We start from the raw sequence: 60,158 nt of genomic DNA, 5'->3' as shown, positions 1-60,158 counted from the left end.
CAACCCCCCCCCCCCCGTAAAAAACCCCAAAAACAAATTTCCATTTTGCCAAAAAAAAAAAAAAAAAAAAAAAAAGGAAAGAAAGAAAGAAGAGAAGGAAAGAAAGAAAAAAAATAACGAACATCATCCACCAACTGGGGATGCTGGCGGCTGCGCCGGTCCCAGATGTGTACCCGCAACTCTCTTAGAGCCAGGCGTAGCTTCCCCTGCCTCCCCTCTCCCCTCACAGCCTTCCCCGAGAGCGGCAGCATCCTCCCCCCCGCCCGGGGTCCCGCTCCTTACCTGCCGCCCGGAGGCGGAGGAGCCAGGCGGCCGCCAGCAGGGCCAGGAGGCGGCCCGCCGCCCCACGCCGCCCCGCCGCTGCGGGGAGCATGCTGCCCGCCCCACGCCGCGGCCGAGAGACCCTCGGGTAGCAGTGCCCGCCGGCCGAGCGGGCTGCCGTGCTGCTGCTCCTGCTCCTGCCGCTGCTCCTGCTCCTGGTGCTGCTCCTGCTCCTGCCGCTTCCACGGGGGCTGGGGGCTGCCGCCAACTTCTCGGCAGCGCCGCCCGGCCCTGCGCTCCCTCTAACGGACCGTGCCCGAGTGGGGGCGGAGGAAGCCGCGCTCCTTTCTCCTTCTCCTCCTGCTCCTCCTCCTCCCCCAGCATCCCAACGTCACCCGGGGCAAACCCGACACAGGGGAGGGGAGAGAGAGGCGCGGAGTGGGGGGACAAGGCCAGGACCGTCCCTGCGCTCCGGCACCCTCTGCCGGGGGCAGCCCCCGCCTCCCGCACCGGCCTGGGGCCTACGGGGCGCACGGGGGCAGAGGGACCTGAGAAGGGACCCCAGGAGCCAGCAAGACTCGGGCCTCCTCTGAAGGGCGAGTCCTGCCCCAAGGAGCCTCGCGAGCCTTCAAGCTTCCCCCGAAAAATCCCCAGCACTCCTGCCCCCCAAAATGTCCAGGGGCATCACCCCACAGCACACACTCTAGAGACAAGGGCCGTCCCGACTGGGACCCTCCTCTATGTGCTCTGCCCGCTCCCTCTTGTTAGGGTGTTAAAAGTGAATTTTACCTTCTCTCTTTAACAGACAGGAAAATATTCTCCTCCCGGTAGAGCTCAAAACATTTCAGAGTCATTTACTACCAGAAACACAAGCGTTCTGAACATGCTTTCCAAAATCCCTTTTAGTTCATATTTTTGCAGTTCAAAGAAATCAGTATTCTAAGATAATGCAGAACTGTGAGCAGGCATCTGTTAACTATGTCATATAAACTCCAAGAACACGGCAACATCTGAATTTGCCGTATTTTTAAAGTTATATTTTAACAGCAAATTAAACAGATGTCTTCCCTATAAATACATCTTCCTATTGTTTTAGGCTTCATTTCTAAAGATTTAATGCTGAATACATACAAATCCTTTAAAGTTCTTCCATAAATCAAGCTCTAAATTCACAGTTGTTCCGGTGAATTTAATTTTCCAGTGAGTTTACTTCTTATTGCACACAAAGGCAAACTACAACATATTCTTTCTTCCCTCTTTTGTATTGCATTTCTTTCCTCTCAGGTCTCCAGTTCCAGCTTGAAAATTCTTCTGGCACCTAAGGATGGCAAATGGAGGTCCTGATCCCTCTTTGACAGGAATGTAGGACTGACTGAATTCAGTCCCTTGCCATCAAAGCAACACATTTTATAATCCCTTTCATAAACATATGAAACCTAATGTAAAAGTAGTGAGGATCTTTTTTATAAGCTCCACTCTTTAGATTAAAGGCTACTCCAGACCTTCACTCTTTGATGGTTAGAAACCTACTCCTAATTTCCAGCCTATATGTACCCATGAGCATCTTATACTCCTTATCTCTTCTGCCACTATTATCCTTTCACATAAATAGCTTCCCACTTCCCCTCTCTGTGGTATCAAATGACCAGAATCACACCTCAACATTCATTTTGTTTCACTAAAGAAGCCTATTTTTTTTCATTTCCTCTGAAATTATCAGTTCTGCATTCCCTAATCACCCTAATCTTTTTTCCTGCCACTCTGCCTACTCCCCCATCCCCCATATTTTTGGCAGTCTGACTTACGCTTTCCGAGGATGGTGGCTCAAGCTCTGCATAGTATTGGAGATGCTTTCTCTACCAGAGCACTTCTAATTTCCTTTCTCTGCCAAAAAGACTAACTGATACATCCTGATGATTACAGCACCTTTCCAGTTAACAGATATTCTATGAAGTGTTAGAAAATCTACATCCTCTCTTTATCATTTCCAGTGTATACCTAACAGCAGAGAACTGCATCAAAATTTTATATGTCTGTTTTGGTTTTTTTTGTATCTCAAGTCATCAAGACCAGTTCCTTCCATCCGGTATCCTGCTCCATTTTTTAATCAAGAATACCTCTTGGCTCTGCATCAGCAAAAAATCTTGGCTGCACTTTGATAATGTGTCCTAAGGCTTTTGTGAATAAATTAAATCTATATTAAAAATCAGAGATAACAGAGAAGAGAATCCCTCCACCTAATAAGTTTGCAATTTAAAATTTTCTCATTTTCCTCTCTTCTGCCAGCTCATCATCCACCTTAACAGTCTATTGAGGCATCTCCATAAACTCCACCTTAATCCGTAACTTCTCATATAGAAGTATATCAAATGTTCAACTCAAGTCCAGAGGAATGAGGTCTTGTATGTCCTTTGTTTTAAAAATCACTGAAAGGAAGCTGTTAAGGTCACCTGGCATGACAGTAATTTCCTAAATAAGTTTTATTCTATTAACCTCCATGATGTTATTTTTTCTTCCAAACTTTATTCTGGAGCAGTGTAAATCCCTGAAGCCAAATTTATAGATTCGTAGGTGTCTGGATGACTTTTTCTCACTCTTCATAAATATCATCTACAGAGCTGAACAAAGTCTTGGTCTCTGGGGAAATAACGGGCAAGATCACATAGCCACATAAGATGATACAGAAAGCATATGAAGCACATGAGCTGAGGATAACTAGATACTCTTCTGTTCCTCTCCAAAATAAAAGTATTACTTGCTACACTAACCGGTGTGTTTGCTATTTCCCAGTTACACAACACTGCACTTCCTTCAGTAGATTACACAGGAGGGGTATGGCATGGAAAGGAAAGGAAAAAAAAAAATGTAACCAGGCTTGCAGTTGAATGTATTCCTTCTCCTTTCCTCCATTTTTATTTTATTCCACAATTCTGGCAACATCTGCTGTTTGGTTGTGATGACAACCACACTTTTTATTAGGTGATGGCTTTCTAATGCAGGGCAATAGATAAACTCAATGCCAAGAAGTGTGCCCAAGAAACTAAAGCAGAAACAGTGCTGTGACTTTTACAACAAAATTAATTTGTTAAAACCTGTAGCAGTTACCTGCCTAAAACCTTACAAGCTCTGAGTCTATGTTCCCCTGGAGCTTATGATTGTTCAGCTGAGTATCTTACCTTGCAAACATAATAGGGGATGAAACTGCTTGCATAAATTAGTGTACATTTTGCATAATCTTCCCACAAAATAATATTTTGCTTTTTTTTATTCTGATGCTCTCAAAAAAAAATTCACAACATAACTAGGATGTGGATCTAAATCACTTTTGCATTTAAGAATAAACTAGCATTTGATAGAAACTTCAGATGTAAATTATTTTTCTGACTTAGCAGGGTGAAATGTTTGCACTATAAAGGCTAAATGACTCGATCAAATTAGGTATTGAGAATTTCAGTCTTTTTCATAGCCACAGATGATTCTGTCACTGACTACAGAAACTGCCATTTCATATTTCACATTTGCAGGGAGAATCACTTGGTAGGACTGAGGTGAAGTCATTACAGTGAAGAAACCACAGTAAAAATTCTAGCTCTGTATTGTAGAAAAACATGTACAACAAGCAAAGAGGCATGGACAACTGCACATTTCTTCTTCATTGATTCACTCTTCTCATGTAAGCCATTAGAGTGCTCATTTGTGTTCTGCAGCATATGGTCCTAAACTGTTTTGTCACTACTTGACAAAGAAAAAGCTGTGCGTATATTTGTTTGCGTGACCATATGGTACATGCCTGATATGAGTAGTTGACAGCAACGGGCAAAGCTGGAATTCAGCCTCAACTTGCTTGGAAATCCTTGGCAGGTTTTGGATAGATTCCCTTCACCATGTGCATCTTCTTTCATAATAAATATTACAAAAGTAACTTTAAAGAAAATGTAAGATCAGACTTCAAGGTCTTCATGTTCCTATCCCACAACCTTTGGTGAGTTTTAATTGGTGCAATATCTTTATTTAAAAAATTCATTCCACACCTCATCTTCCTGTGATGAAAGCAGTGCAGAAAACATTCTTGCAAACATTACCTACATGCTTCAAGTTTGCAGAATCAACGTCTACAATGATAAAGTGCATCCCACAGAATTCTGCTACAGGCCAAAACTGAAAAAAGGATTTAGGCATCTAAAATGGGATTCAGACAGGCTTCAGACACCCAAGTCCAAATTTGTAACCCAAAAATGTACCTGCTTAATCTCCAACATCTCATTAGCTGTCTCCTATACACCACCAGAACTGCCCCAGCCATAGGAAGAGAATGCCTGGTTCCACTGTGGTCCAGGAACTTTGCACAATGCTTGAAGGTCTTGATGACCCATGCCTGATTCTGACCACGCAAACAATAGCAGTTGCTGTCTTCTGAAAAGCACAGCTTGGAAGGAAATTGTGGTGATGGTACTCAGTGTTATGCATTGGTCCAGCAAATACCAGCCTAATGCATGAAGAACTGGGCTCTCAACCTCTCTAAGTGTCCAGGCCCTCAGGGAGTAACTTGGCCACAAAGCACTAAGCAGAAGAGCAGGACAAACTCCATCCCTCTTACTTTACTGTGCCATTGTACGTAAACAAACATAAGAGTCTTGGGATGGAAGTGAGAAGGCAGAAGGGAAAGCCCAGCCATATGTCTCAGGCACTAAGTGAGCTGTGGGAAGTCTATGAGACTGGTCACCCAGATAAATATCACAGTTAGAGAATCACTGAATAAAACCAAAAATAATTTTGGAGTAGCCACTCAGATAAAGAACTGTGTGTTCACAATCTACCTGCACATTTCTGTTTGTTTTGTTGGGGTTTATTTTGGTTTGGGTTTGGGGTTTTTTTTTTGGTTGGTTTGGGTTTTTTTGTTGTTGTTTTTTGTTTGTTTTTCACTGAATTTCACAGAAATAATTTTTTTTTTTTTAATGAAACTTGCAACTATCAAAATAGAAAACCAGTTAAAAACACTCATCAGAAAAACGTTTCCTCCACAGGAGGTAAAATAATTTCAGGTTTTAATCCACACTTTGAGACCATTATTTATTATGCTTTAAAGATACGTGATATTGAGATACATATACGTATATTAAAATAGCCACAATAAATATTGTGAAGGAAACATTTTACCTCCAGAAAGACAAGCCCATTTTTAAATGGGCTCAGAAGGCGTCTCCCTCCTTGCTTTTGTTTCTAGCTCTACACATGCAAATGTATCAAGCAGTATTGCCAGTGAAGCCAGCCCACCACAGATTAAACAGATCTGACAAGTATTCACATCATCAACGCTCTTTTATAAAGAAGATCATCAAGGGTATTTCTCATGCATGGAAATAATAAACACAGGTTTTTATTTATTTCCTGAGTTTGGATGCAGACAACACTCAGAAAAATAGAGCTGGATCCCCTAACTTGTAAAATCATGTTCACGTGATGGTCTGAACAACACGTAATGTCTTTGGACCAATGCCTTCTCAATAATAAAAACTGAAAGGGGGAGAAAGCTGTGTGACTTAAAGAAGATCAGAATCTGAATAGAGAATGGGAATTAAGTTTCCATTATACAAATTAAACAAGAGCATGAATGACTGAATTAATTTAATTTAGAGCTCAACTAATTATTGAAATTGTTATGATTACACTAAAGAGTGATCTTGGCACTTAGTCTCTCATTGTCCAAAAAATAAAACGTTGGGTTTTTTCATATTATTTTCATTATCATTTATTGTTAGTTTTACTGAAATACTTATGTGTATTTCTTTTAGTTGTCTAGGTCAGCCATCACCAGGGCACTAGAATGCTACAGTTTTTGAAATAACATATGAACAATTACAATTGTAACTATTTAACTTATATAAACTCCAAAACAAGTTCTAGGTGTCAAGCTGGAGCACCAACATTCAGACATTTGATGGATTTCAAATTTTTAAAAAATGGTGTCTATGTGCCCTTAACACCCTAAGTTAGTTGCTGAATTCATACAGGACTATAAAATCTTCACCCAGCTTTCAGTACTAGGATACTGTGCTAAATACTGCACTTTACAAGGCAACACCAAAAATGTTAACATTCTCTCAGTGAGGCAGACACTGCAATGTCAGTGGATCTAGACACCAGGGAATGGTACACTATGAAGGATAAAAAACCCCTAAAGTTCAATTTCAAAATGCATCAGAATTTCACAAGTCGCCACAAAACTATGTATCGTTTTATTTTGAAAGGTCATCTGGGCATGAAGGTGTCAGGCAAACACTGAACTGAAACAAAAGTTTAAAAGTCAGCACGTGAGGAGTATTGATTATGGAGAATGCTCTTTTGAGAGCCTTGATGAGCACGCCCGTGTTTAAAGAACAGTTGTGGGGTAAGTTGGGAGAGAAGAAAGAAAAGGTAAGCAATTTTTTCGTTCGTTTTTGCTTAGTGGGGTTTTTTGGTGTTGTTTTTTTTTTAATGGCTTTTTGTTTTTTGTTGTTGTTGTTGTTGTTTGTTGTTTTGTTTTGTTTTTAAAGCTAGTCTTAGCTAGAGAACAAGCAGTCTTCAACATTGGCACATGGGGGATCAGAGCCACAAACAGGAATCTGAGATTGAATGCTCTGTTTCCGAGAGCACTTAACAGTGCACCAGATGGGAGACATCTCATTACAAGCTTGTCAAAAGTGCATCAAGGAATGCCTCAGATTTGCCACAGACATGAATTTTCTTGTAACTCCTCTGCCTTTGCAGTCACAAAGTAGCCCCCAAAAGGACAACAGTCTAGCAGGGGCAGGCTAAACACACTGCAATCCAGCACCAGGAATCAGCCGTGTGGTAAAACAGAATTCCTCTCCTTTCCTCTTCTCCCTCCAAACGTTGGGGTACACATGCCATACACACATAAGGGAGCAAGAGCGACCATGGGAAGAACTTCAAAGACAACACACAAATAGTAATGGGAACATGAATACAACTAAAATCTATTTTGTGCTGCTGTGTTCTGTGGCACAGAGCAGATGAGTGCTATTGCCTCTCAGCACACATTCCCCTGTGTTTTCCCTCTGGTATACAACACTGAGGAAGACAGTCCTGCCACATTTTTCCCTTCTCTCACTCACAGTCTGAACTTTAAGACTTCTGAAAAGAAAATTCAGTGTATGGAAGAGTATGAAAATAATCAGGATACCATAAGCTAATAATGTATTGTACAGTATTCACAGGCCACTGAGTTTGAAGAATGTGAATCTGAGAGAGTGACATGGACTCAAATAGACATACAAGCATGAATACAACAGCTTAACACACACACACAACACTCTAGCCAGCAGTATATACAACAGCGACTTTACACAGAATACACTAAAGGTGTGATTACCTTGGATTCTACTTTTATTTTAAAGACTTTATTTAAAACCTTTTCTCCCCAGGGACATTTGCAAAGCCAATCAGCTGGAAGGAAAACAACAACTGGGATCCCAGCTCCCACATGGATCCTTGAGTTTCGCTTCTACTAAAAGCAGTATAGTGCTAACAAGTAAGATTTATTTAAAATAAGACTTTTTTGTCATATACAATTACAAGGTTGCACTGTGTCTGAACTGACTATCAAATGTTCTTGATCTTGCAGTGCTACTACTTACTATATTTTTTTCCTTCGTTTCACTTTCTCTTTGTGCACCAGCCCTATAAATACATACTTTACAAAAAACAGAAAAAATTAAGATACTTCCATTCACTTAAAAGATGCTCTCTACCTCTTTTCTTTCCCTGTACTGGAATTGGAACAATCTGAACATTTATTCACTACACAGCTACAAAAACGAGTCTGCAGTTTTTTGGTCCCTCTTCTAGAACTTTTAAAGATTATTTTATTATTCTCTATTTTATTTTACTTATATTTAAATATTTTTATTAACGTTGATTTTTAAATATCTAATTATTCCATCTCTTCCGTGCAGTAACATTCTTTAAGTTATACAAGTAGGAAAACCTTATCTAAATATACTTTTCCACTCAAGATCCTATTATCATCCCTTTTACCTTCTATGTCTTTCATTCATGAAAGAGACATAACAAGAACCAAAAAAGGATTTGTGTTTTCTCTTAGGTTTAAATTGCAAGCTCAGTCTGATCTGCCAAGGGAGATAGGTAATTGCCTCAACCTAGGAGCAGATTAGATAGCTCTCCCAAATGAAAAGGTCTTATCTCCATACATAACACAGGGAGAACAAAAGGGACTGAAGGTAAATTGTTTCACGCTTTTTTTAGGGAATCAAAGTTTTCGTACCTGGTCAGCTACTTTGGTGGCACCATGTCCTGTTTCACTTCAGGAATTAGGAGGATACACTTCCTGGTTTGAAGTATCCCCATTTATACAACTGAATTTGTGCCTAATCTGAGGTTCTGCTTAAAGATGTCAGTACCCCTTGTCTGGCATCAGTCAGCATTCCCCACTTCGAGCAAACAGGCAAGGTTAGATTATCAGATCAGTCACTACTGTTGTCCCCTAACAGCTGTAATTTGACCAAGATCAAACAGGAGAGATAACTTACTTTGGAGCCTATGCTGTTCAGAAATTGCTGAGCCACAGGTTTTGATGGAGGTTTATCTCCCTCACATAACATCAGCTGCTGCGCTACACAAGTATCTACTTGCCTTATGTGAAAGCCTCTTAAATGAACACTTCTTGGTATCTTTCTTACCCAACCAACCATAGCAGCAGTAGCAGTCAACTTCTTACAACAAGTCTGTAATTAAATTGAATTGCACAGTTAAATTAGACTCAGATGCTCTAAGCTATTGCATAGACTTGATGATATCTCTGAGACAGCAGTGTCATTTTTGTGGAGAAAAGTTCATCTGAAAGGCCCTAGCATGTGCCAGTTGCTGCCTTGTGCAACAGCTAATGTTAAGCAATACTGGCCCAGCGAAACTCAGACCCTGAGCCCAATTGTCCTCTGTCAGGTTCCCAGCAACTACTGAGCAGTGTGGGAACCAACCCAGCTAAGAAAAATAGGAAGTAGAGAAGTGGGACAGCTCATTTCCAACTCTGAGTTGAAGGCCTCTGGGAATGTCAAGGATAAATGGGGAAAGTCTGAATGGCACTTTTTCTCTTGCCTGTGAGTTGTGGATAATAGGGAAAGCCAAAGACAATGGAAGATAATATTATTTCTCTGTGTGGTTGGTTCTGAAATATTCAATGTTTAATAATTAAAGTCAGACAAGAAGGCATAGACTGGTCTGGCAGAAAAGTTGCTGTTTAGTCTTAACAGAAAACATATGAAGGTGGTCTATTTAAACTTTGCATTTCTACACTTACATAGCTTTTAATTCAACAGGAAGTGGGGAAAGACAGCATAGATAACTGTACTTTTGAAAGGATAAGAAAGGAATCAGGAGAGTTTTGTCATATAGTAACTTACAGTGTACAGGGCTGCTTGCACTGAAACAAACCTGAATGCAGCAGACTGCTTCTGAGCCACACATGGCACAAGAAATAAAAAGAACTAAATGAATACACCTGGGTGGAAGGGACCACGAGAAATCCCTTTTTCCACCGTAAAATGGCGGGGAGGGGGGAACTGCTTAGCCAGGGGGAATTTTTTAGCAGAACTGTTGCCAGTGGTGATAAATGCGAAACCTACGGCTTTGCATAGATGCTAACCTCATTCAGCAAGTTTCTTGGTGAACAAGAGCTTGAGTTCCTAGAACATGGAGACTGTATACTGGGTATATGTGTATTTTACTAATGATGTACCACAGACATGGGTTTATACTGATGTGTGTATATTGTTGAAATAAAGAACCTTGCAAGACCACCTAATGCAACTAACTACCAGTGTCCCAAACCCACATTTTTTTCCTCTTTGTTTAAATTCTTCAGAAACAATGCCATGAAAGGAAAATGAAGACAGAATTAACAAGAATTAACAACGCAATAAGAAGAAGATAACTAGAACAGAGTTCTGCATATATTCGTTCTACTTCCAGTTTGCAATTTCATAAAATTATCTCTTACTGTATTCTCAGGCAATAAAATTCCAACAAAAATATAGCCAAAACACAAATATATCCCTTATATATAAAATGACTGCGTTAATGCCAGTGTTACTCATGGAAATGTTAGCTTTTGCTCTTCCCTTTTAGTTTACAACTTCAATATTTTAAATAGCAGAGGAGCAGTGGTTTCTAAGAATTCCAGGCCAAAAAAATTTTTTAAAAATCTTGTCTTTAGCATTAATAATAACAATGAAAGACTGTGATGTTTAAGACCTTAAAGTTACCCTTCCTATTACCTACAATAAACTCCATGGGGTTCATTTTGTTTATTTAGTAGCATATAAGGCTGAGGTGATTTCTAGGACTACTTGAAGCTACAGCCTTTTCAACTTTCATTAGCATTAGTGGGAATCACATACATGCATCAGTGGCAGGATAAACTCTAAAAGACTCCATTTTTAAATCAAAAGGGAGATTTAAAGACAGATTTTTATCAGTGTATTTTACATAACTATGCAAGGATTTTGATTTGATCCACACTCAGCAGGGGTGCCTGTTATTCAAACCATGTGCTATCCACTTGGTATGCAGGGTATAATACTGCTGCTGTCAGCATTTGCTTTAAAAATCTAATGCAATATATTACAAAGAAGATTTGAACAATCATAACTAAAATTTGTTGGGAAGACTTGAAACAAAAGGACTGAATGAAGTTGAAAACTTATGGCAACAATAATATCTGAAATGTTATAAAAAGAAACTTAGTATTCACATGGGAACTATTCTAAACTTCCTTGGCAAATTTTAATCAGACATACCTAACAAAAGTAATGTAACTAACTTCTATATAAACAAAAACATGCATACCTTCCAACAAAGGAATTAAATATTACAGTTAACATTTTTTAGCATCACCATATATAGGAATACTTGCTGCAATCTGATGACACTGAACTTAGAGAAAAATGCACAGCCAATTAGCAAAATAATTTCTAATACATAGCTGTTTATCAGATCATCTTTCACTGTGTTCCACTATGTGAAGACTGCATTTATATTAACATTTATACAATGCAATTCTGCCAGTTTTATTCTATCTACCTTTATTTGGTCTTGTTAAACCTTAGGGGAGACTTTTCTGTCCAAAACACACTGATAACTACAGCCTTCACAGTAAGGTGAATATAAATATTTAATACTTAAACTTATTTACAGTTTTACTATCGCTGTTGCTGTAAGTTGGTATCTAGACAGGTCTGTCAGAAGTTATGAAGGAATTCAGATGAAACAGTTGTTTCCCAAAGAGATCTAAAGCTTTACTGTACGTTACACAGCACAGTGGCTGAAGACATAAGACTTGAAAATAGAGATTTGCCTCATAATAGATACTTTGCACTACACAACTTTCTGGTTCAGAGGTTTTCAAAGTGTTATGGAAACATGAAGATATGAAATGTTAAAGAAGATGTGTTAACAACTTTTTAGAGGTTAAGAAACTAAAAGCTCGGGGACATCGACCAAAACTTTATAGAAATTGTGACCCTAGGAGAAATAAAACCTGCATCTTGGATATGAAAACTCATAATGCTTTGGCTTTTAGTACATGCTTCAGAAGACTGGCCTTCATCTGCACAAAACATCCTTCATTCTCTAATCAAGCAGTGAAGTCCTCTCTGCCAAACATTAGTTACACTACTTCTAACATCTTGAGAGATAAAAAGTGAGGTGGAAGCATAAAAACTCACCTTAATATAAAAAAAATACATGTTTCCAAATATGGAAAGCACTACAAAAAGGATATTTCAGATAGTAAAATATATTTTGCATTATCTATATGACATTAAATAAAGGAAATGAGACCAGCACTGCAGGATTTGAATATTAAAGTTGTTTGGTGTTGAGTCCCTTTGCACGTTTAAAGATCATCAAGATCTCAAGGAACAAAAAGGATACTCTTAACTGAGGTAAAAACATCTTTTTCACAGGTGTTCTCTAGTCTGCTGTAGACAGCAATATAATACAAGTTCCTGGGCAGACAGACCTTGATACAGCATAGTTAGTTTTTTATTAACTGTGTTCAGCAGAAGTTTTCTAGTATCAGCAAGACTGGACTTTACCACCAACTATTGATATATATTTGATTCTGCTTCAGAACAGATTACAGGGCCTTTTGAGACCCTTTCCAAAATGCCTCAAAAAAAAAAAAATAAAAGAAACTAGCAAGATTCATATTATTGTTAATAAATGAAGTATTTAAAAAAAAAAGGTGACCACAATGAAACTTGAAATTCTACCATGACAGACAAGTGTTTTTTACTGACGTGAACAGACAGTGCAATATCCAAATTTTTTTTATGAAGATGAATGCAACAAAGTTGCAACTGGACTGAGAAATGAGAAAATACAGACATAATTTTTTGCTGTTATAAGTTATCAAAAGAATTATTTTTCAGAGTATAGATTCTATCACATATAATGAAAATTATTTTTAAGAGACATGTTTTTACTAGCCAAGGGTATAGGTTCTGGAGAGGTATGCTCAATTGTTCTGCTTGCAGAAGAAAAATGTATCTGAATTGTGCTTTTGCCACTTTATGCTATTGATTAGCATGCACTTATTTCCTCTTTTTGGCTTCAGCGTAGACACTCGTACTTGTCAAGCCTGTGGTATAACCCTATGGAGATGTACACAGAAAGAATACATGAGAATAGAAAACTCAAATACTTTCCTCAGTTTAAGCAATGGCAAAGACTCCACAGAAACTTTTCAGTTTCAGTTTTCAACTACTTCCCTTCCATTTGTATGGATTATTTATTAAAGACAAAAAAGATGGTTTATTAAAAAGTAATAATGGAGCAACAATAAGAAAACAACAAAGTATAAAAAGTAAGCTCAACTGTACTTTATTCAATACTTCATTGCCATCTTAGGAAGTCAGCTTCCAAAGCACAAAAGTATCAGCAAGATGCGGGTATTTTGGACTTTCTCTTAAAAAAATACTTCCCCTATCTACTGTGTATCTAGAGCACTTACATAATACAGCAGACATTTATTTTTTGTGTTAGGCAGACAAATGGCAGTACTAGAGTGCAAGGTTTCTTAAAAAGCAATGTTGTAGGGAACTTGAGGTTGAAGCACGGAATCAACCATCAGACACAGTACCAGAATGCATAGGCCATGCATGTTTCCAACAGTAGCTTTTAGTCTTTTTGACTACTGATCAACACACCACCATATGGTAAGAAAGGTTTCCAAACTGTTCTTGATGTAAGACAATATGTGCAAAAGCAGTCATTGAATTTCAAGATATAGCCTCCATAAGCAGCCATTACTATCCAGAATTACAATCCAGTCAAACACTACAAAGAAAATTTTTATTATATGAACAGAATATTCCTAAAAGATGTAAAACTCACCTTATTCCAGTTATCCATTCTGCACCAATAACACACTTTCACTCATTTCTTTGCTTTGATGGAACCTATGTCATCAATTTTATCCCTACACATTACACCTTGAATTTCAGTACATTATTCCTTATATCCCAGCCCTCAGTATTCCATTGTCATTTCTCATGACCACAATAAATCACCTAGGGACAACTATTGTACCCATAGGATGACAAAAATTGAGGTCCAATTTCAAAGTCAATATATTAAGTATTTCAGAATACCTGTTTGATAAGCCTGAGCAGGGAGTTCAGATAGGAGAAACCTATATCCAGAAGGATTATAAGTGTATGTGAAATAGACTGGTTGAATCTCCAGCTTAACAGTACTCCAGACTCAGATAGGTACAGTACATTCCCAAACACTACCACCAAATAAAAATCCCTAAATAAGTGTAAAAGTTAATATTAGGCACACATTGTCTGCTAATGTGATCTGTGTATACACCTCAATGCTGCCATAATTACATTTTTACTGTTACAGATCTTCTTTCAATTCAGAGCCCTCAGAAACTGGTGTGGTGATCTTAGAAGTTATTCTTTAGGGTTTTTTTTAAAAATCGCAACCACTGGGAAAAAACTAGAATTGAAGTAATAGTTTGGGTATAAATAATGACTCAGACAACTGGTTTTTATTTTCATTTTTGTTTTCACTGACTGAGAATGTAAATTGAACTTTAGTGCTATTGTGCTTTGTTCTCCCTCTCTGGGAAAATGTGTTCTGCATTAAATTGCATGGATAAACTAGAACAGCTCCAAATATCACCCTTCAGCTTTTGTATAACACAAGAGCCAAGAAAAGATAGAAAATGCGGTTTTATGACCAACAGATGGTGTAATTGGTATCATAGATGTTTTTATGTCAGGGGGTCGTAGGTTCAGCCTCCATCTGGAGCCTTCTCAGATCTGCTGTGTAGCTAAATGATTAAAGAAGCTATATTGGGTCAAAAACACAACCACCTGCCTCAGGGTAAGAGTACTGCTTTCTTGATCTTGCTGTTATACTACCGTTGCCTCCCATATTACAGTTCTTAAGCTAACCAATGCAGCAGTTAATACCAACAAGATTCCACTAAATATTCAGCACCGATTTGCTTACATCCTTCAAGAATCTAAGTAGATGTTGATCAATCTCATAAAATTAAGCCTTGTTACTTAACTGAAAAGCTGTTCTAACTCAGATTGATAAAAATAACTGCAACAGACCAAAACCCAAGGAAAAAGGAAACAAATATGTGTAGACTTTCAGAGATTCAGCACTGGTCAGTGGGCCAGGATGGCTCACATCTCCCAGTCAGAATTAGACACATTTGTATTTGTATGTATAAAGCAACGTTATTACTCAACGCAATTGGTTTTAGCTACAGTTTCTGGATTAAGATCAGAATATCAACAAAAATGCTCTAATCCTACAGCATTAGGGTTATATATGGTTTACCTGGATAAAAGAGTGGGAGACAGATCAAAACCAGTAATTTACACACGTAACAAGGTCACCAGTTTACTCCTGCAAAGGGGCAAGTATTAGCAGTAATAAATGTACAAAGTCAGTGAAACCATGACTTCAGTGGAAACTAATACTCTTACTTCCATGAGGTAGGGATTCTAGACACTCTTAGTACTACCATCATGTGGTGCACCAAACTTGCCTGGGATACTTCTCAACAGCACTGATGTCAGAGAGTTTACCTGGCTAACACTGGAAACAAGTGAAATGTTTCTGTCAAATAAAAAACCTCCATGCAAATTATCATAGTTTCATGCAGTTGTGCCACAAAGCACCCTACTATTCTTTGCAAACTCTGGATAGCAGTACTCTTATACTAGACAGAAACAGGGGTCCACAATTCGACTTCAAAGATAACAACACCTGTACGAGTCAAACACTTTCCATTATCACATTTCATGGACTTCTACACAAAAGAACAGTAAAGTTAAACTCTCTTTTCAAATGTCAAAATGCTCCCTTGTTTTGTGTTTTAAGGATTCTCCCATGCTAACTAAAAATTTGATATTTATGAGCACTTTAAAATAAATTTTAATACAAATGAAAAGCTAATGTTAGATTGGTTTATTTTTAGAACACAAACCCTATAACTTTAAGTGAACCAAGTACGAAAACTGTGATCTCATGACTAGCTTTAAAACTTTCGCTTTCCCTACATGGCTGAACTGACAGCCTGCTACGTCTCTGCAGTCACTTGCTGAAGATTTATCTGGTAAAGCTACTTACCTTAAGCCAAGCTTCAAAATAAGAAATTTCAGCTTTTGATAATATGCAAGATTATGTGCTTCTTCTTGCAGATTCCTAAACAAAATATACTTATCCATATGTCTTCAAAAGGCAGTTGCTTATTAATGGCAGGTGAAGTTTCAGTTGCATGTTACTCAATGCTAACCATGTTTTTGCATAGGGGGTCATTCATCTCACATGTGTTTACTGGTACAAGAAACACTAGAGATATGAGTAAAAAAAAAGGCATATTTTCTCTCATACACAAAAATACGAATTTCTATTTATTTTTACTTACCAGAAGCAGTGAAACACTCTCCTTTAATAAAGGAAACATTCTTCCTGCTGCAGAGTGCTTATCCTAATCACGTATACTATGGGAAGGATAACGACATCAATGTAATAACATACATTTCCATTTCAGTCATCTCTGAGTAGTTGAGACATTTCAAGTAGACACAAGATTTATGAAAATAAGTAATTCTAGCTGACCACACCAAAATATTTATACTAACTGCTGAGCATATTGCCTAGATATTTTAATGCCTCCAAGTGGGAAACATCATCAACATAATTATTCATCAGCCAAGGAAGCAAAGTTGTTAATTTAAGTACTTCTATGTGAATTCATATAGCGTGTCTTCACGGATATGTTATGTCCCTCGATCACTGCTCAGGAACATCCCAATTCCACACTGTTCTTGGAAAAAATCCATATTGAAAACACTTTACAAAAATAAACCTACAGAGAACTGGAAGTAATAAGGAGATCATACATCCTGAGACTGTTGAGAAACACAGTATGACGCTCCAATGCGAGCTGAGAAACCAAGCTTGCTCTTGCATGAACTTCAGAAATTATTTCATAGTGTCATGGAAGTGGATAATTTCACAGGAAAGGTAATAATGAGAAGATAAGACACACACCTGGATCTTCCAAGAAAACCTGAAAATCACACCCCTTTCACCTCTAGGTTCTTTAAGTAAACACATGAGCACCTGATGTTACTGGCTGTTCTAGTGTCATCTGTAACTGATGTTTCAAACTTACCGCTTTGCCTTTAATGCCTGGCAAGAGCTATACTGCGATGTCTGTGAAAAGCAAGAAAGCAGGATTAATCAGTGGCCTTTTGGGATATGTTCTATCAAATGGAGGCATAGCAATAAGAACAGAGTATGCCTCCACAGCCAGATGCTCAATACTACCTTGCTCAATAGATGATCAATACCACCTTAAGGAATGATAAACACACAAAGGTGTATCCTAGCAGCCTAAGAGTATTCTGAGGCTACTCCTCTTTTCTGGAATTAAAGGGCTTTGTCAGTCCAGTCAGCCACCAAGTAAAGATACTCAAATGCTAAACAGAATGGGCATTGTGCAAGTTTCATGGTGCCCATCAACCGTTCCACAGTAAACTACCCCAAAGGCAAATGTTGCTGCCATTTTTCCATCTGTGACAAGAGCCCACTCCCCATGAGTTAGCTTACTACATCTTTCGTCTGCCCTGCTGGCTACACAAAGAATCGCTGTAACATATACGAAACCCCTATTTCTTTTTAATTTTAAGCGTTGAAGTAGCCAAAACTTGTTCAAACCTTGCTATTTGATACCATCTCTTAGTTCTGCTAAGAACTGCTAAGAGGTTTGGTTTTTTTCACCTAGCTGTTTTCAACTCTTTCTTTAACCCAGCATAGCAAATGTATTTATAGAAAGATATGCGGACACGTAATAAATTCCCTTTGTTATCACACACTGAATTCTTCTCCCAGGTTGCAACTTCATTTGCTAGTTTCTATATGATTTTGCATATAATTTTGCTGTGAGTTGAGTCACTATCACTACTTTTTCTTGCAAACAGTTTTTGATATGCAAGAATTTCCAGTACTCAGAATCAAGGTCACCATTCTCCAATGCGCATTGTTACTCCCTAGACTTGGATGAACCAACAACAGGTGAGCAACAATTCTGGTGACAATTAACTTCTGTAACTTAGCCTCACTAGTAATGATAGCTAGGATCCTGCTGTCCATTATCTCCATTGCAGCTCTACTGCAGCACTTTGCATTCTTATATCTTATTACTCTTAATCGGCACTTAATGAACAATTTATGTTTCATTTTCAAACTGAGGGCCCCTTAAATACTACCAAATTCCATCTTTGTAAAAAACATCTATGTTGCTGTCTTCACCTTATAGCATTCAAAAAACTTTCCCATTTTTGACCTGCAACTCCAGCATTTCTGATTCTACAGCTGTGATATCTTATTCACACTTAATTCTGTGGTTTCAAATAGTAAAAAGTTACTGAAGTGGCAAGACTACCCTTCTGTACCTAGAGGTGATCACTGGCACTTGAGTCATTATGTGTTTCTATGTATTTCAACTTATGCTTCAAACCTCAGCCGGCAACTAAGCCCCACATCACCTCCTACTCACCTCCTGCAACAGTGGGATAGGGAAAATTTAAAGCGGAAAAGTGAGAAATGTTGTAGGTTGAGACTATTTAATAGGTAAAGCAAAAGCCATGTATTCAAGCAAAGCAAAACGAGGAATTCATTCTCCACTTCCCACTGGCAGGCAGGTGTTGAGCCATCCCCAGGAAAGCAGCACACGCAACGGTTACTTGGGAAGACAAACAGCACAATTCTGAGCATCCCCTCTTCCTCCTTCTTCCCCTGGATTTACATACTGAGCATGATGGTGTATGTCATGGAATTTGGTCAGTTGGGTTCAGCTGTCCTAGCTGTGTCCCCTCCCAACTTTTTGTGCACCTCCAGGCTACTTACTGTAGGGTCAGTGTGAGAAGCAGAAGAGGCCCTAACTCTGTGTAAGCACCGCTCAGCAATAACCAAAACATCTCTGTATTATCAATGCTGTTTCCAGCACAAATCCAAAAAACAGCCCCACATTATCTACTGTAAGAAAATTAACTCTATCCCATCCAATGCCAGTACACTCAAATATGCAGGTATTGTAAATTGCACAGCATTCACCAGCACTATGCACCAAGGAAGAGATAAGCACTGGAACTAGACTGAAACTAAGTCATTACATTTTCACTGGAATCATAACCTAATAAATCCAATTCATTTGTGCCATCATATTAAACTCCCAATTTAATGCAATTTGCTGCATATCCCTTGCTTCCCACCAGTCAGATAACAGCAATGTGCATCTGCATCTAGGAAATGTGGACATAATCACTGACCCATCTCTTCTCCAGGGAGAAGAGACCTGAACGTTTCAATCTTTCCTCACACGGCAGGTTCTCCAGCCACTTGGTCATCTTTGTGGCCCTCCTTTGGACCTTCTCCAGTGTGTCCTTGTCCTTCATGAATTGTGGGCACCAGAACTGGACACAGTACTCCAAGTGCAGTCTGATAAGTGCTGAGTTGGACGATCATGTCTACCTCTGTTAGTAATGATCCAGTAAATTCTCATTTCTGGCCTGCATCAAATATAAGTTAAGCAGTGGATAAAACATTTCCAATTCTATTTATTTTTTTCCTCTGACTCCCATACTTATCAATTTTCAACAACACCAGATCCCCTGTTGGAAAATGCACTTCAATTAGCTAAAGAACTTGCAAAGTGAGGTGGTAAGACCTTTAATAGCAGGGGGAAAAAGAGAAATCTTATCCATATAACACGGTAGGCAAAACTGCAGTATTTCCTTCTGTCAAGGTCTTTCAAAGCTGAGGCATGTTTCATCTGGACTCCAAAGTTTGTTGATACATCAGAAATTCTATACTGAATCACAGCAAAGCTGTATCTGGCCCAGTGTCTAGTTTGCAACAGCAGTTTTTTGTATTTGCTACCTAAGTATTAGAAACTGGTTATATAGACAACTGTCCTTCCTTCATAGATACTTCCAGATCTGCAGTTCAGCTGATTTATTAGTTTTTGTGACTATTACGCATAATTTCCTAGCACACACTGGACATGAAACTAAGATTTAAAAAATTCATCAACAGCAAGACAGAGTAAGTGCATTATCTTATTAGCAAGAAAACTGCCAAAAAAGGTAAGAACAAAACAAGAAGTATTATCCAGACACTTGTTTTTATTAGGACAGTGAAATGGTTTAATATACAAATGCTTTGTGTTAAAGTATTTCCCCTGTTCAAACAGCATCTACAGCTCACGCAGATTTCTTGAGTCATCCTAAAACGCAAGACACTTTTGCGGTAGGAACTTCATAGACCAATGAATGCCAACACTCCCACCACCCTGTTTAAAATAATGAAGTCCATATGGAGTGACAGAAAGAAGACAGTACACCATTCTGTACAGTGACTGGGATCATATTTCAGAAGTGAAAAAAAAAATAATCAAAGTTATTCAGCCATACCTCTCTTTTTTTTCTTAATACTCTCCTTATGCATTTCACCTCCTATCAAAAAATCATTACTATAATAAACAGAAAAGGCATCTGTAGATTTTCCCATAAAACAACGAACCCACACAAATAGCAATCAATTAATTATTTTTAAATATTAAAAAAAAATACATTTTTGTTTAAAAAAAGAATATGTATAATGAAGACTTGTTTCTTCAAGTCAAAATACCTTCAAAGTACAAATTCTTTCTTGTCCATCCCAGAAACAGTTGCTTTCATCCAGACAATTTCAATAAATGTCCACCTTACTACAATTAAAATGCATTCCTTCAGGTACCAGATTCCAATCTTCAGCAAAAAAAAAAAAAAAATTAACAACATTTATTTTGACCACTGTTTCTTATCCTGATGCTTCCATTTAACTGAAATTCTATTCCAAATACTTGGCAGGGCAAAATACATAAATTAGTTGAATTAGAATTAAAAATCCAGATTTTCATTTTCAACAGAAACTTTGAAGTTTGGGATAATGCCCTTACGTGTTTGATTCACCTCACGGTATGCTGCTGAATAGCTTTGAGACCCCCATTTGAGACCCCCAGTCCAGCTCCCACATCTGAAGAAACGAATGAAAATGTCCTGCGTCATCCAAACATAACCACAAAACAACTAAAACAGGCTTGTTCATATATTTATCAGCCTAGAGTACTGAGAACTTAAGCACCTTAACAGCCTTCTGATTTTCCAATGTCAGAAGTTTAACCAGAATCACCTGCTGTCTCCCTAACCTCCAGCAACCTTTTTCCCCAGAGCTATCCTTCCCTTCATCCACTTGCCACGTCAGAGCTATTTATCAAAAAAGCCAAAATGAAGAGGGCCAGACACGCTTAAACTGACGAGCCATATCTCTCTCCATCACCTACATCTCCTGTTTAATTTCTCACAGAGACCATGTATATAACCTGTCAGTAAAATATACATTATAACAGTACTTCAACTGCTGTAAATCATAAGGTGTTCACTTTACTCTGATTTAAATGCTTTTTTTTTTCTATACTCTTGTAAGCAACAATGGACAAAAGAAGTTTTACCAATGTTTTAACTCTGTGTATGTTTGCCAAATGAATCTGATGATAGTATCTCTTCGCAACGTACTTGAACTTTTGTTTCATAAGAACCACAGCTTTGAAATTGCCAGAAATTCCATGCTGCTTCCTGCCAATTTAGGTGTTATCACTTCATTTTAAAGCAAAAACCAAAACCAACAAAACAAACCCACAAATCTAAAAATTGTTACTTGCTCTCGAAACTGAAATAAAAAAATTCCCCACATTTGCAGACAACCCAAAACAAAATGCAAAAAGTTAATATATATTCTGCAACCTAGTATTTCAATACTAATTGGTGATTTGCTTACCTTTACAGGTTTACCATGAACTCCAAATCCATTTATTATGCTGCATTGGAATCCAGGTACCTCTTTTGTTCTCAGCTTCTACATCAAAGGCTTGAGTTTACTTGAATATTCAGGTTTCATTTATCAAAACAAAAATGGCTCACAAGCCATAAAAGTACTGAGGTAAGTTTTAATTTCCATTTCTTGCAATCTCCGACAGTCTTGGGAAGGTTGATTGTTCTGCACTTTAGTTCCAGTCTGTAAAGCAGACATTAGCTTCCTTCCCCACATTTTTGTTCTTTCAAATTGTTCACTGTTCACAGGCTTTTATTCACAGTTCATACAGAAAAACATAAATGTTAGCGAAATAAGAATATTCTTTCACATTGGGATGAAGGCTTCTCTGCGTTGCACAGAAAATGATTTGACTATTTCAAATAGTCAAGAAACAATCACAGAAGTGCCCCAACACAACGTAACTTTGGTTGGTTCATCTGAGGTGAGAAATTCTGAAAGCCAGTGCAGAGACAGTCACTATGAACTGAAAGAGGCAATATAGACTACGCACATCTGATTCAGAATATTCAACAATATGGTTGATCACACTACAAAATCTAATTATATGAGAAATAAAAATCTGAAACAAGCATGATTAACTTTTTATTTAAACAATGATGTTTCTCAAAAGTAGTCCTGTAGTCCTTGTAGCAGCAACCAAAAAGGCACATAAGCACAAAATAACCCAGAACACAGATCAGGCAGAATATAAAATTTTTAAATGGGCATTCTTAAAGCAAAATCCTGAAATACCTAGCTAGTTTTATTTTATAAAAAGGTATAGCTTACTGTCATCCTTCCTTCCAGCTGTTTCCTATGATCGGTGTAGTATGTCCATCTCTGTAATGTTCATCTTTGCTTACTGAAAATCCTGACAGCATAACACCCAATTATTACTAGGCAATTATGCGGGGCTTTTATGTGCATGTATTAAGTTGTATTTCAGTAGTATTTGTACCATCTAAACTTTTATTAGCTATCTGTGAGTCTTCCCCTCTAAAGTGTAGCTGCTTAGAGATAAACCTTAGCACACACTATTTTAGTGCTTCAAAACTAGTATTTAGTTGCTGTTTCAAAACCTTTGTTCATTCTTCATTTTACTTAGGAGTCCTCTTGAAGACTGGTGCAAAGCCCCCCTGACTAAACATACTATAATGGAATTACACCAGTTTCACAATTCAGAGGTTTTAGTAATATGAAAACCCTCACCCATAATAACAAACATGCACATGATCACATATGAAATGCAGGAAGCAAATAACAGTTAATACAAATTTACTGTTTAGATTATGGTATTCTCTGGCCAGGCGTTCTTAAAAGCTGGCTTCCAAAAATGGTTCGAGAAAAATATAACCAAAAAAGAACTGGAGTGCCTCCCATAATTCAGTAATAAATTTCTTAATATAGCACAAAATTATCTCTTAATGTGTTATCTTCTCCCTTTTGGCAGCATTAGGAACAGCCTATCTTCATTTAGGGGGAGTGGGGAAGAATTCCTTGAAATTTATTTGAAGTTCCTACATTCTAGGAACATGCAGAGAAAGCGATACCTTTTAGATGTTTTGCAGGAAAACTGAATGTTCATATATCTTTTTGAAAATGTTTATAGGTTTGAAGAAATAAAACTTTTTAAGATGCAACTTACAAAAGAGTCCTGTATGCAAGAGTGATATCCCATTCTAAGGAAAGGTAGTAAATGCTAGAGTTTGAATTGGAAGTAAACCGTGTCATTCACCAGTTCCAAAATTCAGCATTCTTCCCCTCACTGCATTTGTACTGTTCTGGAACATCTTGTCACTCAGTCAGCTTTCAATGCTGCCAGTGCAAGAAATTGAATATTTGAAGTGAAGTCACTATACAGCGTTAAACACCTATCCTGATAATTTGGGGAAACAGTAATCCAAAACAGCAGTCTAATTCAACACAGACCGTGCAGCTTCCTTAAGAAGTAATGCAGCTTTGTCCAGTTCTTGTTCTGTTTGTTCCACTGTTACCACTACTCGAATACTAGAAAAATAAAACCAGAACATACAGAATAAACTTTACTCCTTGCCAGCTTTAGACTTTTCTTGTACTAATTTTAGCACATTAAGATCACTATCTCTAGTGTAATTATTATGAATTAAAATTCAACCAGAAACAAGACATATACTAAACAGAAATGGTCAGACCACTTTTTTCCCCCCCTATATACCATGGAAATTTGATTGTTACCTTTTTTACTTGCAGATATGCAGGTCGTGGAATGCAGGTCGTGGAAATGTGCCCAGTAACAGGCAACATGCTAATCACTGAGATTCACATAGTCACTGAAAATACACCTCAAAAATGAAGCCTTTTCCTTTTTTATAGGACCAACTATTCAATCCAGTCTACTGAACAAAACCCCATTGTATGAAAACAGAGTCATATGCAACAAAATGAAATAAGGTATTGACTTTCTACTAACCTCGGTGAAGGAAGACACTTTTCTTCTTTCTCCAGATAGCGGGCCTGAGTTAATGCAATACCACTGTTCATGCACTACAAATAAAGAAAATATAGCAGTCATCAATCTGGGAACTTCTGATGGCATATCCTTTTTATCACCAAATAAACATAACTAGCTTTCAAATTTGGTGTCAGGATAACTCTAAGTTCTTTCCTAAATGGAGGTTTTAAAGGTTGGGCAAAATTATCTCTAATTTTAATACAGCATAAACACATAAAACAGGTTAGGGTGTACCTTCTTTGGCTTTCATCTCCAAGTAATCAGACAAAAATGCTGTATTCAATAGGCTATTAAATGATATTTAGGAATATTTTCAAGGAAATCAACTTCAAAGTTTCTTTTTTTGTGCAGTCTTGTTTACCTGCCACCTGAAATATAAAACTTCCTCATCAACCTTTACCTCCTCCATGTGGGAGAAACAATGTGTATTGAAGATAGAAAAAATACTACATACAAAAGATGAGATTCTTTGCACAGAAAAGCAAGTTCATGGACTCAAACAAGCAAAAATCACAGAAATAGTTAAAATACACAACCAGAACCCTGTTCAAATGAAAGCCTTTATTTTTACAGACATAATTAAAGTTTTCTAAGCAACACTTTAACATGCAAATTTAATTTGAGTTTTGAAGTATGTAACAGGAAATAATTATTTTCTGAATTAAAAGGTCTAATATATATATTTTTATCCAGGGCTACAGACCTAAATATCTGCATAGGAAATGGTTAGAATATGGTCTTCAATATAACCCTGCAGTCAGCAAAGAAACTGAGTTTCTTGCAGCATTCCTGCAAGACATTCCAACAAGGTACCCAACAAGCTTCCCCACCCAGATGCCCTTCATTCATTAGTCACATTCAAAGGCAATGACATATTTTAATTGCTATGGGGTCACTTACATAATCCACAACTCTTTTGAGTAACTTCACATCATTTTCTCGAGACCCAGAGCTCTCTTCCAACTGTAGGTGCAATGCTGGAGAAAAAGACTCTCCCACTACTTTTAAGCCAGAAATCCTAAAAGAAATAAAACACCTTTAATGCACATCCTATTTGAACACACCTGTTATAGTTATAGATAGTGTTTCCCCTTTCTAGGTGACAAGTGAGAAGAGAGGAACATTTCACTTTACTAATACTGATGTAGACAAAACAACTGTGCATTTTAGTTCACAATAGGTAAAGATAACAAAACTTATCAAGTGAATGTCTTTCCTAAGGAGCTTACTAAATGTAGCTTCATCAAGTTTGTATAACAATAGAGACTATTCCTTTTGCAAAAAGGATTAACAATTCAGAAATTTTGACAGGATCCTTATGAAGATGTAGGAGAAATGTTAGTGTTAGGCCTGTACGTTGCTGATAGAAACACAGCTAGACAGGTCAAGTCTTTGGAGCCTATAGTAAGAAAGACCTCTAGTCTCCAAAATTAACAGGTCCCATAAATGCATGTCTACCAGCAGGCATAATTTTGATTTCCTGAGTTTGATGAGCTTGCCTCACACATTCTAAGGTTATACCCCCCTCTTTTTCAAATAAGTTTTCTATTTTTACAAAAAGTCCAAGACCCAGTGAGAGCAGAGAGATGTTAAATCCATGAACACCACAACTAGAGCCTATACAAGAGTGAATTGGTACTACAAACATACCGAATCGATTGTAACCTCAAAAAAAAAAAAATTATACTCTAGCATGGAAAGCATCTTACATTATTTCAACAATGTTATTTCAATTCACAGTCCATTCCATAAAACACAAATCAAACTGATGTTTTTCTTCAGCCACAAAACTGCAAACATTCTGGTGTCATTGACCTACACTTGCAAATTACCAAACAGAAGCATTTTCTTTAATACAGAGGCACACACACAGCATTTGCCTCCCATATCTAGGGATCAGGTCTACAACATTCCATAACATGAAGGACAAGGAAAAGCAGTCCAAGGTCCAGTTACAATGCAGAAAACCTATATACAGTATAGCCGAATAACACAGCCATTCTTAGTTACGTTCCCTAGGAGTGACCTAGCTTCTAATAAGCAGTGTTTACACATAGGGAGACGGGAGTTTAAGTCAGATGAAGTTTCACTGTAATATAAATCCATTTTCTGGAGAACAGAGTTTAAGACAAGCTACTAAAACACTTGGGTTTTGTATAGAGAGACACAGTATTAGCTTATAGTTATAAAATAGACATAATTCTTTAATTCAAGTAGATAATCATAAACTGCCCCCCTCCAAAGAGTAAATGAGAAAAGATGAGTAGGAAGCAAGCTTTGTACCACTTTCATTCAAACTCAGTCTCTGCTTGAACAACATGCTTTGCATTTGCTATACACTTTCTCATAGAGGCTGCTTACAAGTTTCAAACAATTTTAGTCTTAAAACTTTTTCTGTCAGTCATAGCTATAGTAAACTGAACTATATGATTCATCTTACCCAACTATTTGAAGAAACCCAGGAGTTTAACGCGAGGTCTTCTGATGTCAGTACTTTAACTTTCATGTAAAGTATTAACTACGCCTTTCTGAGTGTCTCCCAAACTAAGATTCATCAAATATTTGAAAATCCAATGCCTGCACACTAACTTTCCTGAAATCAGAATTCAGTTTCCTAAGAAATGCCAGGAAAGTTTCAATTTCAAACAACTTCCACAGAAAAAAAAGAGATGTCTGAAGATCTGATTTTGAAGTACAAAGGAATAAAAGTAGCCTCCTGACCTCCAACACTCCTTTTAAGGCTACTTCTATATTAGAAAATTAAATATGGTTTGGACTGTTTTCTGGCCTGTGGTGAATGGGTATGGAATGACTCACATCCATACATGTAAAATCTCCAAGTCAGGGTGACCACATCCAAACTGATTACTGGAACAGGTCCTGGCTCATGCCAACTCTTGAACTGTATACACGAGTGCTTTCAAAGAGCACTGCTTGGCCTGGGCCAAAACTACACCACAGATCATTCCAACAATTTGACAGAATAGACAATCAAGATCCAGTGCCCAGGAATACTTCCTGACACCAATGGAGCAGCATAGATGTAGCCTTGGGGAGCTCTCTCCTCAGAGCATTCTGGGCTGCAGAACTGAGTGCCAGGACCAGGGTCTTGGCTGTAGGGAACCCTGTGTGCAGGGCTGCCCCGAACTTCACAAACATTTCAGTCCGTTTTGCTTACAACACTGCTGTTTCTTCCCCCACCATAGGCCATATAAAGACCAACATTTTTTGGAACAGCAATCATGCACTGGGTCCTTGTGTATCAAGTTCTAAACTTCATGGGTTAGCTACACTTTGGCTAAAAGAAAGATTTCCTTTACTTTTAATTTGCTCCTCTCACTGTATTTGTTATATTATGAGAAAGGATAAAAGCTGTGTATTCTTTCCCATTTTCTCTGTGTACAGTTCTACCACCATTTTACGCTCTTTGAAATCAACAGTGAGTTCCACTCTATCATAGTTAGTCCACCACAAAGAACTGGAGCCAAGCAGCAGCCATGGTTCAGCAAGGAATACGAGTGCATTTAACATCACACCTTTAAAAAGCTTCTGAAAACTTTGCCGCCTCTTCAAACCATGGCATACTTTTTCTAGGGTGGTTATTAATTAAAAAAAGAAAAACATACTGGACCATTGCAAATATTGGTTCAAATCTTCTCTCTGATATTGCTTTATGGAATTGTTAGCACAGTTTTCCTGTTACAGGGATGCCCAAATCCTTGATGTTAAATCTTTCAAGTTCTTTCCCAGTATGACCTAGAAGAACTATTTCCTGTTCGTATTTTTTGACCTCTATATTAACACACTGTTTTCCATAAGGCAAAAATACTAAAGTCCCATTACAGATGCTCAGGCATTTTGCCTACTTGTTGATTTGTGACTATACTAATCACTGAATTTAAGTGAAAAAGTAGAATCAGTCACAGCATAGAAAAGCACTAGCTATGGCTTATTCGCTTCTGTTTTGCAGCAAATATTGACAAGTAAGAGATTGACAATTTTTTCTTCCTTTTGTTTTCCCTTGTATTTTTAACGTATTTATAATTACCACCTGAAAATGACAGGTAGAGAAAAATATTACAATTATTATTCTTTTAGCTGAACCATAACATTCTATTACTAGCAAAGAAGAGACGCTAACAGTAGTCAGGTTACTCTAAAATTTCAATTTCAGTTGTAGAAGCATCTAGGTATTTTTGACTTGAAAGCCTATGCATTTGAAACCCATGTTGAAACAGATCACAGTCAAAGGAGACAAGGATTATTTGATGGTAGGATTATTCTGAAATCTGAAACTCTAACAAAAAAAATCAGCTAAGCAGGAAACTACTTATTTGAAATAACAAGTAACTCACACTGAATAACTAAGTCACTAATACTACACAAAAATCAGCTGGTATAATCAATCATGCATTATAGATTTTTTGTGTTTTTAAATGTTATTAATTTCTGTAATATGTAACAGGAAACTGTTGAAGAAAATAAATTATAAAATATCAGCTAACATAACTATGCTGTATATTTAACAGTGGTTGAATACTCACAGTAATTTCTATATTTTTTAGTATCAAAACCTGCCAGAAAAAAAAGCAACTACTCAGTATATCCATCTTTTGAAACAGGATAGTGTTAGGAAATTTTAAACAGAATCTTTCTTTTTTTTCAGATAAATTCTAGTATTTTTCTGTCTGTCTCCAGAAAAATGAATATTTCTATTACCATTTAACATTCAAGTCCTATATGTAAGAACAATATTGTATAAAAGGTGACTGCAAGGTGCGTTGAATGGTCTGCTAAGCTACACCCCAAACACTTTTGAGTTTGTTCTCAAAATTCTTATTCAACATTTCATACCATTGAAATCTATCACACTCTCCTAAAGACTTAAGTGTGTATGGGCTTGCAAATGTCATCAGTAGTATTAAAGTATAATCTCATTTCAATACCTGAAAAGGGGTTTTAAGAACTTGAGACTCTTTTTTGTAGCATAACAGAGACAGTTAGAGAAGGATTACTTCCTTCCTTAAATATATACACAATTTAGTGTACATACCCCAATCTAAGCATCTGTAAAACCAGGAACGGATTTAGGCAAGGAGGTCTTTAAAGTTGGCATTATAAAGGTATGGTCAAATCAACAACAGCCAAAAAAACCCCAAACACACACTTACCCCTGTAAAGCTTTGTGAATTCGTTCGCATTTAGCCCGGAGAATCTGAAAAATGTCTATACACCCACACATAAAAAAAAAAAAAAAAAGACAAAAAAGAAAAAGGAAAAGACTTAGATATCCCATTTCTACTTTACATTTCTATAAGGCTAAGATTTCCAAAAAAAGCATTTGGAAGGAAAACTAAGATACACATATCTATTAAAGTACTAAGTCTCTACAATTCTCCTCAATAATGTTCCTGATTCCCATTTCTGCCAGGAAATGACAGGCTTTTAAGATCTGCCAAATGCATTACTTCCCTTTATGTCATTACTCCAGCTGTATTGGTTCATGATCATATGGAAAAGATGACACAATGACTTGGTAATGGGAATGAAATGGCAGGTCCAACTTATTTATATCTATAAAATATCTACAGCCATGCAGATTCTGCTCCTTGATCCTTTCACCACCTCACTGCAGATTCTTAAAGAGGAAACCCGACTCTTGGAATTGCAAAACTTGGTTCTTTTCCTTGGTAAAGGCTGACCCTCCACTACAGCTAACAGTCTCATAACTTATTCTTGAATTTTTTTGTGCTTTTGTTTAACTTTGGAGGACCAGGCATGGGCTACCCAGTACTTTTTATTTAATTTGTGACAAACTAAATACTGCATCCCTCTGAAGATGTCCTCCAACCTGTTGGTATTAATGAAGGTTAAAAAAAAATTACATTGAGATTTGGGCAATTTTTTCCTTTCCTTCTCATATGCCTCTCACTCCCTCTACCCCCAGCAAAAAAAGTCTTAGTTTCTAGCAATAAGAGCAATTCTCTGACTCCCACAGCCTGCCAAAATTGCAGGTGTGTGCACCATGATCCTTCCTGAGATTCTTGCCTGGATTAGGAAAAAAAAATTATGTATGTGGAAGTGGAAATGATAGGGCTGAGGAAATATACTCTTATTTGTTTCTCTTTAACCTTCCCTTCCTCCATTTGACTTGAAGGAGTTTGTTTTAAAGGAAGAAATACATCACTAGTCTGTAAAACAGAAAATAATTTTTTATTTGCTTAGTGATAACCATCTCTATCCCTCCTAGCCTCAATTAACTCACTTATTTTCAGCTGGAATAAGAAAAGGGGAAGAAATGCTGAAGAAGAAAAAAAGCAGGATGGGAAAAAGCAGGAAGAAAAATCATGCAGGCAAAAGTAATTAGCTGAAAAAGAGAGAGGACTTCAAGTAAAATGGTAAGGAATCAAAGTAGAGAGGAGTTACTATCTTTGGATGAAAAAAGACTGAAGAAAAAGATTTTCCTGAATTAAGTACCTGGATTATCTTCCATAATATTCAGGGCCTCAATAGCAGCAGCAGCTAACAAAGGAGGTAGGGATGCAGAAAAACAGTAGCCTTGACCAGACAATCGCTGTATGAGAAAAAGAAAAAAAAGGAAAAAATGTCACTGTTTTGTTTGTAGCAGTATAGACAATGTTGAAAAGGTAATTCACATACATTTAAACAACCTCTCTCCGCACTTACAGGTTCATAAAAGGATTTAAAAGTAGGCCTCCAATTGACCTACAACATTTTATAGAACCAGATGGTTTCTGTATGGAATCAAATGTTGCATAATAGTTTATAACATAACAGTCTTTGAAAATTGATATTAGTCACTAACTCATTGTTTTTAAGTAAATAATAAGTTGCCACACCATATAAAAACGAGACCTGGCTTACCTGATGGTCAATAATAAAAGATCTTCCACAGCAAAATCCTCCAATAGAAGCTAGTGAATTTTCCATGTTTGCACTAATGAGATCTATATCATCAATCTGCCAGTTAAATATACAATTTATTTAGAGATGAGTTTGATTATGTCACAACAACTTATAAGACAAATCTATTAAAGGTGTATCTTGTTTCATATTATCATCAATGCTAGAGAAGATGAAAACTGTCACATATAAAAAATGAAGCTACAAGTGAAATAGCAATTTTAAGCAATACAAAAAAGGACTTTAGAAACTGAGAATTATGAATCTGTAGATAGTTTACATAGGATCACTGTTTTCCAGGCATTGTAATGTGAAGAACAAACAGAAAAAAAACAGAGAGATATTGGTGACAATTCCTCAAAGTACTCAGTCTGACAGTGTCCTTTAAGAATGTAAGTAGTCCCACTGCTGTCAGCAGGAGTTAAAACATGATAAAAATTGAGCGTAAGTCTAGTTAAATCAGAGTTTGAACCTTAGAGACACAACTGTCTTATTTCACTTAATAGTTGCAAACATATTTTTTGCCAGGCTTTGTAATGTAACGCTGACAACCACAGCTACACATTCCCATTCTAAGCAGACAAAACTGAATGATTATGTTTGTAAGTGAGTTTGACATAGAAACCAGTTAATCAAATAGTACTTGACAAGCATCACAGCAGCACTGTTTATTTCCTTATCTAAAGCTGCTTAACCTTCATTTTCTCTCATCTACATTTGGTATTAAGACACTTATAGTGAAAACAATAGGAGACAGGGAAAGACCAAATGAATTCTCAGAATCTGATATTTCACTTCCAAGATGAACTCATCAAGATGACACCACCAGAATGTAGTGAGAGGTACTCTGCACTAAAACACTGGCAACAAAAAGAGCACTTCTTCCTTCCCCAGCTCAAGTGACTGTAGTAGGAAACAACTGCAAGGACATTGCTTTTGATTTCCAAAGTACTCCTCAGCCGAATAAGCACCACAAAAAGTTGACTCTTGGAAAAATTGTTTGACTTAATCTGCCAGCAAATTAGTAAGACAACATCTTTGAAAGGACCATCAAAAGCTTTATCCTATTTTTCCCCACTGGACTAAAAGGCAATAGAGTAAAGTAGGCTAGCTATACACCGAGATGATTTTTCTGACTTATCCCTAGCTCCCAAATATTTCTGTGTAACCAGAACATTTTTGAGTATACGTGGTCAGCAAATATTGCAATCATCATCTCACCAAGTGTCCAAAGAAAAGATAAAAGTATGCATTGTAAAAGTTCTTTTCTTATCTTACTCACTAAAAATAAGTAATACTATTGCTGTTGTACACTACTAAACATTGTTAATGCCACAGCTATAAGAAAGCAATTGCAAAATTACTTCCTGTACAAGTGTCTTGTTCACAGTAATACTCACAAAAAAGGCACTTACATTTATTCCAAAGTGTTCAGTAATTCCTCTTCCATGTTCTCCAAGGACTCCAAAGGAAAGGCTCTCCTCCAAAAATATTCTAACTTTGTACTTATACTTCAATTTTATCTAAAACAGAGCAAAAGAAATAAAATAGAAGTCAAACCTATCAAAATTTGGAAACAAAACGGATGAGGGAGATAAGGTCAAGACAGACGAGTAGAGTATCCTGAATACTGCAAAAACGTCAGCTCTAGAGTTATGTTCTGTCATTAAGACATTTTAAAAGCCTTCTAAACTCTTCCACCACATACAACTAGGATAAATTTCATAAATGTTCATGCACCAAAAAAAAATTTTATTTTTTTTTTGTAAATAGGCTATCAAGTAGTTTCAAGATGATGCATTTTCACAACATTTCTTTTGTTGACTACTAGAATATAGCCTGCATATAAAGCAAATTTATACTGAATAGCAAGTGTTTTCCTTGGAGTCACCATTTGTGACAGCGACATGAGGGTTTCTTTGAAACTTTATTATTTATTTTCTTTTTTTTTTTTTTTTAAAGATATAACTTAATTTAATGATTTAGTATCATACAGCATAGCTGAAAATACAGGACACTTTACAGGTTAAAAACTAAGACAATAACAAGACATTCATTTGCAAGCCTCATTACATATAGTTTCAGTATCCTAATCATGGTCAGAAGTTTAAAAACCATGTAAGTTTCGGGATCATCATTTCATGAACATTTGAGAAAGCAAGAAGTTAAACAAAAAAACTGCATGCAAAACTTTTCATTAGCTGCATGTTTTCATATGCAGAGTTTAAAAGACAAATTGAAACCACCTACCAATTCTGGAAGAGGGCAAACGTCTCCTGTGTTCATATACAATCCTTCCACTACAATAAACCTTCGAGTTACACGGGCCTTGCGAGGATTCTTCAGAGAAAGATATGATTTCAGTTCATATCAATTGCTACTAAGAAGCAAAGTTCTGAATATTTTATAGGGAAGGACAGTAATGGCAAGGGAAAGAAGACAACGTCTCTTTTTCAAGTAAGCTTTAGTTTAAACATAGCATTTATCATTTCTAACAAAAGTTGAAATGCCTTATTGAACTAGCTTTTCTTTTTCTTTTTGTAATGCTTTTAACTCTTACACAAGATCTAAGATGCCTTGTTTTGCAACAAATCATAATCCATTTGAACTTGATGAATAAAATTCAAGCAATATAACTACAGAATAAATATTACAAAGCTTAGTCTCTACTATATTCATCATTAGTCTGCGTATTTAGAAGACTTTTCAACAAGTGGTTTGTTCACCAGCATTCTCAGTTCAGCACAAATCTCTCAGAAGTAGTGTCTTCATAAAACACAATCCAAAAGAATTCCTAACATTCAAGTTAAAATCTGTCCGATCTCCTGACAATATAGGCCACATTAATATCCTGCACTGGTTTCTGTTTAAAATTCAATGGTATGATTTGAGTTTTGATGTTTTAAGATATCATTTGCCTGGTATTTACTTTAAACCTTATTGATATCTTCTGATCAAGGACATTAAATCATGCTTCTTACCATTTTCAATCTTGTGGAAAGATTCAGAGGACATCTATTTGATTTCTCTGAGTGCTAGGCACCAAAACTAGGCACAGTCTACTCTACAAGTTGGACCATCTGTAGTGGTAAGCTCTATGCATTCCTAGTCAGTATGGCTTAGTTATACAAACATGGTCTGTATTAAGCTCTTGGCCCCCAACCTTATGTTCACATTCAGCTAATTTCATTAAGAAACTTTACCCATGTAGCTAAACTAAAGCACTCTGCTCTAACAAAACAAATGTGTTACACAAATTGCATCACTAGTGTGTCAACCACATCTAAAAGCTCCTATACAGATTACCTAACAAAATGCATTTTCCATGAAGATATGTTAACAAGTAAGTTGTCTATAAATTTGCTAATCATCAGATCCAGTACTGATTTAGACTGATGTTAGGCTGATTACCTTATAATTACGCATTTTATCTACTTTACTTTTTCAATGCGTTAGCACAAAACGAGTCTTCTAATTGTCTGTAACTTTCCAGCATTCTGTGAGCAAGGAACATTATGTGCCTAAAGCTGAAGCTCTTCGTTTAATTATTTTAAAATTAATTTAATGAAGTTACTTATGCTTGCTGACCCTGATTTTAGTAGCTGTTTTTTGTAGTACTGTCAGAATGAGAAGCAGGCCATCAAACTGACCCAAGACAGAGAACACCTTATGAGCTGAGTGCAAGATAGGGGAAGAGTTTAAGACAAAAATAAATCATGCTGATTCTATAAATTAAAGGGTAAGGACTAGCTGCTTTTGTGTTGATTTTACAATGTGGCATTCAAACTGACAATTTATGATTTATTAGGTAAATGAAGCTATACAAGTTTCTAAAAGACCGAAAAGCAAGCTCTGTAACAGTATTTAAAAAAAAATAAAATAATCGCACGCTTCGGTCATCTGCTCATAAAGATATTTTCCCACTACCAGTGCCTGTAACTTCACTTCCAGTGGTTACACAGACAAATGCAAATAAATACTAAAAAAACCTAAAATCAATCTTAATTACATAAGCAACATTGACTACTCAATAAAGATTTATGAAAACCAAATAACTGCCTATAAGCATTGCATCCATTCAATTAAATAACCCAGTAAAAAATAGTGGGGGAGATGGCACAAAAGAGCACAAATATTTCTTCAAAGGAATGGTACCTTTTGATCTTCAGTCTCTTGTTCTTTCAACAGTCGTTCAAGGTCAGCCATATCATTATGTTTAAATAACTTGATGTTACTACGAGATGCTTGTAATCCCTTCTGAATAGCAAAGCAAGCAGCTTCATCTCTGCAAATACAGCAAGCCATTCCAAGTTTGCTCTTGGTTTAACAGTTACTCAAAGAAAGCTGTCTATTAGGACAGTCCTGCTTTTGAGCAGATATCTGTATTTAGGTGTAGTTAAAACCAGATTTATTAAAGCATCATATATTTTATTTACATTTTGAAAACTCATTTCCAAAACTTCTCAACTCTCCTATCTGCTATAGCCACTAAAAGCAAGCTAACAGTTTCTTTCCTGAAGTGTACACTCCTCCTTTTGTGTGTATTTGACAGCAGTTTATTTGAGCACAACATTCCATGAATTGGACACAATACTATGGTAACCAGAAAATTCCCAGAAAATCCCAGAAAATTCTCACTCCATTTGCTCTGGGTCTTAGAAAAAAAGCACAAAGTTGTGCCTGTAACATTTATAGCGGCCCTCCAAGTATTCAAAACCTGCTTTTTAATATCCCTTGGGAATTACTATCTCAGTGTTCAAAGAACAAGCATTGGAAAAGCAAATCTCTGAGCATGATGGGGTATGCAGTTTCACAGCTGCTTAAATCAAGTAATCTTTTAAAAGTGGCAACTAAATCAAACTTTCTGCACATGCTAAACGCAGTAATTCCAACCAAGTTTTTAGCTATGGTGAGATCTTTTGTCAGTGAGAAGTTGAAGACAGCTGAAGATAGGTGAATCCAGGATACACTGGCATCTGGAATAGTGTGCACAAACCTGGTTGTTCATCTTAAGCCGATATAGAACATGCTCAAAGATAACCAGAAAACATTATCAAAGTTGTGACAGAACTTCGGTAAAAGGAGTCAAATAAGCTGCAAGGCTACACTTGGAAAAAAAGAGAACTAAAGAAAAAATTTGGTAGATAACTACAAAAGTATCAGTGTGCTGTGGCTTAATCACAGCAGGCAGCTAAAACCGTCATAGCCACTCACCCACATCCCCCATGGAGAAGATGCATCAGTTCACTGACTAACAATCAAATACATCAATTGAAATTATAAGCTGTTATATTCAAACCAGTTATTTCCTTGTATTTTTTCATAAAATGTTCAAGTTAAACTGTGAAATTACATGTCCTAGAACCACTGTGGATACTAAAGACTTAAAAGGTAGTAAAATAATAGGAAGGTTTAAGAAAAATCCATCGACTACTGCTAACACCAAGCCCTCCTCTTTGGCTCAGAATTTTTTTTATATTGTTACATTGTTTGTCCTGTTTTTTCACTCCTCCCCCAACAAATTTTAACTGGCTACTCTCAGGGACCAGATACTCGGCTTGCTGAAGCCTTAGTTTGACCCTGCAGAGCTGTTCTGTGTTATTTTGACGTGTACCAATATTTATCCAACTAAACTTTGCAAATATGCATGAGAACAATTGTTCTGCAAGAAAGGTGAAAAGCTAGCAGTAAACAGGAGAAAAGCAAATATGACTACAATTTCTTAATTAGAAAATTAGTTAATAAACTTCTGTTAGTTCTTTCATGCACAAGTTTGGTTGTTGTTTTTTGTTGTGTTTTTTCCAGCTGAGTACTCAAGTCTGCTCTTTCATGATAAAAACACTAACTGATTTGGAGTATTTGGCAAAGAAATACAAAACACTTGTTCAAAACCAGCATTATTTTCTAAATGGTTAACTTAATAAGATAATGAAAAAGAAAAATTCAATCTGGAATTTCTGAAGTAGAAAACATTACTTACACAAACACAATGTCCCCTCTTTTCGAATATGCAGGAATAGCACTGGCAATTGTTGCAAATCCGTATGAGTATATAATAGCTTCCTCTGTCCTCATGAATTTTGCTAGTCGTTCTTCTAATTCTAAGTGCACATCTATTTAAGGGAAAAAATGAAAATGTCTTAGATTGTTTTCATATCAAAAAGACTATCATTGCCTTTAGCATTCATCTTATTGAAGCAAACAGAATGTTTATTTGCAGGAAGAGTGTTCCTTACTTAAACTGAGAAGTGACTCAGTATAAATCAGAAGCTTTGATAGATCTGAAAATATTTATGTGGCAATGTGGTTCTCTTATGTTCTTATGCAATAGTAATTAAAATCTACTTGTGATTAGACCTCAAGTAAATGATGTAGTGTTCCTGGACTGTGACTAGAGAGCACAGTTACTAAGACAACAAACAGCTACGTAATTTATAGCAATTAATGAGGTCCTGCTGGCAGACCGTCAGTTCTTCCAAGCTGATGCTTCCACAGCAAATATCACAGCTATCATTGTAACAGAAAACTGCTCTTGTTAGGCTGCAATCACACATCATCTCCTAAACACACCTCAGCCAATTGAAAAGGTCCCCATCTCCACGCCAGAGATTACTCACCCTTAAAATAAACTGACAAAATGACACACAAGAACATTTCTCAAACCAATTCAGTTGAAGTGACCCACATTAGAAAGAAAACACCACTAAATCAAAAGATTAAGAAGGATAATACCACACGATGAGCCAATTGTTGCTGAGGAAATGTGGCTACAGCATTAAGTATTCTGCCTAACCCAAATAACCTGTATCAAACTGTTATTTTTCAAACACTTTTGTGTACCTGCTTCTGCTAGCAAGTGTTTTGCAATTATTGAATGTTCATTAAAACAAAAAATCAAATGAGGCAACATCATTTAAAAAAAGAGATTCTTCAATAGGTTTGGTTATGTCAATGTTGGCATTTCTAGACAGGTACCAACAGCAAGGGTGTAGGAAGAAACTGCTTGTAAAAATCTTACCTTCACTATACTAAAGAAGTACCTAGCACTATCCTTCTACAAAAGGGCACATGCATCTGACTCATGTATTTATGTAACAGAAGCAGAAGGTATATCTTCAAAGAATAGCCTCCCAACCACAGTCAGGAGTAATTTTATCCATAGACTGAAAACTATAAATCTTCAACAATCCTTTCCTAATGTTTACCCATGCAACAAAAAATGGAATTAAAAGGAATTCTTTCATTTGGTTTTCCACTGGTTTTAAATTGAAACAAAAAGTTTAATCACTTATTATTTAAAAGTTTTCTTTTGCTACCTACCATTTTGGTCCAGCCATATTAGATAAAGCAAATATTTGGAGAAACCTAGAACAGCCTTTCTTCTCCAAAGTCTTTGGAAGGAAGAATATATAACTGGAGTTATATTATCTATTTTCTGACATATTTTAGATAGTCCTTTTTCAGAACATTCGTATCTTTTTCTTTATTATTACATGGACTTCAGGACCAGTGAAACATCTCCAGTCAGGCTTCAAACAGGATGGATGAACTTTGATTCAATTATTGAACAGAAAGCCCAAGAAAGATCTTTTTCTGGCAGCAATCACCAAAAGAGGCAAAACCAAAACTTTTGTTTGAGTGTAAAAGACCACCTACATCCTTTAACTAAAAAACTGGATGACAAGACCGTCACAGTTAAAATGAAAACTTGCATGCTCCTCACTGAGCTGTACTCACCAACAACCACCACTGCTCTAAGCAAGGGCTATGTAAAACAGTAGGTGAAAGAAACATTATCAGTTGTAATGACCTAGCAAGTATAATCAGATTTGTGCTGAGGAAAAAAAAATTGCAAGCCCAGTAAATTTTGCCAAGGGCAAGAAGATTTAAGTTCAGAATGACACACAACATACACAAATTTGATAACATAACGGAATGTTACATAACGGAATGAATGTTTCGTATAATTGTGAGGTTGACAAGTTTAAAACAGTATTAAGTAAGGCTTCACTAACATTCCACAATGATAAAAAGAGAATACTATCTGACTCCCCTATCCTTTATTGCTATGATTTGCTTTAATCTGGTTACATCACTTGGATTAGCCTACCTAAAGTGAAAGCTGCAAACACTACCTAGTGTACCTTTGCACATAGGAAGATAAGACTGGAGCAGCTTTCTACGTAATTATGAAACCTTAATAAAGCTATTATTTGTCAACACCACTATGAAAAGCCAGTTTCCTGCCTAGCATGAGCTTGCATGCAACTCAAAGGCAGAACTGAGACCAAATCCCACATAATCTTTTACATATTATCTTGGGATAGCCAGTTCTGATCTTCACAGTAGCACAAAAATTGCAGCTGCTAGGCAATCAACAATAGCCTTAAAAAAATACACCACCAAAAAGTGATACACCTCTCAGCTTATTATGGAGAAAATAACCATAAAGATTCAGTTATGTATGAATATACTAGTATTTCAAGTTTATCATAGCATAAACACAAGTATACAGTTTTCAGGGATACAGAACAAAGCGAAAATATCTTCTTAATAGGGAAACTCACTAAAGCTACGAAATCCCTTCAAACAGGCAGAGATATGAATAATAAGTCTTACATTTAAAAAAAAATTATTTGGAAACATAGATAGCATGTTATAAAGAGATCACAGAATCACAGGATCACAGGTTAGAAAAGACCTTTAAGATCATTGAGTCCAACTGTTAACCTAACACTACGAAGTCCACCACTACACCATGTCTTTAAGTACAACATTTACGTGTCTTTTAAATACCTCCAGGGATGGTGACTCAATGTTCCAATGCTTGACAACCCTTTTGGTGAAGAAACTTCTCCTAGCATCCAATTTAAACCGCCCCTGGCACAACGGAGGTCATTTCCTCTTGTCCTATCATCTGTTCCTTGGCAGAAGGGATTGGCCCTGACCTCGCTACAACCCCCTTTCATGTAGTTGTAAAGAGCAATAAGGTCTCTCCTCAGCCTCTTTTTTTCCAGGCTAAACAACCACAGTACCCTCAGCTGTTCCTCATAAGGCTTATGCTCTAGACCCTTCACCAGCTTCATTGCCTTTCTCTGGACACAGTCCAGAACCTCAACAACCTTCTTGTAGTGAAGGGCCCAAAAGTGAACACAGTATTTGAAATGCAGCCTCACCAGCGTTGAGTACAGAGGTATTATCATTTCCCTAGTCCTGCTGGCCACTATATTTCTGATACAGGCCAGGCTGCTGTTTGCCTTCTTGGCCACCTGAGCACACTGCTGGCTCACGTTCAGCCTGCTGTCGACCAACATCCCCAGGTCCTTTTCTGCCAGGCAGCTCTCCAGCCACTCTTCCCAGAGCCTGTAGTGCTGCATGGGGTTGATGTGACCAAACTGTCCCTTCAAACAGGCAGAGATATGAATAATAAGTCTTACATTTAAAAAAAAATTATTTGGAAACATAGATAGCATGTTATAAAGAGATCACAGAATCACAGGATCACAGGTTAGAAAAGACCTTTAAGATCATTGAGTCCAACTGTTAACCTAACACTACGAAGTCCACCACTACACCATGTCTTTAAGTACAACATTTACGTGTCTTTTAAATACCTCCAGGGATGGTGACTCAATGTTCCAATGCTTGACAACCCTTTTGGTGAAGAAACTTCTCCTAGCATCCAATTTAAACCGCCCCTGGCACAACGGAGGTCATTTCCTCTTGTCCTATCATCTGTTCCTTGGCAGAAGGGATTGGCCCTGACCTCGCTACAACCCCCTTTCATGTAGTTGTAAAGAGCAATAAGGTCTCTCCTCAGCCTCTTTTTTTCCAGGCTAAACAACCACAGTACCCTCAGCTGTTCCTCATAAGGCTTATGCTCTAGACCCTTCACCAGCTTCATTGCCTTTCTCTGGACACAGTCCAGAACCTCAACAACCTTCTTGTAGTGAAGGGCCCAAAAGTGAACACAGTATTTGAAATGCAGCCTCACCAGCGTTGAGTACAGAGGTATTATCATTTCCCTAGTCCTGCTGGCCACTATATTTCTGATACAGGCCAGGCTGCTGTTTGCCTTCTTGGCCACCTGAGCACACTGCTGGCTCACGTTCAGCCTGCTGTCGACCAACATCCCCAGGTCCTTTTCTGCCAGGCAGCTCTCCAGCCACTCTTCCCAGAGCCTGTAGTGCTGCATGGGGTTGATGTGACCAAACTGTAGGATCCAGCACTTGGCCTTGTTTAACCTCATCCCATTGGCCTCGGCTCATTGATCCAGCCTGTCCAGATCCCTCTGTAGAGCCATCATATCATCAGGGAGATGAACACTCATGCCCAACTTAGTGTCATCCGCAAACTAACTGAGAGTGCAATCAATCCCCTCATCTAGACCATTGATAAAGATATTATACAGAACTGGTCCCAATACCGAACCCCAGGGAACACTTGTGATGGGCTGCCAACTGGGATTAACTCCATTCTCCACACCTCTTTGGGGCTCGTTATCCAGCCCATTTTTCAGCCGGTGAAGAATACACCCATCCAAGCCATAAGCAGCCAGTTTCTTCAGGAGAATGTTGTGGGAAACGGTGTCAAAGGCTTTACTAAACTCCAAGTAGAAAACATCCACAGCCTTTCCCTCATCCACCAAGGGGGTCACCTTGAAGGTGATCGGGTTTGTTTGTTCCTCATAAGGCTTATGCTCTAGACCCTTCACCAGCTTCATTGCCTTTCTCTGGACACAGTCCAGAACCTCAACAACCTTCTTGTAGTGAAGGGCCCAAAAGTGAACACAGTATTTGAAATGCAGCCTCACCAGCGTTGAGTACAGAGGTATTATCATTTCCCTAGTCCTGCTGGCCACTATATTTCTGATACAGGCCAGGCTGCTGTTTGCCTTCTTGGCCACCTGAGCACACTGCTGGCTCACGTTCAGCCTGCTGTCGACCAACATCCCCAGGTCCTTTTCTGCCAGGCAGCTCTCCAGCCACTCTTCCCAGAGCCTGTAGTGCTGCATGGGGTTGATGTGACCAAACTGTAGGATCCAGCACTTGGCCTTGTTTAACCTCATCCCATTGGCCTCGGCTCATTGATCCAGCCTGTCCAGATCCCTCTGTAGAGCCATCATATCATCAGGGAGATGAACACTCATGCCCAACTTAGTGTCATCCGCAAACTAACTGAGAGTGCAATCAATCCCCTCATCTAGACCATTGATAAAGATATTATACAGAACTGGTCCCAATACCGAACCCCAGGGAACACTTGTGATGGGCTGCCAACTGGGATTAACTCCATTCTCCACACCTCTTTGGGGCTCGTTATCCAGCCCATTTTTCAGCCGGTGAAGAATACACCCATCCAAGCCATAAGCAGCCAGTTTCTTCAGGAGAATGTTGTGGGAAACGGTGTCAAAGGCTTTACTAAACTCCAAGTAGAAAACATCCACAGCCTTTCCCTCATCCACCAAGGGGGTCACCTTGAAGGTGATCGGGTTTGTTAAGCAGGACCTGCCTTTCATAAACCCATGTTGACTGGGCCTGATTGCCTAGTTGTCCTGTATGTGCCATGTGATGCCACACAAGATGGTCTGCTCCATAACCTTCCCTAGCACTGAGGTCAGACTGACAGGCCTGCAGTTCACCAGATCCTCCTTCTGGCCCTTTTTGTAGATGGATGTCACGTTTGCTAACCTCCAGTCAGCTGGGTGACAGAACTGACAATCATGAATTAAATCTTATATAGTTTAGTACGAGAAAACTACATGAGTCATTTACCAAAGTCACAGCACATGAAACAATGTGTGAAAAGTTTGAGGCATACAACATGACTGACGTTAAGAAGTGTTTCTTATCAGACATTCATAATCCTGCAATATTCAACCCAAAGAATCTCGCACTTACCAAAGAAAACCCACTTTTAGCTTGTCTGTTCCAAATAATTACTAGAAAGAAGCAAAGTGAAAGATTCCACAAAACTTAAAATCAGCCTGGACTCAAAAGGCAGGAGGCATTAGTCCACAAGTTTCTCTGGGCTTTTCAGTATTTTGGGGAAAAAACAAAAAACAAAAACACAACCAAAAAATTAAAAACAAGACTGTATGAATTCAAACTGAATTCACGGCTGAACTGTGATCCGTGAGGGCATTTAGCTTTCTAAAAACTCTCTACTAATCTATGGGCTACCAACACCTTCTTTAGAAATGAATTACAATTCTAGAGTAACAAACAATCCAAGATTAATATCGAAGACTCAACTTTGTTCTGAACCTATCAAAATAGGTACAGCACCTGGCTGATCACTTAAAGGACTAGTTTGATTAACTAAGAAAAGTTCAAGTTAGTCTTGAATTTAAGTCAAGGATATAAGAAGCTAACTCTATGAAGTCATTTGAGTACAAACATGCTGTGAATTCCTTTATCTCTGGGAAGAGACCAGAAAGCTCACAAGACAATGAGTTGATGGTTTTAGCCTGCAACTGTGCAGCTATTCATGTATTAATCTTTGGCTTCCATGCAGCATTTCAAAATACCAATGCCTGTAAAGAACCACATCCAGAGGCTGATATTTAACAACTTACCATTTCTTAAGAAGAATGAAAAAACCCACCCGTTTGCGTTACAAAATCTCATAATTACAACATTAGTTATCAGTAAAGGAAAATTTCATTCTGACTACACATTAAATAAACTTAACTAATAACCTTTATCACAGAAATGAGACTGCCCTCTTGTGTTCTACTTAGAAACTTATTATTAATTTACACTTAAATTCACCGTGCATGATTAAATTCTAATACGTTTATTTTCACTTTCTACTATGGTGACCAGGACTAAAGCAGATTATATCTAACTTTGCAACTCTCCTCCAACACCACCATTAGAAAGAGTAAGAAAATAAATAAAATTAATTACAAGGCTATGAACAATAAACTCTACCAATTGTTAACAATTACAGTAAAAAGTGTGTTAGAGGGTAACTGTTCTTCACAACAATAGAAATAATTTGCTGCTTATATATAGCAATATTTTGGCTGACTTACCAAACAAGTCTGAACACCTTAAACACAGAAAAAAAAGTTACTCACCAAAAGTACCATAGAATCCTCTAGGTCCACAAGTACCAACACCGTATTTCTTCAGAGATGCCTGGGCTGCACTCTTTAACAGAAAAGAATTACACAAAATATTTATTCTACACTATATCTCTGACTCTATTCTATATACTTTACATTGACTATTTCATACCAATGCATACATGCCAGCTCTTGCATCACATAACTTGACCTGCTTTACAGAAAGTATAATAACGTACTAAATTCTATGAAATAATTTCACACCAAAACTATTTTAGACAAGCGCTTAAGTATCACTTATTGTATCCTAATGATTTAGGATACATTAGACACTAATCTGACTTAATAATTAGCTAATAAGCAGTACATACACCATTACTTACACCAGAAAGTAACTTAGTAAAAAGAAACAAATAGTACAAAATTGCAAGGTTTATAATCTTCCTTGCTGCTTTAGAAGTATACTTCCTTGACAAAGTTTGTGCTTTCTGAAGTAATTTCTAATTCCAAGAAAACAAAGTAAAAGAGGAATAATCACACAAACACAGCAATAGGAAGAACTCACCTTAACCTTTTCATTATCCAAAAGTCCAAGAAAGTTAAACGATGCAAAGTTTATACATTCCTTGCCATTAACAGTGATTATATGGGTGGGAGGACTGAATAAAAAAAAATTACAGACCTATTATTATGAATGAACAATAGCCATTTTCACAAACAATCAAAACAGTACAGGAGTTTTGTTTTTCAACAGTAAAAGGCACACAGCTTTTTCAAGATTCCCTCTTTCTGCTTTTGCCTTTGCAGCTGACAATAAGTATTTGTGTCAAATCACAAATATACGACCATACTCAGCAAAAACTGTATTCCTGTAGTTTAATTAAGAAACTGTAAACACTTTTCTGAAATATTTAGTTTAACTAAAGAACTAACTCCTGAAGAGGTAAATAAAGCCTCTCCTTTAAGAGCAAAGTGAGATCTATTTGAAAGAAGGAATACTACAAATAAAAAGGAAATTTCATTTACTTACTTCCATGGTAAAAATTATTTTAAAACCAATGTTTTTGTCATAAAGTAAACCCACCATACCTATCTTGTACTGAATCTTGTATTACCTGTCATCTCAAGTTTCCAATCCTGTTTAATCTGCAAGCATTTGAATAACTCATGTAATCAGGAAACAAAGAAAATGTGACAATACCCGATATTAACATGTGCTCAAGAACACAATATATATATATATGAAGCAAAGGGCAGAGAAATTTTCTGCCCTAAAAAACCTATTGTTTAGATAAAGTTACTAAAAAAATTGAAGATAAAAACAGCTATTAGCCTTTAAGTGCAAGTATAACATCTGTGTGCTGTTTCCTGAAAGCAATCCTGTTTTGGCTATTACACACTTCAATACTACAAAATCAAAAGTTTCAATTAATCACTTCAAGTGTTAAGAAGTCCCAAAGCTAAGCCAAATACAAAACTTTATGTCTGCCCATTTCTGTATGTGTTGTCAAATGTTACAGTTGAGATCCTATTCCTGAATCACAATAGTTTCAACAAGCTTTTCCTATGTGGAAATGAGAGCTGAGCAATTTTCACGATTAAAATTGAACAGGACTGCTCAAACGTCAAATGCCTGAGCACAGCTACTTCAAATCTGTTTGCTGACAGTATTTCAATGGGTACAATTGGTGTGCAAAGCAAATAAACTTTAAGTCCAAGCCATTCACTGCAAGTTAATAAAAATACTGGTCTGCCTGAATTTGATTTACAAAAACTCCATCTTGTTTTGTATCTGTTCACTTTAGAAATTAAGCACATGTTGCTTCAACCAAGCAATCGTAAAGCTTACAAAACAGTAACACAATTTACTGTGTTAAAGACTGATGCATCTGCATCACTCTTACTCCATGACATTAGAGTGACACAAGCGGAACCAGAACTCACAAAGGAGCAGTCCTGCATTACTGCAGTGCATCTTCTGCACAGTAGCAGCATTACACAAATGCACAGCAAACTGTCCTGGGGAACTGACTGCCATTAAAAATACATCTGGATCTGTTCCACTCTCTTACTCATTAACAAGCAGCGCCAAATGTTGGAAGTCCTATTAGGCGAAACAACTACTTAGGTTTGCAGACACTCACAAGAGCAAACCTATATCTATACTTTTGCCACTAACACTCAGTTCAGTTTATTCCCAGCATATATTAAACCTGGTAAATTTAAATAATTTGTCCACCGCTCCACCTCTCAAAGCTAGAAAATACATTAATGTCCACCAACAACTTGCCCCTAACAAACCTGTAGCCCTCATGAAAACATGGCCACACCTTGCTATCAAAATCCTACCCAACCTTCTAAAGGAACACTCCTGGTTAGTCCGAAAACAGTCACGGAAAAGACTATTCCAGTCAATAATTACATCTGAAACATGTAACACTATCATAAAACCTTCCTTGCAACTTCAAAAACAATGTCTTTGCAAAAAGAAAACAGTGAAACTCTTGATTTCTTTATAGTTTCATGCATTTCTTTTCCACTAGTGTAACACAGCCCATTAGGTACCATCATCAGGGACAACGGTTATGAAATACTTAGTGATCCAGCTGAAATCGTAAATAAAGACATAATTTCAAGGTATATTCAAAGAACTTACAAGTCCTTTAGAAACTATGTCTTTTAAGGACTGAAAGCACTCCATCTGTACTTGGACTCACTTTTTAAATGTTGCATGTATTGAAAAATCAGTCACAGAAGATAATAAAGTTAAAAGCCAGATCATTAGTGCCTTTTTTATTTTAGAGCAAAATGACAATCAGCATGAGAATTCTGCAGACATACTGTTTTAGGAAATAGTTTTACAGTTTCTAAATGACATCTCGTACAACTAAGCTACGTTGCAGAGATTAGTGCACAGAAAGGCTACCACAAGAAGTAACTAATTTCTGGACTGTAACTGAGCCATCATGTCATGAGCCATCTTCTTCACCATTGATTCAAGATTGGTCACTTTTTTTGTTTGGAGCTATCTCTGCATTATTGGCTTTGCTTATCATTTGGCAACATTACTGGGGTTATGCAAGTCTTCAGCTGAAAGATTCTACATAAGGTAGAAACTGCCTTGCATATTTGAGGGAGAATGAAGTCTTCCTCCCCCATGCAATGGGTCAAAAATATTACCAAAATATTTAATACTTCCTAAGTGGTTATGAGCCTATATAAACCCTATCCACACATTACTGCAAATATGCAATATTAAACCACTGCATAGTAAGATAATGAAGATTTATGTGAAGCATCATTCACAGTAGACATTAACACATGAAAATCACTGAAAGACTACCTCATTAGCGTCAATAGGCATCTCCTAAAATACTAATTAAAATAGGTAGAAATGTTCTTGAGCTGGAATTAGCATGCAGACACTTTCATTTCTGTATTAATTATGAAATGTGTATTAAGTTTATATACCAAGTTACAATCTTATGGCTGTCAAGCCACTTACGGGAAGGTATTTACTGGACAGTTTAAATCTTACAAAACAAATGCCAAGTTTTCTCCATATCCACTCTCAAGTTTAACAGCCACAACACTTAAACATTCTATCACAATACATTCCCTAGCTGTAAACACTGGTAAGTTCTAAATAATTTAAACATTTTCTGAATGAATCTAAACAATGTATTTGTTTAGATTTTTTTAAACATCCAACACTTCCTTTAACTCCAGAGTACTGCTTGTTTCAAAATTCTGAACAATAACATAAGGATTGTTCACGTCATAGTTGATTAAAACAGGCATCCCTTTTCCAAGGCAGACATTCCCGTGGTGGCAGAACCATCAAAATGGACCTTTCTATCACAGCAAATAATTGTGCTCTATCACTAAATTAGTTTAAATTATTACTGTCACTAGAAGGCTATTAAAAATGCTTATATTGTAGAAATAAGTGACCTAAACAAATCTGCAATTTGTGAAAGAAACTTCAAAGCAATTTCTTAAGTACCGTGTCTCTTGCCTAAGTCAGCACATATTTTAAAAGCCTTGTAATATGCAAGAAAGTAATGCTGAGCCATAATTTCCTCAGAAAACAACTTCACCATCAAGCATCTCCAGTTCTGGTTGTCCCAAGAAGAACAACCTTTCATGAAGCGCCAAGTGGCTAGCCACAAAATCAGTTTCTTCTGAAGTGACTTGTGATGACACAGTTTCCCCCTAGTCTCTACACACAGGTGGTAACCATTTTTGGAGGTCTAAGTTTACACATTCAGAAAATAATGAAACTTACTACTTACTTTACTTAAACACAGACTTACAGCAAAGGCAAAGAGAAAGTGTGTCCTTCCATCCCCCAATATTTTAAAAAAATAATTACAACATTTAAAGTAAGAAAGGTTTTCTTAATAATGTTAATGATGATGATTGATATAAATGATTATTAATTTATATCAATATCAATGCCTTGATAACGTTGCAAACCCAAGACCAATGCAATTAATTTATGAACAGTTTTAAGGATATGGAAATGTTTAGTAAGAAATAAGCTTAAAAATACAGACATAAAATATTTCAATTGAAATAAAAAACAGAATGTATTTTGGCTACATTTACCCTGAAACAATGTTGTAGTTGAGAGCTGGATGATCTTCTGGTACAGGAGGTACAAGAGGCTCTGGCTGCCACTCTTCAATCAATTCTTCTTTTTCCTGAACAGGAGAAAAGAAATACTGCTCAAAAAGGACTTTCATTAGAAAATGCATTACGTGCTAATAAACACTTGGTAATAGTTGTAGGATAAATTATATATGTTAATATGTGTCACCTTTCTGAGACACTTTGAACTCATATTACCTCAGTATTTTCAACTGAGGGGCTCTGAATTCTTCAAAGGGAAAGAGATGTAAAGAAAGATAGATCAGTTGTGTCTGTGCATTAAAGATCTCATGATATTATAATTAAGAGAAAAGATACTAACTTGGCATCTCTGCCAAATTTTAATCAATACTGTTTCATTCAATCTATTAATTATGAAAATCCTTCTCTACAGTTTAAGTAATTGAATACAAATTACATAATTATTGAATCTAAATTGCATCACTTTCGCAATTCTTCAATGTGCTGTTTAAATATCTGTGACATTAAAACACTTAGCAAAGTAACACATACGTGAGCAGGACACAATGGAGAAAAACTTCCAAATGCTCAAGAAATGGTAACAACTACTAAGCCATGTGTCTGACCATGGAGGAATACTGAATGCAAACACATTTTAAAGTGCTTTAAACTATTTGGAAAACCTCAGTTTGATAATCTTCCAAAGGACATACACTGGACCAGCATAACAGTTAAACTAGTTCCACATAAATGAGCAACCACCCAGCCAAATCACCAAAATCATATTTCACACCATGAGAGCAGAATTTTCCCAGGGGATTATCTACTAGTACAGCAAGACGCACCTGCTAACATATTTATTAACACACTAACTTTGAATGGTACAACTACAATGGGTTTATATTTCTCTACCATTTCAAAAAGCAGAATATTTTAGGCTACTTAATTCAATACCAAAATATAAATTCTGCAATTGTTTTTTGAAAACATCACAGCAATATCTTTTCTGGTTTTATTTTTTTCCAAATAAACTTTTCAAAGCTTTCAAAGTACCAACACAAATTAGGGTATGAAAAAAAATCAAAGGAAACTACATGCAACGATACAACTCGTCTCCTGCATTTTCATCACTTCCCTTTTACTAAACTAATGAATAACTTTGTTTCTAGGTATTTCCAGAGTATTAATTAACATTCCAGAAGCTCCACAAATGTCTATTTCAAAACAGAAATGGAAACTTCAATAGCTCTGTATTTTGGAAAAGATAATTTTAATGTGAGTATATTTGCTTGTGTTTGCAGTACATTGCAGATGTACTTCAAAGGCCTTTTAACTTTCTCATTTTAGATTTCACACTGAAATTTAACCTATGGTGTATACATTTTAAAGGAAATAAAATACTATTAACATGTTCAACAGAATTAAATGTATCCAATATTTCAAAGTGGCTACACTTAAGTTAAAGTGCTTAGTTTCTTTAACCACCCTGACCCTGTATGCTAAATCACATTGATCTAATACAGAGAGTGGCAATTCCATCCCTGACTCAGGACAGCTACTAGTATGTATCTTTATACTGTCCTGTTATTTAAAAAAAAATAAAATCAAATATATAATTTAAGCGTGCTGATCCACAGCACACTTCAGCCAGCAGCTGCTTACCGCAGTCCTCTTCCAGCCACAAATACATTCCTGTTCCTTGTGCTGGCATAGGCCATTACAAAACCAGACTAAACCTTGTCCAGAAAAATGATCCAGATGAAAACTAACTCAGTCAAAGCAGGATGGCTATACAGCTAAACTAGATCCTACAACAAAGTAGTTCCCAACCTAGATTGGCTGATGCTACTGGGAAACCATATCCTGAGTTACAGTTGCCCAGTCATCTCTCACACCTTTTCACAAGAGTTCAGAAAGGCTTCTGAAAAACCAGAAAGCAGGATGTATGCTCACGCAGTATTCACTCTGATCCTACAACAGTTGGCGTCAAAAGGTCCCAAACCCCTGATGTACAGTGTGGCTTGCTTCAACAGGTTTGTGTTCATTTAAGAGCGCAGGGTCCAGGTTTGTTTTTGTTTGTTTGTTTGTTTTGGTTACTGTTTTTTGTTTTAATTAGGAAGCAGAACAAATCAGGTGAGAACTGGTACAGTTACAGAAGGATAAATAAGAAAACCATTAGATGACATCAAATGCATGTAAGGGGGGAGGACTCAGGAACCACGGTGCTTCTTCTGTTTAAGACCTGAGCACAATGAACATTTGAACAGCTTTTATAGAACATAGTTCAAAGGCAGAGCAGGCAACATAACTTACCTTTTCTTCAAAGAGTACAGAATTAAAGCTGTGCAAGCACATACTTGACTTTTTCATTTAAGTCTAATTTTTTGAACTAAGGATACAAAATATTACCAAGCAGCATAACAGCTGATATACAAATTCAATTAAGATCTTTTTGCCATGGAACATAGCAGAAAGAAAAACAGCATTTATAGAAGGGCAGTGTAACTACGATATTAACATAGTACAATTGCATTTGAGATCTGTGAACACAAAGCTCATGAGCAATTCCTAACTAGTACTTCTGCTCCCCCCATAGAATCATGGAACATGCTGGGTTCATACTAAGTTGTAAAAAGTTTCCATTCTTCCCTCTGAAATGTTTACAACACACAAACTAATGGCATAGATGACAAGCCACAGATTAAATGTGGCAACATCCTGATTTTTATCTTAATGAAAAATAAAATATCATTTAAAACAACACAATTTCACTAATTCTAGCTCACATTCATTCTTCATATCCATTATACGGCATTTTGCTTTTTGATGGACACAGGAACACAAATGACAAACAAATGCATCTTCATATCTTATGTTTTCCATTTCCACATGTACTTAGCACAGGCCGTAGTTACTAAAAAACTTTTGTGGTAGAAGTTCCTTTATTATGGTGGAGGATTGGAGATATTGGTGATTAAAAAGAGTGCCAATCTTAATCTAAAATGGCCATCCACACTGCAGATGGCACAGTCCATACTCCTTCCTCCTTCCATTCACCAAATATCTCGGTACACTGCCCTACCCTGCGCGCTTTTCAGGGTAAACATGACCATCTCCCTCGGACTAAAAAGACAGAGCAGAAGCAGGCTTTCATACAGTAACCTCACATTAACAATAGCACTTATATCTCCTGCCTCCTAAACAGGCACCAAAATTCAGACCACTATCAAGAACAAAAATATTAATTTTCAAACCAGATTTCAATACACAATGTAACATCCTCAGTAGATAGTTGATACACTTACTTCTCCTCAGTTCACTCACTGGTAGTATCCACCTGATGAAAACAACGAACTCAAAACTTTCAATTTCTCTCAAGCTGCACCGTAAGGGAACTCTCAGCTCTTCCCTTCTTAAAATTCTTTTTAGTTTATATAAACATAGATGTTAAATAAAATATAAATATAAATCTAAAAATATTTTTATTTTTATGACTAATACACAGTACATGCAAGAATATAAGATACAAAATGTTTATAAATTATAATATACACACTTATTTATACATTTGTGCATATATAAACATTTTAAATACCTATCTTAATAAATAAAACGGGTTGGGTGGTTGTATTTTGTTGATTGTGGCTTTTAATTTTTAAACACCAGACACCGCAGTCACGAGAAATACTTGGATGCAAACATATCCAACCCAGATTATTTAAGTAAGTCGCCTTCTTGTCCCGGGTTTTAAGAAAAGGTAGTAATTAAGTTCCTGAAGACAGTTCTTAGTCTAGTGGTACAAAACAGTTTCATACATGCATCTGTGTCAATATCCAAAGAGTAATAATATTTTTTTATTTGCTGGTCCACAAATAAAAAATTTATGGTATTTACAGAATCATGTATTAGCATGGCATAAATTGGCACAAAAAACGGACATGCTCGGTAGAAATTTCTCGCTTTCAAACTATGCTAGTACTTAAGAGAATCTCTACCTACATGGGGATTCTTGGCTCAAAAGGACTCAAAACCTTTCCTAGAATAGACTACATCTGATCAATCTGAATGCTGTTCCTGCAAGAGAGTGCTCTTGTGGCCTACATTATTTTTCAGCCATGCTCAGTCACTTGTCTCAGAAATTTTCCAGCCTCCTGACTAATACACTCCAGTAGAACTGTTCCCATGCTACTACTACAGTGAAAATTCCAAACCCAAAGAAAACCACTATTCCCCCAATCCACAAATGGTAAGACATGGCTTCTAGTAGGACTTCAGAGATTTTGAGAGAAAAGCTCAGGATCATTCACTGCAGAGTGAAAGACACATACATCTTGAGGGCACCTTCCTTTCACACAACTGCTGGCTGGAGAGTGAGCTTGTACCTAAACGATGCCATGCAACCTCCTACTGCCCACACCAGTCCTCAGTGGTATTTTGCTGCTTTTCTGTGGATTTTATTTTGGGTAAAAAGACAGCAAGAATCTATATGTCTAGCATTCTGTCTGGCTACCGATTTAATGTACTTCCCAAAATCAGCAACTATCAGGAACTTATAGTCACAAGAGATGTACTCCACCTTCTCAGTTAATGATTTGGGAGATTTCATTGTTTTGGAATAGAACCAATAGAAATACCTACAAACACTGTTATTAAAGGATGACAGACAGTTGAAAGCTGATCCCTGCACTGGATTTCGTAGTACTCTTGCTACACTTCTGACTAAACCCAGAAGCCACCTTCGGGGTGGATTTCTTCACTGTTTTAGAAGTATGACTCCTAAATGCAATAGGTTGCACAATCTATCATCTACCTCAGGTTCCCCAGGACAGACTGGTCCTGACAGACCACATTAAGATGGCTGTGCAATAGTGGTATTCATCAGTAGTATTTATTGTGTGGAGGCAGCTCTGCTCTGGCAGCATCCCCAGTACTTCACAGAGAAACTCCATCATTACATGAGCTAGTGACATAAAAGTAGCCTGAGCTCCAACACCTGAGCTGTCCTATCTCCACCACCTGAACCTGAGCAGCCTGATATTTCTTTCTGGTGTGGTAAATACTGGACATCACAGCATGAATCAAACTAGAAGAAACCAGAAAGTAAATCAGCAGCCTCCTCGCTGAACAGCTGGCATGTTACTACATGCAGCTCAACACACACACAGAAGACTGGCTGTGTGGGATCCCATATTGTACAAAACAGACTGAATGGTTCTGGCTGGCATGGCATTAATTTTCTTCACAGCAGCTCCTATATCACTGTTTTAGATCTGTGACCAAAACAATGCTGACAACACACCAATGTTGTAGCTCTTGCTGAACAGTGTTTGCAGTGTCAAGACCTTCTGTTTCTCACTCTCCCCCTCCATTGAATAGATAGGGGGCTGCACAAGAGGTTGGGAGGGGACACAACCAGGCAGATGACCTGAACTAACCAAATCAAACCATAGAACGTCATGGTCAGCAATAAAAGGGAAAAGAGAGGGTTTAGCGAAGTTTTGCTTGAGAACTAGCTGGGTATCGGTCGACCCACAGGAGGTGGTAAGCAATTGTCTTCACATCACTTGTCTTGTTTCTCTCTTCTTCCAATTCTCCTTTGCTTATGAAACAATTTTATCTACATACACAAATTTTCTTGCTATTAATCTTCCTTTCCTCTTTCCCTGTCCCACTAGGGGTTGGGGAGAAAGCAGTGCTTAGCTGCCTACTGGGGTTAACCCACAATACAGTGTGAACCACCTCTGGATTTTTAGTGAAGATTAAGGTGCAGGGTTTGTTTTTTTTTCCCAGAGCTATTTCCCTACACAAAACAAATGAGCTCTTTTCACAGCAACTACCTACACTGTAGAAAAAGAGATGGAATCACTCTACACCCCTGATGTATCCACCTGCTTAAGACGTCCAGCTGTAGAAACTTCGCTGTTTTATTTATGCTTACTTACAAATAAACAATCTGTAGACAAGACATTCCCTTTCAAATACAGTTCTTCCTATGGAAAACATTGCTTCCATCTTCAGAGGTCAATGGTAAAGCGAACAAGGCTAACTTAAATCTCCTTCATTTTCAGCCAACCTGAGCAAACCATCAGACCAAAGAGCATTTCCCCATACTATTCTTTTTGCCATCAAGACACAGGTAACAAAAAGCTAGAGGTGTTGATGTCTTTAACGTCTCAAGTCAAACCCTTTGCTGTAGTACAGCTCTTAGCGCTGCAAATTTCTTTCTTCTGTGCCTAGCAATTGTGAATCAATGTATTTGGGATCTACATAATGCAATTCTTGATTGCTATGAATTTTTCTAATACTCACATTACTTTCTACCCCTCAAGTCCAGTAAATTTTGTACGAATCTCATCAGAGGTATCACAGCATTTAACATATTTGCATGATTATGTTCGTCAGAAAGCCTGCTACTGCTGTCTTGCCAGTGAATTCTACTACTGTCATCCTGCGAAAGTAGGACTGTTAGTAAGCATGAGCCATTTCCAAATGTTTTTCCCTCTTTTGACTCCCTTCTAAACCTGTGCTTCCAATGAACTGCAGCAGACCAGCTAAAAGTGCAATCTCCCAATTGCTCATTGCCCCCAGTTAAGAAGACAGAAAACGATTTTCTTCCCTGCATACCACTTTTTCAGATTGGTCTGCGCACTTTCCCAAATACCTCAGCTTCAGCAAAGTGGTCTGTCCATAAATGATAACATTCAAGATGCACATAGAAATATTTGTGTTTAATCCTTATCTGTGAGGAAAAGATAGGTTTCAGCTTTTTCAGGTCACCACCTGTGCAAGAGTAGCAAAGATCCTTCTCCCATCATCTACTGGAGAGAGAATAAAACTTACAAAAGAAAAATGGTATCCTCCAAAATACCAGAGATCAAAGCCATCTGATGCAGGAAAATTCTACTGAATGAACTATCAGCTTCTGAATGGACAATCAGGGACTACTTTAAAACTGCAGCATGTCTTCCTAGATATTGTGAACATTCAGCATTTCATTACACTGGACTTCCCTTTGGGTTCACTCCTCCTCTGTATTGTTATCAAAGGCGGCAAACTTTAAGAATCCTAGGATCAACTCAAATCCTTCTAAGCACAAACCTGAACTGGCCTTTTTTGATTCCTGCTCCAATAAATCCATGCTGAAGTGTTCCCTAGAATACTCTAAGTTTGTATAGTAAGTACTTCCCAAAAGAGGGCGCTGCCAGCAGATTGGCTCACATTTACAGCATCCTGTTCACTGATGCATTACAGTGAGCCCACACACTCAGTGTCCTTAGTGTGGATAAAATAAAAAAGTATGGAAGTGCATGATACAGATGGGAATGACAAGGTAAGATATCCATAGATCTCTCTCACAAACTTTCCTCAGTACCGTGAAAAAATTCCAGCATTTCATCCCATTCATAAAGGACACTATACCTCTGATGCTCTAGCAAACTAAGCTTGTTTGTTATTCGGGACTTCAGATTGTTCAGATCAACTCTCACATATGCAGGTTGGTTGTCACATTGCAATAGTTCATCTTTGAGAAAAATGAGTGCATCCTTGTTCATCTCACTATCTTCATGTTCAGAGAGTGCATCTAATCATCCTTTCAATACATCCAATGGCATCCTCTGACATAATGCAGCAAGCCCATTTACCAATCACATCTCAGACAAATTAGTCCAGGGACATTTCCAAAACAAACTCTACTCGTTCCTGACAGTCTCCAGCCAGAAGTCAGGGAGAAATTCCAGTCTTCACAAACAATTACAGCATTATTTTTTTTTGAGACAGCTATAATGCAAAAGAATCACAGAATCTTCTAGGTTGGAAGGGACCTTAAAGATCATCTTGTCCAACCGTCAACCTGACTTTGACAAAAATAGACACCCTCACAACAAACAAAAAGCAACACCATCACTAGACCATACCTCCCAGCACTACATCAACCCGTCTTTTGAACACCTCCAGGGATGGTACCTCAACGAAAACTGTCACTAAACTACAAAGTTTTCTGGAACCCACTTAACACTGTAAACTCTCAGTTATTACTCAGTTATGTACAGACCAATCAGTTTCCTACTCTGTACACTCTTCTAGTTCATTTTGTTCAGTGGTGCTTTTTTAGTATAGCTTCTGTTTTTAAAACAAATCCATCCACTGAGTAGAACTAATGACAGCTTTTCATAGCTCAGCAATCACAGTTACACCAGATCTTTTGTATTTCTCAGACTCTCAAACATGGTACTACTTTAAAAGCACGAACTGAAGCGTTTAAACAATAAGCAGTTTCATAGCTCACAGTAAGTTTACCCTTTGAAATCCTGAGAAAAAACAGCACAATTTGTGATGCAGCAGTGGTTCAACAGCCAAATATATCAATAGCTATAAACTGTTTCTCTAAAGAAAAATAATTTTCCACCATACTTTAGGTGTTAGATCAGATCGCTCTTGAAGCTTGTAAGTCTTGGAGAAAAGAAGTCTGATTATCCATAGAATTAGAATTCCTTCCAAAATGAGATGGTAAGCAGGAGCCTGAAAATAAAAGCACAAAAATAAGTGGACACACAATTCTACTTTAATCAGTGTGATACTATACAACAGTTTTGTCTCTATTACTACATTCAGAAAAAATCAAAGCTGATCATCAGCTGATATGTATTTCTAAATCACTAAAAATCAAAATTATATGAAAGTGGATTTGCAACTACCACTTGTAGTTGTTAACTCGAGTTTGAATGGAATTATTATCTTGTTAATGCACAAGGCACACTCTAAATTGATAAACGCTTTTAGTTCCACACATGCACATAAACTGAATTCTGAGAGTAAAGGCAGATAAGCTTTACAGGGTGCACCAGCACCTGTGAAGGCAGAAAGATTCCACAACAAGCAGAAGTCTCCTGAGAGCTTGAAGTTCTGCATCATCTATATACATGCATTTCAACCCTACATTCTTATAAGCGATAGCCCATCAGCAGCAACAGCTACTACTATTTACAGAGAAACCTAATCTTGTCCTCACAGTCCACTTATGTTAGTTTCACAGGCACTTAGAGCAGGTACAACCCAATACAGTTACCAGAAGCAGTTCTGCCTGTATCATTTACCCTCTTGTGTGGGCACAATATTTAGGAATATATAGAGCAAACTAGAACAGAGAGTTGATCCAATATAAATTTAGCCTCTTTGGGTGCTTGGAGGGAGGAAAGCCATTTTCCTCTGACAGCAAAGCTAGTTTAAAGTAGAAACTGAGTTATGGCATTAGCATTAGACACCTCGTTTTAAGGATGGGTTTAATTATGCCATTTAGAAAGGCTCCTGTCTACATCATGGATGTCTACTATTTTTAAAAGACTCAAAGTGCACACACACTAGTGCACTCCCTCCTTAACTCTGGGGAAAAGCTCCCACACCTCAGTTTTCTGATGGGATGTGACCTACCAACAAAGGAATTGGAATGTACCAGGCATCCAGAAACTAAAAGAAAATTGAGTGTATATTTTTAAACCCAGTAAGGAGTCTTATGGCATACCAAACTGCAAATGATGCATTTGCAGAGTACTTTTCAGTTCACCAAACATTAAGAATACGTATGTACAACGTGACATCTAAAGAACACATGATAAAAGCAGCAGTACAGGTCCACGCAAACTACTTCTTTGTGCTTCTCAGTGCCTACAATTATCCAGAACTCACTGTGCTACCAACTTCAGTGGCTAAGCACTTCTATATTTGTACTGCAAACCCTAGTATAAATTCTTAAAAAGTAACCAACGTTTGCCAAAGGAAGGAGGGAAACAGACTGTTGATACAGGAACACCACCTATCATCAGGACATCCTTTTTAGTACCACGAAACAAAGCCTGGATGCAAACGTGCCATGTTGACCCTCTCCAGGAGGGAACTCAAGCATAAACATTTAAAAGCTGGTTCTTCCTTCGTAAATTACACTTGTAAATTACAACCTTACGCTCAAAGAACACTGTGAATCTTACTAAGGTTTAATGTTCTGGCATGCACCTCAACTGTCGCTTTGTGCTTAAATAAAGAAAAATTAAGAGCGTGCGTCTTTTTTTTTTATTTTTTTTTTGACTACATGAACACGGAGCACACACACACACACACACCTACTCAGCACTTGGCGAGGGCCGAGCACCGAGCCGCGGGCACGGCCAGCGCCGCCCTGACAGCCGCCACCCCGCGGGGCAGCCCCGGCTTCACCTCCCCACTCCCCGCGCCCGGGACCCGCGGCTCAGGCACGGGGCGCCCTCGCACCCCGCCCGCCACTCCCGCTGCGACACCCACGGGGCGCCCGGGCCCCCCCGCTCCGCCCGGCCCCGGCGGCGGGACCCCTTCGGCACACCCACCCACACACACACCCGGCGGACCGACAGCACCTCTGGCCCGCGCCCCAGGCCGCACCTCGTAGAAGGCCTGCACCATCTCCACCAGCACCCACTGCTGCCCCATGCCCGCCGCCGCCGCCGCCGCCATCTCCGCGCTCCCGCCGCCGCTTCCGCCTCTGCGGCCCGCCCGGCCCACACGGCCCCGCGCCGGCGTCAGGGGCGGAGGGGCGGGCCCACGGCCGCCAGAGAGCGCCCCCTGCGGCCCAGCGGCGCGGGCACCGGTAGGGCGGGAGCGCGCCTGGGTGCGGCTGTCGTGAGCGGTGTGACGGTGGGTTACGAGGAAGGGCCTTTCCCGCGGGGCCGTGCCGCGGGTAACGGCGGTGCCACAAGCTGCGGTTTTCTCTGGCGGCCCTGATGAGGGGTGTCGGACAGGACTGGGGAGATGTGTCTCTCGGTGTTGAATTGTTGAGCTGTAAGTGGAGCTCGCGTTAGAAGACAGACGCGCGCGCGCCGGTGCGTGCTCCCTCACTGCGCCTCACACCCGCCCCTCTTCGTTGAACGTGCCGGCGCAATGGCGGTGTCGCTCGCTCCGCACCCACAGGCTTCTGCAGCCCCGCGCCCGCACAGGCCGGCAGCGGCCCGGGGGCAGAGCCCGCGCTCGGGCGCCTCGTTGCGGGTCTAGAGAAGAGCAGCAAAGATGGTGAGGGGTCTGGAGCACAGGTCTTATGAGGAGAGGCTGAGGGAGCTGGGGTTGTTCAGCCTGGAGAAGAAGAGGCTGAGGGGAGACCTTATTGCTCTCTACAACTACTTGAAAGGAGGTTGTAGAGAGGCGGGGGTCGGTCTCTTCTCCCAAGTCACAGGTGACAGGACTAGAGGAAATGGCCTCAAGTTGCACCAGGGGAGGTTCAGGCTGGATATTAAGAAAAAAATTTTCACCAGAAGGGTTATCAGACATTGGAATGGGCTGCCAGGGAGGTGGCTGAGGCACCAT

The 60,158-nt window shown here is 38.0% G+C and overlaps 2 protein-coding genes across 3 annotated transcripts in view; both read right to left on the bottom strand.

Moving 5' to 3' along the window:
* Positions 1–567, bottom strand: part of ROR2 (receptor tyrosine kinase-like orphan receptor 2) — a 165,432-nt gene extending 164,865 nt beyond the window's left edge. The window contains exon 1 of the mRNA XM_014947663.1: positions 283–567. Within this exon, the coding sequence (XP_014803149.1) occupies positions 283–373 (91 nt within the window). The 5' untranslated portion in view covers positions 374–567. The remainder of the gene's footprint in view (positions 1–282) is intronic.
* Positions 568–19,983: 19,416 nt separating this feature from the next.
* Positions 19,984–59,366, bottom strand: SPTLC1 (serine palmitoyltransferase, long chain base subunit 1). Of its 2 annotated transcripts, XR_001412643.1 has the most exons (16): positions 59,244–59,366; positions 57,246–57,353; positions 48,831–48,925; positions 44,785–44,878; positions 44,232–44,304; positions 37,128–37,260; positions 35,303–35,432; positions 33,398–33,487; positions 32,563–32,670; positions 31,109–31,204; positions 30,701–30,797; positions 29,395–29,449; positions 25,124–25,241; positions 24,182–24,255; positions 21,697–23,739; positions 19,984–20,627 (listed from the first exon to the last, which is right to left on the bottom strand). XR_001412643.1 is itself a non-coding variant. In XM_014947650.1 (15 exons), the coding sequence occupies exons 1-15, from the start codon at positions 59,313–59,315 to the stop codon at positions 23,646–23,648; spliced, it is 1,437 nt and encodes a 478-aa protein (XP_014803136.1). In that variant the 5' UTR covers positions 59,316–59,366; the 3' UTR covers positions 19,984–23,645. The 2 variants fall into 2 exon arrangements, 1 of the variants encoding a protein (XP_014803136.1); XM_014947650.1 differs by having other exon boundaries at positions 19,984–23,739.
* Positions 59,367–60,158: the final 792 nt, after the last annotated feature.

The sequence above is a fragment of the Calidris pugnax genome, unplaced genomic scaffold (assembly GCF_001431845.1).
Source record: "Calidris pugnax isolate Ruff unplaced genomic scaffold, ASM143184v1 scaffold156, whole genome shotgun sequence".
NCBI classification, from domain to species: Eukaryota; Metazoa; Chordata; class Aves; order Charadriiformes; family Scolopacidae; genus Calidris; species Calidris pugnax.
This window is presented reverse-complemented; position numbering and strand designations above follow the sequence as displayed.

Coding starts and splice junctions, on each gene's coding strand:
- SPTLC1 (XM_014947650.1), bottom strand. CDS start 59,315: ATGGCGGCGGCGGCGGCGGCGGGCATGGGGCAGCAGTGGGTGCTGGTG. Junction 30,798..31,108: donor CTTTTATTATTGACCATCAG/GTAAGCCAGGTC, acceptor TTTCTCATACAG/CGATTGTCTGGTCAAGGCTA. Junction 24,256..25,123: donor TCAAAAGAGTTGTGGATTAT/GTAAGTGACCCC, acceptor CTTTATTTGTAG/TGCATGAACAGTGGTATTGC.